Source organism: Dermacentor variabilis, chromosome 7, assembly GCF_050947875.1.
Source record: "Dermacentor variabilis isolate Ectoservices chromosome 7, ASM5094787v1, whole genome shotgun sequence".
Classification (NCBI taxonomy): Eukaryota; Metazoa; Arthropoda; class Arachnida; order Ixodida; family Ixodidae; genus Dermacentor; species Dermacentor variabilis.
This window is the reverse complement of record NC_134574.1, coordinates 147,429,455-147,492,914: the sequence shown is the minus strand read 5'-3', so window position 1 is coordinate 147,492,914 and position 63,460 is coordinate 147,429,455. Positions and strand designations below refer to the sequence as shown.

The 63,460-nt window shown below is 44.8% G+C and overlaps 3 protein-coding genes across 4 annotated transcripts; 1 reads left to right on the top strand and 2 right to left on the bottom strand.

The window, feature by feature from the left end:
* Positions 1–12,212: 12,212 nt before the first annotated feature.
* LOC142588132 (DNA mismatch repair protein Msh3-like) lies at positions 12,213–50,809 on the bottom strand. 2 transcript variants are annotated; one of them, XM_075699617.1, is made up of 19 exons: positions 50,263–50,809; positions 50,002–50,110; positions 49,312–49,546; positions 47,798–47,901; positions 47,017–47,183; positions 44,515–44,727; positions 43,796–43,990; positions 42,395–42,527; positions 39,357–39,544; positions 38,574–38,742; positions 37,302–37,366; positions 35,646–35,762; positions 33,828–33,935; positions 32,761–32,875; positions 31,586–31,740; positions 28,272–28,458; positions 24,933–25,044; positions 17,962–18,165; positions 12,213–12,424 (listed from the first exon to the last, which is right to left on the bottom strand). In XM_075699617.1, the coding sequence occupies exons 1-18, from the start codon at positions 50,568–50,570 to the stop codon at positions 17,990–17,992; spliced, it is 2,856 nt and encodes a 951-aa protein (XP_075555732.1). In that variant the 5' UTR covers positions 50,571–50,809; the 3' UTR covers positions 12,213–12,424; positions 17,962–17,989. The 2 variants fall into 2 exon arrangements, with proteins under 2 accessions (XP_075555732.1, XP_075555730.1); XM_075699615.1 differs by lacking the exon at positions 12,213–12,424 and having other exon boundaries at positions 17,746–18,165.
* Positions 25,597–27,331, top strand: LOC142588330 (uncharacterized). The gene has a single exon (XM_075699942.1). The coding sequence runs from the start codon at positions 25,597–25,599 to the stop codon at positions 26,107–26,109; it is 513 nt and encodes a 170-aa protein (XP_075556057.1). The 3' UTR covers positions 26,110–27,331.
* Positions 50,810–58,665: 7,856 nt separating the features above from the next.
* Positions 58,666–59,454, bottom strand: LOC142587200 (uncharacterized). The gene has a single exon (XM_075698077.1). The coding sequence runs from the start codon at positions 59,417–59,419 to the stop codon at positions 58,760–58,762; it is 660 nt and encodes a 219-aa protein (XP_075554192.1). The 5' UTR covers positions 59,420–59,454; the 3' UTR covers positions 58,666–58,759.
* Positions 59,455–63,460: the final 4,006 nt, after the last annotated feature.

The following is a 63,460-nucleotide window of genomic DNA, read 5'->3' as shown; positions in this document are numbered from 1 at the left end:
CGCGACCTCGTGCTCAGCAGCCCAATACCATAGTCACTGGGCAACCACGGCGGGTGATATCAAATAACGGCGGCTGCATTTCGATTGTGGAGCGAAATGCAAAAGCGACGTCTACGTGGTTACCGTGCGTTGGACGCGCGTTAGAAAAAAAGGAAGAAAAAAGAAACCTAGGTGGCCAAAGTTAATCCGGAGTTCCCCCACTACGGCATGTCTCATAATCATGATCGTGGTTTGAGCACGCAAAACCCCAAAATTAAAAAAAAAAACGAAAGTAAAACATAAGAAAGCTCTACCGTATACGTCTTTCGCACGTAAACCGATCACGCTTAGATGTACATACATCGTGAAGGGTGGGAAAATGAGTTATTTGAGCGAAGCTTCCTTATATAGCGAACCCTCCCTGGTCTTTCCTTATAGTGGCTATACTGACGCTGTCTCGGCGAATAGGCCTCCCTATACGTGTAGCATGGTCGGTCACCCAAGACCACATTCGCGCGAGAGCAAGTGCACGAGCAATTTTCATTAGGCCACAGACGCGAGAATTAAACGGTTAAGAAAAACAAAGTAGTCAATCTCACCCGCGTCTTTCGCGCCGTATTCGTCGCGGCCGTACACTCTTAAGCGAGATTACACCCTTTTGCCGCACAACGACAATCGTCATCTGTCTTGTCCGCATGTCCTCTCTTTAACGCGGCGAGCCCGGTACTTCACACTAACGAACGGCATGCGCGTTACCAGCATGACATAGCATTCCCGACAGGAAAGTAACGAGCGCGGCGTTTTCACGATAGGAAGTGCGGGCAAGACAGATGACGATTATCGTTGTGTGGCAAATATACACTCCAAAGGGTGTAAACTATCCTTACTCTTAAAGCGGTTGCACCCTTTGGGGTGTATATTTGTATATGGTATGGTATGGAGAACTTTATTGGGTCCTGAAGGTCAACCATACGTTGACGCGGGCCGCTCCCACGTTGGGACTGTCAGGCCGAGCCCTTCAGCCACATCGCGGGCCTTCTGGACTGCCCGTAATTGGTCAGAGAGTGATTCACTGTGTAGCATTTGCCGCCACCATTCTTGTTCCTTGTCACGGTCTGTGAAGACCGCGGGGCACTGCCAAAGCATGTGGTCAAGAGTAATGATGCCATTGCACTTATTACAGTTGGTTTGAATTTCCCTCTCCGGATAGATCCTGTTAATAAAATATGGACTTGGGTATGTTCTTGTCTGTAGCAAACGTAATGTGACCGCTTGGGCTCTGCAAAGCTTACCGTGTGGCAATGGGTATTCCCTTCTGCTTAAATAATAATGCTTCGTGATTTCGTTATATGTTAATAATCGATCCCTGTGTTCCCCGGGTGAAGTGTAAGTTGCTCGGTCTTGAAGAGCACGGCTAGAAAGTCCTCGTGCTGCTTCATTTGCCACCTCATTGAGGTTTCTCCGAGCTCCGTCCACCACCCCCAGATGTGCAGGAAACCAGCGGATTTCGATCCTCTCACTCTTGACCTTCTCTAATAATTTTGTTGCTATCCGTGTCACATATCCGTTGGTAAAGTTGCGTATGGCTGTTCTAGAGTCGCTGTAAATATGTGTCCACCGATTAGCCCGGATGGCTAAGGCGATTGCTACTTGTTCTGCTACTGTGGGGTCCTTGGTATAGACGGTGATGGCATCCTGTATGTTACCTTGAGTGTCTACGACAACGGAGGTATACGCATCCTTATTTTTAACCCAGGCAGCGTCAACGAACACCGCCTGCTGCTTATGTTGATCTATGTCTTGAAGGAGTGCCTTCGCCCTTGCCTTCCGTCTCTCGAGGTTATGTGTCGGGTGCATGTTCCTAGGGAACGGGGTCGTCTTTATTGTTTCCCGTAGTCCCGCTTGCAATTGTGTTAATAATTCTCCTTCGTTGGTGTGGTTAATTTCTACGCCAATTTCTTCAAGTAGCGCCCTCCCAGGGCGTGTCCCCATTAGTCTCTCCTGGTGGGCCACCTGTTGAGCCTCAGCTATCTCCTCTAGTGTGTTATGCAGCCCTAGGCGCAATAAGCTATCATTGGCCGTGCTGATGGGAAGTCCTAGTGCAGTCTTTATAAGTCGTCTGATTAAAGCGTTTAGCTTGTTCTTATCAGCCTGTGTCCATTGGAGCATGCCAGCCACGTACGAGAAGTGGCAAAAGGCGAATGCATGTACCAATCTTATGGCACTGTCTTCTCCTAGCCCCTTATGCTTGTTGGTAACTCTACGCAGAAGCCTAATGACTTCTTCCCCCAACAATAATCGTCATCTGCCCTGCTTGCGTTTCCTTTCCTGAAAACTCGGCGCTCGCTACTTTCCTGTCGAGAATGCTGCGTCACACTGATAACGCGCATGCCATTCGTGACTGGAAAGTACCGGGCCCGCAGCGCTAAAGAAAGAAACGCGGGCAACACGGATGACGATTATTGTTGTGGGACAAGATACGCCCCAAAGAGTGTAAATTTTTCTAAGAGTGAAGGGTGTAAGAGTTTACACCTCTCCTAACCGTTCTTGCTTGCTTCCACAAACCCTCGTCCTCGCGAAGTCGCTGCGTTGTCGTCTCGCAGTGTGCAATCGCGTGATCTGCTCATTGCGGTTCGGCCGACATTGTACGGAAACGGCGTAGCGCGCAAACTTTGCACCACGTCGCCGTTGTGACCGGTACGTGATGCGCAGTCTTAAAACATTGCATGTCATTACACGTTCCGTAGATGACGATAAAGCCAATATTGCGCGCATCGCGCAAGCCGCTTCGCGAAACTGTCCTTTCGCAGAGTGCCAACACGTGCGTTGGACCTACATGATTTTTTTTGTGTGTGTTTAACTCGATAGCACAGTTTTGTCCCGTGAGTGGTGCACCGTGGCGTCATCGACATCATCACAATGTCATGACGCAGCGCAAAAGTTAATTGATATCGCGTGGCAATATGTAAGGTTGGTATGATGGCGTTGCCCATAAATAAATGAAAGCGCTGAACGCGTTTCCTTTTTGTTTTACTGGCCGCCCTCGCGTGTGGCAGCAGTAGCAATCACAGGAACGAAACCAGCCAGTGTATCATGACGTCATGATGTTCATGACGTCATGACGTATTCACATCCTAGGTACGGAAACCGAAGCTGATCCGTAAATTGTGAAAATTATTGTTATGGTGAGGCTTGGACCTTGTAGTATCGAAAATAAGAGAGGGGGGAACGTGGTACACATAATGTCTATACCCCTTTATAATATAGGGATCGGCATATAGTTATCGGTGATGTTTAAAGGCGGCTACTGGTCACCGGTGGCAGAATTAAAACTGCTGTTCACGAGGCGGTTACAAAGCAAGGATAATACACCGCGGTCACGAAACACTGCGGACTTTTCCCGTCTTCGCAGGGCTCGACAAAGGGTGCGATTCGTTGCCTTCGGACGTCGTCGCTCATTACCACCAACGGCTCACCCACCGCCTCTCGGACAACCGTTTTCCAAGACTCGCGCCTGTTGCTTTAAACGTTATGTCAGCGTCATCACTGTCGTCACGATGAAATACCATATTAAGCACACAAAAAAAAGTCAGTGACTGACGGAGATAGCTACGGATATACACCGAGCAACTACGTAGCTTATAGAACGTAGCTTATAGATGCATCCAGGAAGACTCGGAATCGAACAGCAGGGCCTGTGTAACGACACGTTGCGACGCTACGTTTAGCCAAAATAACAAATCAACGCTTATTGCAACGACCGACTGTGATCCGCTGATGTGATAGCTAAAATGGGTCGTGGCGAAATAACGTTTTGCTTCCCCCTCAATTTCTTTTCGAGCGAAGCTTTTCGTTTAACCTTCGTTGCCCGACAAGGCACTAATCCTGGAGGCACTAATTGCATATAGACTTCGGCTAGGGACCAAGAGCTCCCAATATATCGCGCTTCTCCCTGCAAGCACCTCGACTAACCATTATTCCCTCGACAAACGGCAAGCATCGTTACGCCGAAGTCTCGCACTGCGCGTCGATCCGCCTGATTAGAGAGCTTTAGATTAGCAAGAACTAAGGGCGACGGTACCGCGCATGCGCAGACTCAGAGTCCGCGCATGCGCAGTGCCGTCGCCCCTAGTTGCGTGCACAAGCCGCTTGCGTCCCCTAATCTAACTCTCTATTGAGAGTTTGCATTTCGGCGTGTAGCCTGTGAGCGGAGTGCATAAACGTAGACATGCAAATCAGACCAAAGATGTGACCAGCTGTGCGGTGCACAAGCATAAACCGTGCATGAGATCAGACGTCGCGCGTCGGACGCTAATAAACGCGATTGTTGCGCGCATCGCGTTTAGTTGTACAGCACTGAATTAACCGCTTCGCTAAAGTTTCGCCTACGTAGACTCCAAAGTGCCGGAGAGGCGTCGTACAGTGCCAAATCATTTCCAGCGTAACGATGGTTGTCGATCCTATCGTCGCAACATGTCTGTACCGACGTTCCCCGTCTAGCTATTCCGGTATTCCGACGCAAAGTCTATACGCTCGCTCGTCTGCACGCTATTGCTAACTCGCTTTGACGGTCCAACAAACCATAGAGCTAAAGCTTCTCAATCTTTTACAACGCTTATGTCGACCATAGAGTAGGCTCGCTTTATATGGAGCCTTTGGGAAGCCTGTGTATAGGTTCCCTAAAGCGAGCCTATGCAGTAACTCTAGTCTACAGACACTCTATCATCTTCTGTGACATGGTGCTTTCGTCGTGCGCTGACGATAAGAATAATCCCCACCTTTTTTTTTAGATTATTGATATATTTCCATAGCGTATAGGCATTTCCCCAATAAAGCAAAGCACTGACGCCAGTGTATTATTCTTTTTTTTATTATTCGCAGAGTTCGCAGAAGAGGATGAGACCGGGATACCGGGTAACGTATACATTTCTATCATACGATGGTCGCCGGCTTGCTAGTCGTTCAACTGAAGTGCTTTCTTTTTATACGTCGCAGTCTGCTGGCCGCATTAGAAAGCTTTAATATTTCCCCTGTGTACGCATAACGACTTACGGAATACCATGGACTTAGGCAATCCTCCATGCACGTAAATGCGAGCAACTCGTGTAGAAGAACACGATTCTCCGAAAGGGAGTTATCGCACGCTACAGAAGTCCTATAGGGAGAGGACTGTATTTGCCGCTGCCCAATAATCTAACCAAGTCTTTGCAAACACTTCACTACATCAGGTGCGATTGCTGCGCTGTACATACCCCGCACCTTTTTCGGTTGAATTCACAGCATGCGAGTTAAGCACGCCTATATATATATATAGGTTGTCGCTTACATCCAACGCATGTTCCTGCATTCTGAGCCGGCTCTGCCAACGTCTCGGCGTCGAATTAAAATTCTGGACGCAGACAAATCACCACCGTATTGTCGAATTCGCCATCTCGACAGATCTGATTGGCCGAGGGAGCTGCCACGGGCCTCTCCGATTGGCTCAAAATGCCGCCACTTCGGAATTTGACGGCGTATACGGCGGAGTTTGACGATGTCCATGAGTAGCTTCGCGTTCCGACTGCATACAGGTTCCGACAACCGGGAATGGCTGCATCACCGACGCCGGCTTCCGACGTCTGCGCCTTCTGCACCGACGCCCTGATCACATATCGCTGCTTAGGGGATCCGATGCCGAACTGCACTGCAGGCGATTTTTCTTGCCTTTGATGTCGACCATGCCGAGCCGCATGCCACCCTTGGCTTTCATAGCCGCCGAACGAGAACCACTATTCATGTAACTTCCGCTTAACACTGTCGCCGCAAAAGAAAAAGAAAAAAAAACGAATGAATTCCCTGACGTTACTCGCCTCTAAGCTTCCTCCTTTCTGCGCAAGGATCTAACTCACCTCCGGAACATGACGAAGGTCATGTTCCGAATCACTCCGGGGTCACGTCAAAGCGAGCAACGAGGGGGAGGGGGTCGGGGGGTATTCTAGTGTCCACCTAGTGGGTATGTCCATCTCCTCTGTTGCTGATCGTTCTGATTGGCTGGACTGGAGTATGCGCGAGAAGGAGACGGGTGACCCGGAGCCAATCAGCATTCAGCAGCAGACGAAATGGACGCTTACACAATATACCCCTGACTTCAACTATTATTTTATCGTTTTTTTAAGCCTTCTGCATTCGCATATACACTAGTATGTCTTGTTCTTTGTTTTCTTGTTTTGTTTTTTTCTGTAAAAGATCAGTCGAGAATCGGCGCCTGTGCCGTATCTATATACTTCCTTCTGCCTTTATCTCAGTAGCGACTCTGCCTTGTGGTGGTATTATAAAGCCCATAAAGTTTTTTAGGAATTCCCGTATGAGGTGACGCGACGAGTGCCACACGCACGTGCGTTGCATGCGCAGGGATGTGCCAGCATCCGCCAGTGACCCTATGCCGACAGCCGACTGCAAAAGAGCCGGTGATGTACGACCCAGACGGCGACACGTGCAACTATCACCGGCCCGGTCGCAGCTGCCTCGCCGGTGACAACCGCTTTCGCGACATGGCGTCCTGCGAAGCCGCCTGCGGTAAGAAGACATTTACTTCTGCGAACCAACGGTCAACCACACAAAGCTTACGGACGGCGGGATCTCTAGGAAAACGTAGAATTTCTTTTTCCCGAGCAGCCTGCGGCAGTATACATAGTATGCACGTGACGTCACATCCGCTGCTGTCGTCTGCTTCCGCTACCTTCCGCCATCTTGGGACACCCTATCAACAGGCGCGCGCATAGGCCTGTAGGTTCCCCAACATGGCGCCGCCGTAAACCGGAAGTCGGGGAGTATCCTTGAATGACGTATGTGCATACTGTGTGTACGCACCCAGTAAAACCGCGGCATCACAGTGTTGTTCGCATGCATTAGAAGAGCCCGGAAATGCGAATACCACCAGGCTGCGTTGCGGACGTGTAGAGATATTCAGCTTTTTTTTTTTATCGGATCCCAAGGTTCGTAAACTTTTGTGCTGGACTGTACGTACCGAGTTGCGCCATACCTTCCGAAGTCGTCACGTGGATGTTAACTGAGTTGTAATTTTTTTTTTATGCGCCAAAGACTCCACAGCAAGTATGGAGAACTTGCATGCGAAAACGGTCGAAACATGAGAAAATATCTTGAAATTCGTGACGTCAACCCTAAAGCCTATACAGTATACTCTAGTCACACCTACCGGCACTCAGGTTTCGGTGCGAAATTTAAAGGAAAATTTTGGCGATTTTTTCCGACAGTAACGAACCTTTCCCTGCCGATTGAATAACAGAGTGTTGAATAGTTTACCAGTCTAAATCTGACTAGTGTTGCTCCTCCATCATCAATTCGCCAGGCTATTTTATATTGCCGAGGTTTTGCAGCAGCTTTCGTAGAAAACAAAAATAAATGATTTTTCAATTAATATAAAGACCGTGGCAAATCATTAAAAATTAATGTACCATGATGCTTGACAACTTCAAAATAATCAATACGCAGCCTTCTGAACGAGTGAGCATTCGTATATTGTACAAGCACTGACAAAAAAAAATGTAATTTCTGAGCTTTTTTCGCATAAAGCATCGCCCACAGAGTTACCCACAAAATTTCTATACGGAATTCTGGTATTCGTGTCTAAGGAAGCTACAACATAGCCTCCGCATGGCTCCAAGCATGGAGCTTCAGCCAGCATGGGAATCAGGATGAGTACACGGTTTTGCCTAGACTTCGTTCTTCTGGCTTCAAGCGGCTTTGTGACTTAGCACATTGATCGCCTCCATCAAAATAATGCGGCGTTACGAACTCGACAATTCGCAGTGATTATGCGTGTACGCAGTCTTTTTTACCATCTATTGATTTAGAAAAAAATTATGAATGCTTCAAAATTTGGGAATGTAAAGATAGATACATCGTACAGTGAACGAAGCCACAAGAACTCCGTAAAGGGGCACTAAAGCAAGCCACTGAAACAGTTTAGAGGGGCAAAAATTGTTTTCGAAAACTCTGTAGTCGTTAATTTCAAAATATTATAGGTTATTAGAAGGGAAAATGAGGGTCAATATTTCAGTTTTTGAATTTCACGCCGAACGCTTAACGCCCGGCCCGGTACGTCACTGTGAAGTCATGGATTTCAATTCTTTTTTTTCTTCTGTTTCATATTTAGGTCGCGTTGGCTCAGTAAAAGTTCCCGAAACTCGCCAAGTTCAATCTTTGGTTCCTTTAGAAAACAATGTAGCCGATGTTTAACCACTAAAGAATTAACTAGACCCTAGGAGACGCTGTCAAAATCCATGACGTCAGCTGCAGCAAGCTGGTGCTGGAACTTCAAGGATACGTCGCCAGCCGCGTCTTTTCGTTATTGCACTTTTACTGGCTTATCAAGCGTCTCATCGTGGTAAGTGTGGTGTTCTCGATATTGTAGAAGGGTAGTTTACCGACACAGAATAAATAATTAATTTTTTTCTCTTCAGTGTCCTTCTAAGCCACAGGCGCGAAGATCAGACAAATCCATGTGCTATATAACTATAGTGTACTAGATTCACTATAGTGCTAACAATCATTCCCATGGTCGCTGAACGATCGCTAAAGCCCCTTAAACTTCGTAAAGTAGTGACACTCTCCTCCTCCGGCTTTACTCCTCCTTGTTTCTCCTCTCTTTCACGCTCCCTCCTCGACCGTGGCGCCGCCTACACTGCTCGAGCGTAGCAACGGCGCCAACATGCGCTCCTTGCCACTCCGTAGATGCCTCTCGAGCAAAAATGGCGCTGATGCACGGCGCGAGGGCCCACGTGATGCTATTAGGCCAATAGCGACGCGGCGTCGGCCTCGGCCAGAGCGCACGAGGAGGAGGCGGCATTCTTCAATGGGTGGCACTACTTTACGAAGTTTGTGGGGCTTTAAACGATCGCAGCGCCAAAGCTCCCTCTATAGTGCTGGACAGGAAAGACGCTGCACTTGCAACTGAGTTTATAATTAACTCGGTTGCAAGTGAGCGTCTTTCCTATCTAGCCTTTTTTTTTCTCGTGCCACTTCTGCTCTCCCCTTTGAAAGATGTTGAACAAACGAGCCTAACTATTCCCTCAAGTAATTTTTGTAGAAAACTATGCCATCACCAGCCACCACCAAGATGGCTTTCTATGGCAAAGATGAAGCTCTTGTAGACGATGTTAATTATCCGAGACCGGATGTTCAGGCACTGAATGCCGTTATAGGTGCATATAGCAATCACTTAATCACGTAAGACACTTATAGGTGCGAAATACTTTCCTTTAGGTCTCTTGTATAAAGGCTCAATTAATAAAAAACTTCCGCTGAGCATCTTCAGATAAATTATGGTTTTCTAAAGAGCACAGCTCACTAAACACCTGTTGGTTAAATTCACTTCATTTAGTCGATAAAGTGGAATGAGGCAAGTTGCGCAGGGTACAAGATTTACGTGAAATTTACTGTGACTAGACACAATGAGAAAATTTGCGAGGGAAGTGACAAACAAGCACCAAAGCAATACTTCGACATTTCACGTTGCACCTTTTTTCACCGAATATTGGTTCGTATGCAAAAAAAAAAAAAAAAGACTGCCAATGCACCCCGTACAAGTCATAAACCAGCGAAGCTGAAATGTGCGGCCCCGATGTTTATCGCTGAGTTAATTCCGACGGTTTATTAAACTGTTTCTTAATTATTGGTTACGTCTTCTTGTTTCTTAATGAGGTTACGCACACGTTCGGCTTAGGTTTATTATAGTGTTTACTTGAAATCAAGGCGTGCAATGAGCGGTTTGTGTTGATCAAGCGGCTTCATCAGTCTTGCTGAATTACGTTATGCATTTGTTTCGTAATGCGTTATCCATAGTGTTTGACTCAGTTGTGCAGTGTAGTTACCAAGTGACACCGGTGCTGCACATTCCATTTAATTAAAGATGGGAACACATTTTCGAACCTACGGCGAAGTCGGAGACTGCTGTGCGCGTGCTCTGCTGCGAGAGAGAAACAATATGTCACTATCGGCGTAGCCAATGACGCGCTACATCTTTACGGCGAGAGAGAAACGACGTCACTATCGGCGCAGCCAATAGCGCGCCGCAGCTTCCGCAGGAGGGTTTGCGAGCGTTTCGCCTAGCCATATAAAGCCTCGTTGTAAACGTATTTCTTTAATTATGTCATCATGATATAGCCTTAACCCCATTACCTTCTCTGTCCTTTCCCTGCAATAATACGTAGATTTCTATGCCTACGCAACGAGAAATTAGTCCGCCCGTCACGTAAGAGGAATGCAATGGCTCATACCTCCGCAGTACGGTTTCTGTGGTCGGACCACGAGTGTTTCGCCTGGCGTATACAGCGTCGCTGTAAAAAAAAAAAAAAAAGAGAAAGTAAACGCTCAACATCTAGAGATTAGGGGCACGTATTTGTGCTTCGGAACATTCGATGATCCAACGGCGTCTGGCATTACAGAATTTTCGCCGATCGGAAGCTTTCACAGCTCTTTCAGTAGTAGAAAGCTGGGATTTTTGCCCGAAAAGATCGAGCTAACTGTATTAGTAACTGTGTCATTAGGGATAGCGGGGAAACTTTCCTGAAAGTCCAAAATGAGCCCCACGTTCAGAGTCAGAGTTGCGCTCAAGCAAACAAGTTTCTTGGTGATGCTTACCTTGAAGATATATCGTGTAGTGCCGTTTGGACGCTTCTCACAACGAAGCTCTCGTCTGGTGCAAGGCTGTTACGCACTTTGCCTTTACACCGGCGAAGCATTTGTGGTAGCAATCGGCTGCCTTCAGTCTAGTTCCTCAGCGGGTGATGACATTAAAAACAAAACAAGGCGAGGACAAAACACCGAGAAAGGCATTTTTAAGCTCTGAAAATCCAGCATAGGCACCAACATCAAAATAGGCACTCAGTAGCGCAATAAAAGTGCCACTAAAATGTTTCTAGACTGAGTTCACGCATAATCTTAATTGGGCACGATGAGAACTTTTTGTATATACAGTGAAACTTCAATATAACGAACTTCAATATAACAAAATTCTCGATATAACGAAGTATAACTTTTCATGACCTCTTGTCCATACAAAAATGTATTTAGAACGTCGATATAGTTAAGTGTGTTTGTATACAACTTCAGTATAACTAAATTTCACTGCCACCACAAAGAAATGCAGAGACAATACATGGAAACTTCCGCGGTCGCAGATGGTCAAATGATTGAATTACAAGCGGCTGCTTGCAAACGCATCTCTCAAATGGCGCGCCGCGCGACAAGAACGACCGCCGAAGTGGAGCCGCATCATATCATATAAAATCGGGGGGTTAACCCCTTTCTTCCCGTTTATGTAAACTCCAAGTGCGATAAGATCCTATCGCGCACCGCGCGCTTTAGGCGCGAGCGAAAGTGTGCAAGGGTGAGACAAGAAAGATGGTGGCTTTACGAGTGCCGCCTTCCTGCGAGAGCAAGAGAAAGAGGGGAGGGGAGCGGGAGCTCGCGGTCACGTGATCAAGCGCGCGAGGGGTCGGGGAGGGGGCGGAACGGGGGAGGGGGTAAGTAGGCGCATGCGCATTGCTGTAAACGCGACTGAGCACGTACGCAGCCTGCTTTAGATAGTCTGCCGCGTGTGCGGAGAGCGGGCGTGCCGGAGACGGCGTGGCACCACGTGAGCTGTCTTCCCGCGCGTTTAGTATTGGAGGATGCGCAATCTAGGGTTTCGGTGACCCGTTGGAGCGAGAGGCAGACGAAGCATTCGCTGCCAGAGCTTCTCCCGATAGCGTCGTCCCAGTGCGGGCGGCGCTATCAGCCGCGGGGGCGGAGTGCACGCGAAAGCGTGGCTCGCTTCGCTTAATTCGTGCCGCCGAGAAGATATCGTCGACGTGCGTGGCGTGAAACCGCATCATTCGTCGTCGACTCCCAACTTTATCAAAATGAACTGTTTTCTCATTCAAACATGTTTAGTTTTTTTTTTCGATTGCGCTATAATTCGGAAAATTCCGCGGCCCCTTCCCGTGCAAGATAAATCGATCGGCGACTGTACTTATTTGCATAAAAGGTCGAATTTCAATAGAACGAAATGTCGATATAACGAAGCGAATTGCCGATTTTACCGACTTCGTTATATCGAGGTTTAACTGCATATATTTTATTTTTATTTAAAGAAACCTTAAAGGCTCCTAGAGACATTGTGCAAGGGGGGAGAGTACAATCAAAGATTATAGCATACAATAATTAGAATACATGTGTGAATACATATAGAAAAAATACAGGGTAAGAGATGTGCTAACAACAGTAATATAGTATTACAATATGTACAATATGTTTCAAGTTTTTTTTTTTGTTGTTGTTGTATACCGAAAGCAGACACACTGATGCCATATGAGATCCTTCAGGCACATTCAAGCTGTATGTTGCAGCTTTTCACCCGGACAACCCCCAGCAAGCTTGTCGGAAAATAACAACATTCTGTATTCTGTAAAGAAAAAAAAAACGTATTTCCTTAAAGGTGCATTTTCTGCTGATCACATTAGTATGGTTAACTTTTGTCTTACATAAACTTTGTATTCAAATACACTAAGATTCATTATAAGCTTAGCTGAAAGCAAGATTTAAGGGCTTTCAAGGTCTAGAAAATGGTAGTTTCGCAATCAAAGGACCTTTCAAGGAGGGCTATAAACCCTGCGGTTACTACAGGACAAAGACATGTCCCATTGATCTCCTAATAAGCCTCTTCAAAGTAACGTGAACCTATAAGAGCTATATTTTCAGTAAAAAGAAAATCTTGACCCTGTTTGCAGGTGGTCCACGACGCGATCCGGCTTGCTCGGCACCTGTGCGTATGCATACCTGCATTCCGGGCGTCGAGACCAACAGCTCGGCACACTACCGCTTCGCAGATTATTGCCTCCCCGTGGACAGTGGTTACTGCCTCATTGGCCAGGGCTTCAGCTCCGAGCAAGAGTGCATAGATGTGTGCAAAGGTGAGCGCTCCACTGATCACAAGTATTTTTCGGCTTCATCATGTGAACATTCTCGGGTAGCTGGAGGTCACTTTATTTTTTTTGTAGCGACAGCTTACGTAAACTATGCCAGCTCGCGACATGTCTGTGCACGTCCATCTATTCATAAGACACACCACAAAACTACTTTTCTTTTTACAGGGAAGCTGTTAAAGGGCAACTGCAACGAAAGTTTACACTAGATAAATTTGATATAAATGACTATGATATACCAATAAACCCATCTTGGAAAAGCCGCACAGCTGGCAATTGTATAGGTTTTTTAGCAACCTTTAAACAGCACCTAATCGGACGATGCATGCGCCTGGTGGTGACGCTGTGACTTAAATCTCAGCATCGATGGCAGGCTTCGGCTTTACGAAGAGAAAGCTTGCTTGTACAGCTTCACTGTCTTTGAAGTATGAGCTGCTCGGCATACATCCGAGGTTTTTGCTTAATCATATATAAGATATTACACAATCTGGCCTGCTCAAGTGGATTACCTGAAGAGGCAGGAATTACTTGCACGACAAGTGGAATGGAATGCTCCCCACATGGGAACGCCAATCCCCCTTCTCGCATTGGGTGACCAAGCAGTATGTGCCATACGCACGCAAACCACCCCCCTTCGCCCTGCTCCTACTTCACGTGCACAGATGTCGCCTGCGAAATGTGCACCTCTTCTGCGTGTATAGTCACCTTTGTTATCCAACACAAGCCGTGCATGCTCTGTGTGTCTGCACGTATGTACTATTCGTGACTGCAATAACCACATCACCACATGTGCAGACGAAGGCACCAACCCGGCCAAGTGTGAGAACAACAACTTGGTCGTGTGCAACCTGTCGGCACACCTATACCAGGTGGCGTTCTTCCGGGGACACTGTGAGCGGCGAGCGCACATCTGCCCGAAATCAGTAGGGTTCACCAGCATCAGCCACTGCACTCGCATGTGCACAAGGTCAGAAACACTTTGCGTGTATCTCGCCCCGCATGCTCATGCAGTGTAAAGAAAACCTCGTTAAGAAGTAATCAGAACAGAAAAGGTACCTCGTTATACGTGGCATTTCGTTAAAGCGGAGAGACGCTAAAGAGCCGTGGTAAGGCGGGATACGCACTCGAGCAGATCTCGTCCCGCATGCTTGTACAGTAAAGAAAACCCTGTTATAACGAACTCTTCATTATATAGAAGTCATCAGAACAGAAAAGGTACCTCGTTATAGGTAGCATTTCGTTAAAGCGGAGAGGCGCTAAAGAGCCGTGGTAAGACGGGATGCGCACTCCAGCAAATCTCGCCCCGCATGCTTGGACAGTAAAGAAAACCCCATTATAACGAACTCCTCAGGGCATGAAATGTACTTCGTTGTAAGCGGTATTTCGCGAGAGCTGAGTAGCTCTAAAGAGCCACGTAAAGCGGGACACGCACTCCTAGAGTGAAGGAGCTCATAAGACATATATGCTGAAACATCTTTGCGCTCTTGTGGTGGGGACATCGCAGTGTAGAAATTCCGCTGACAGCCATGAGTAGCTGCTTCAATCTTCTACTGGTCATCCGTCGCATGATACAGTTAGGCTCAAGGTGCTGCCGTCACATGGTGACCGTCACAGTGCTACTTGCCTCTTCTGGTTAATCAGCGGAATCGTCATAGGCCACTGCTTGCGCTTTAGCATGCAGTACAGTGTGGATTTCCCATTTTTTAACTTGACATGGCACAAGTGTGCTGCCACTGAACCTGCTTATCGCTATCGTGAACCACCGCGAGGGAAGCACATCGATGACATAAATTGCATAGTCAACGCCTGGATCACTGCCCTGTTGCCTTTTATGTGGCAACACACCCTGCTAGATTCTGTTTGTTTGTACAAGAAATCTACGAGAGCCTTGCAATCACTACGTGCAAGCAGGCATGTCACATGGTATCTTTTCTATTTCACAGGCATCTGCAGTAAGTGAAAAAGCACTAATACCTAATAGATAGAGAGTTAGAAACTGTTTAAACGGACGTTTTGCAAAGTGCTCTACACCTTTCTAATTGGAATTTTCTGTCCAACTTCATTGCTTCCGAAGTTGGTTAATTAATCTTGACTAATTATGTAGTTACAAATACAAAAATTAGTGTGACTTACTCCATACAAAAGTCAGCAACGTGCATTTGGTGCATCAGCATATTCTTAAACTCTGGCTAGAGTTAGCTGGAACACCCAGTATACTATGCTTAGAGTTTACTACAATAGCTTTTCAACAAACCCGTTTAGGTTTAGTTTCCGTGGAAGTGTGTGCGTCATGACAGCATGACACAGGGAGTCACGTGGGAGCAGAACATTGTGACATCATGGCTAGGGGTATGTGAATATTCTAAACTTTTCAATAACGAATCCAATAGTCGCTATTCAAAAATATGAATACAACAGAACCTCGTCGATATGTTCTTGTTAACTTTTCAATAAAGAATGCAATAGTTGCTATTCAAAAATACGAATACAACAGAACCTAGTCGATACGTTCCTGTTACGTACATTTTCCGTGCACCAAAATTTGCAATCGAGAACAGAAAAAACTTGCCCAATAAAGTTACGCTCATTTTTTACCAGTTCATACATTCCTGGAAAACAGATGCGGCCCTTACAAGAGTCATACCGTAATCTTAGGTACGATAGCTGGACTATGAAAAATATATTTTTTGTCCCTTAAATTCGAAGCTTGGCGAGTAACCCACATGGGATTCCTTTGTAGCTCATTTATATAATTGTGTGAATTACGATTTTCTTTTCAAGTCAAAAGTTCTTGCACCAATGCAACCGAAAATTATTGAACCTCGTGGTATTACATGTACCATCGCTACTTTCAATTGCAGTGAATTCATCACGTTCCCAGTGCCTACCCCCCAAAGGCAGCGAAATGCTGCCTCTGTTGCATGAACTTGTGCCCACGTGTTGGTGCGACATCATGCGAAGAATGCCAATACGACATGTTGTCTTCATAAATACCTTTGTTTTGTTTTTACACAGAGCGCATCGGGTGTCTCTGCAGAAATCATTTGCACCTCAATACCAATTAGCATAGCAATTGTGCCCAATCCAAGGAAACACTTCTTCAGAAATCCCTAAAGTATTGCAAGTTCAAGATCCTTGTGTTTCTAACAATTTTCTGAAAAAGTACCTGCAGGTATGCCATTATGTTATGACCAGCCACACACTGAAGGCAAATGAATTTTATGGCAGCATCACAATGTGTCATTTCCATAACACACAAAGCTTTACTTCGATCCTGGCATCGCCTTCATCATTCATAAACAGGCAGTATTTAGCGCAAAAATTGTGTGTTGAACTGATTTCTGTGAAGTCAGTTGGATGTAAAAAAGAACAAAAATATAGTTAGATTTCGTGCACGGCATTGCTTTGTTTTGAGACCACCGCTAAATTTTAAAAATTAGCTCATTTACAAGCTTACAGTCCTGCTCCAAGTCTAAGAACTCTGTAAACTATGCCCGTTGGATCATATGAGCTGCCAAAGTTATTACCATTAATTTGGCTTTAAAACATGCCATTATTTCAAAATTATTCTATTTACAAGACTTGCCAATAAGCTTAATGGCCTTTAAGTGCAATTTAAGTACACTCTGTCTCTTGTGTCAACATAAAATCACCCATAAGACGTACTTTACATAATTTCAGTCAGCTTCCATTCAGGAACTATAAGCTGTCACATGCCGTGTCTAATCTATAGGGTGTATTCATAAATCTATTTACAATGTTCCCAGCTTGAATTTATTCTGGCTCCTGCAGTCTCCTAATTCTATGAATTGAAGATTTCACCTAACAAGGTGCAAAGAACTGCTTTCCATATTTTACATGTAGTTGAACAGGGGCCCTACTAGACGCTCTGTCTTTTTTTTCTAAAGAAAGTTTTACTTCTCAAACCCCAAGAATGCTGGTGTACGAAGACTTGGGCGCACATTAATGAACCCAATGTTGCCAAGATTAATCGGGAGCCCTCCACTATGGCACCTGCGCAGCTTTGGGGTGCTGAACCCTAATAAACAATCAGCTGATCAACCAGTCTTCAGTGCTAAACTCTAACAATCACTCAATCAGTAATCAATGCTAAACCCTAACAACCTACCAAACAATCAATCCTCAATGCTATATCCAACAATCAATGAACCAATCAGTCCTATGCCCTAACAATTTACTGACAAATCTATGCTATGTTATGCTAAAACCTAACGATCAACCAGCTAATAGCGCTCAGTGCTAAACCTTAACACTCAATCAATCAATCAGTAATCAATGCTAACCCCTAACAACCTCCTTAGTCCTCAGTGCTATGACCTAACAATCTACCAACAAATCGCCATCAATGCTAAAGCCTAACAATCAACCACCTAATAAGTCCTCAATGTTATACCCTAACAATCAATCAATCCATCAGTCCTCAATGTTAAAACCTAAACAATCAACCAACCAATCAGCCCTCAATTTTTTTAATAACAGTGCAAGGGCAACAGAGGGGACACAAGGGAGAACAGAGCGCTGGGACCTAAGTTCACAGCTGAGACAAAGCATTCCCCACCAGACCTCCTGGCTACCGTCAGGCAAGTTTCCCAGCATGCTTCTGAGCAAGAGTATGAGTGATGCATAGCAAGACAGTGTCCAGTGTTCTGTTCTCTCTTCTGTCCCCTCTACTGTCCTTGCACTGTTATTCAAACTTTAAAGCATGTTTCACCAACAGGGCCAATCCTACACCCAGTCCTCAATGCTATATCCTAACAGCCAACCAATCATTGAACACAGATTATCATCCAGCGAGGTTTTATTAAAGCATCAAAGGTACTTAAACTGTGACCCTAGCATGCACATTGTTGTCAGTTTTTACAACCACAGACAACTACTTCACAACTGCTAAGTACTAACAGAAAGAATAGGTGCGACAAACAAGAGTAGGGACGTCCATTTGAGGGCAAACAAGACAACTGTACAAGTAACGTGACAATCACAAGAGCTTATTTACAGAAGGTTCTTGCTATCCAGGGCCTTCACTATGAATTGTGTAGCTGAAGTTCTTCCTTGGCCTTCATCACTTCTTGCAGCTCTGTCGCCTTCTCACGTGCGCGCATGACGACTTGCTCTGGAATCTTCGCAAGTCTGGCAACATTGAGTCCATAACTTTTCTCAGCAGCGCCAGGCTGTAGACTGTACAAAAATGTCACTGCATCTGAAAAAAATAATAAAAAATTTTGGACAAAGTTTGCACTGCAGCCAATACAGCTTGCCAATACTATGAGGTATTAAGAGAAAGCTTTATCCTGGAATGTGCTGCTTAAATGTATGGGAACAGAAAAATTATTGCTCAGTATCCCCTGCATTGAATTTAATTAGCTTTATTGCAGTTAAAAGAAAAATTTTTTATCTTAGTTACTTCAGAAGCAGATTTTTTTTTATTAGGCAGCCAATACGTTTCTATCTTCAAGAGGTGGAGCGAGTGCCAAGACATCACAATGTTCACATTAAAACCGCATGACAAATGCTTGTGTCGTTCATCTGTTCACTCATCTTTGACACCTCCTCACTCTCGCGTTCTCTGCTCAATTCAGCGTAAACGTTTTTACTGCGATAGCAATTATATGGACACTCCAGGTGCATGTCTGCTGTCGGTGGCGCCGTGAGGTTCTGTATAAGTCCAAGGGCAATAAAATCTTCGTCGCGTGCCGTATGTTGCGTGTGCAAGTGAAAGCGTGCGAGGGTGAGCTGGCAAACTCGGTTCGTTCTCGCATGCACGAGCGAGGGACGCAGGCCGGAAGCATGCCCTCTCCTGTTGTGTATGAGGCGGGGGGAGTGAGGCGAGGGAGGAGGGGCGTTCTTCTCCGGCAGCTGCTAGGGTGCCTTGATGTCCTCCTCACCCGCTGCTCCGTACAGAGTGGAGATAACCACGGCGTCTACTAAAACGTTGGGCATGCAGTTTGCGGACACCGTAGTGCACGCATTGCCAGCACTCGTGTGTCTTGAAAGCGATCTGCGACGTGGCCAAAGTGCGCGTCAGTGCGAACCTCATCTTCCAAGCGATCTGCGATGTTTGCAGTATGCATGGTACTGGCAGCTTCGTATACATTGTGCTTGCGAAATTTGTTCCCGTTGAAGCGGGAGATGCACAAAGGTCAATTCGCTTGCTGCTGCTGCGATTCCTCACTCAAGCATTGTGACAGCGTGTTTGTCAATTTAGTGAAAACACGTTGGCGGGCTAGTTGGTGCGCTAGTTAGCTTAAATCTATGATAGAATATCTATGTGCAACTGAACAAGGACGTAGAAAGAAGCACACACAACGACAGCGCTGTCTCTGTGTGTCTGTCTCTTCCTACGTCCTTGTTCAGTCACACTTACACATTCTATCATTGTTAATTTAGTTAGTAAGCAAATGTTTAGTTTATACGGCTGCTAAAAGTACTATCCTTACTTATCCACTAATTTGCTATCGCAATCGGTGCTTCACCTTTAGGGCGAAACGAAATTTTTTTTCAAGGCCATAACCTAACCAACCAACGCAAGCAAATGTATTGCTACACTGTTTGAAGAATGCTTTAAGCAATGTACAGGGTGGGCCATCACGAAAGAGAATGCCTATTTGTGAAATTAGTTTGCCAACCGTTTGCTTTTTTGGAGAAGTAAGAAAAACTATTGCGAGATGTATTCAAAAATGAAGCTATTTAGCTTTTATCAGTACATTATTTTCAAACTGACCAATCTGAATACCAATTAGATGTTTCTTGCACACTAAACACTTACGCACAACCCGCCAAGGTGGTGTAGTGGCTACGGCTAGGGCATTGCAGTGCTAAACTAAAGCGCACTCCATCAAACCCCGGCCGCATTTCGATGGGGGCATGTGAAAAAACCTTGGTTGTCAAAAATTTGGAAGACGCTTAAGCTGCACCTTTATGCTTCACCTTTAAGAGTGGAACAGGCTGGATTTCAAAGATCCCTAACTGCTTGTCTCGCTTCCTGGCAATTGCAGCTTTCTTACGAAGGCGAGCGCGATGTTGTTGCAAAGAACTGAGGGGAACGCACCGCTCGAAAAAGGGGTTTCCATGTAACAGAATTATGTTTTCTGGTAGATATAAACAAATTAAATTCCAATGCTACCATGGCTGTAGGTTGCGTTAAGGTTGTACTTTAAGATTTTTCTGACGTATTTTACTTTGAGGAATTCAATTAGTTCAGTAACGCCTCTGCGCCACGTGGGGGGCCTGCGTGGCTGTGGCTCGGAACGATTTTTCGTCAAACGACGTGAGACGTCGATATCGGATATATTGCGACATGGGGCCCTTAATGCTATTGCGTTAAAATTAATCCCAAGTCCCCCACTTTAGCATGCTTCATAATAATATAGTAGTTTTGGCACGAAAGACCCCAAAATTTAAATAAAATTTAAAACTCTTGCACATATATTTCAATGCCACTCAAGCACAGCCAAATGGTCAGATCAAGCAATTTTTACTTCGTTCATGAAACACTTGCAATCTTTGCTCAATTTCACTAAAAAGTTAAATCTAGACCAGCACCAATGGTGCTAAAGAGAATGCATGTGTCAGCAGGGGGTATTATCTGTGAAGTCATCTTTCAAGCAGCACAGATTTGCTTACAGTTGAGGGGATGTGTTCACGAGTTCAAATCACATGTTATGTTCCTTTTTTTTCCTTTTTTTTTTCTTTTAATGTATTTTCCTTCCTTTTATCACTGTACGGAAACCCCCCTAAAAAAAAAAATTATATATCCTCAATTATGTGTGGCCACACATGTGCAGGTCATAAATACCAGGTTCTCTAGCCGAGTGCCATCCATGCGGTATAACCGAGCTCAGATTGGTCCACCTTGACTGATCAAATAGGGCACCACTGTAGGTTAAATGAGGCGTACAACTCCTGCGGGACCCGCCGTGGTTGCTCAGTGGTCATGGTGTTAGACTGCTGAGCACGAGGTCGCGGGATCGGACCCCGGCCACGGCGGCCGCATTTCGATGGGGGCGAAATGCGAAAACACCCGTGTACTTAGAATTAGGTGCACGTTAAAGAACCCCAGGTGGTCGAAATTTTCGGAGTCCTCCACTACGGCGTGCATAATCAGAAAGTGGTTTTGTCACGCAAAACACCATAATTCAATTTTTAATTTAACTCCTGCGGGGACGGTAGAGTATCTGTCTCCAGTGCAAGAGGACCGTGATTCAAATCCCGGTGCCGCGCAATTCTCCACCGGGAAATACAAAAAAAAAAAACCGTGTGTTGAGAAAATTGCACAAACAGGCCTGGAGTGCGGCCTGATCCCGGTGACCAGAACCGGTAACGCACTCTCACCAGAGCAGGATTGGCCACCCTGGTGCAGTACTTGGCCACAACCTCCTATATGAATACAACAATCAAACCCCGGCCCTCAGTCCCCAGCAGCCGCGAAGCAACTGACTACGGCGGCGGTCGGATCTGTAACGCTGCAGAGGGTGCTAAGAATACCTGGCTCCGGACAGGCCGCCATTGGAATCTGAACCTGGCAACGTTTAACGTTAGAACGCTATCTAGTGAGGCGAGTCTAGCAGTGTTATTGGAGGAATTAGAGGGTAGTAAATGGGATATAATAGGGCTCAGTGAGGTTAGGAGGACAAAAGAAGCATATACAGTGCTAAAAAGCGGGCATGTACTGTGTTACCGGGGCTTAGCGGAGAGACGAGAACTAGGAGTCGGATTCCTGATTAATAAGGAAATAGCTGGTAACATACAGGAATTCTATAGCATTAACGAGAGGGTGGCAGGTCTTGTTGTGAAACTTAATAAGAGGTACAAATTGAAGGTGGTACAAGTCTATGCCCCTACATGCAGTCATGATGACCAGGAAGTCGAAAGCTTTTATGAAGACGTGGAATCGGCGATGGGTAAAGTCAAAACAAAATACACTATACTGATGGGCGACTTCAATGCCAGGGTAGGCAAGAAGCAGGCTGGAGACAAGTCAGTGGGGGAATATGGCATAGGCTCTAGGAATAGCAGAGGAGAATTATTAGTAGAGTTTGCAGAACAGAATAATATGCGGATAATGAACACCTTTTTCCGCAAGCGGGTTAGTCGAAAGTGGACGTGGAGGAGCCCGAATGGTGAGACTAGAAATGAAATCGACTTCATACTCTGCGCGAACCCTGGCATCATACAAGATGTAGCCGTACTCGGCAAGGTACGCTGCAGTGACCATAGGATGGTAAGAACTCGAATTAGCCTAGACTTGAGGAGGGAACGGAAGAAACTGGTACACAAGAAGCCAATCAATGAGTTAGCGGTAAGAGGGAAACTAGAGGAATTCCGGATCAAGCTACAGAACAGGTATTCGGCTTTAACTCAGGAAGAGGACCTTAGTGTTGAAGCAATGAACGACTATCTCATGGGAACCATTAAGGAGTGCGCAATAGAAGTCGGTGGTAACTCCGTTAGACAGGAAACCAGTAAGCTATCGCAGGAGACGAAAGATCTGATCAAGAAACGCCAATGTATGAAAGCCTCTAACCCTACAGCTAGAATAGAACTGGCAGAACTTTCTAAGTTAATCAACAAGCGTAAGACAGCGGACATCAGGAACTATAATATGGATAGAATTGAACAGGCTCTCAGGAACGGAGGAAGCCTAAAAACAGTGAAGAAGAAACTAGGAATAGGCAAGAATCAGATGTGTGCGTTAAGAGACAAAGCCGGCAATATCGTTACTAATATGGATGAGACAGTTCAAGTGGCTGAGGAGTTCTATAGAGATTTATACAGTACCAGTGGCACCCACGACGATAGTGGAAGAGAGAATAGCCTAGAGGAATTCGAAATCCCACAGGTAACGCCAGAAGAAGTAAAGAAAGCCTTAGGAGCTATGCAAAGGGGGAAGGCAGCTGGGGAGGATCAGGTAACAGCAGATTTGTTGAAGGATGGTGGTCAGATTGTTCTAGAGAAACTGGCCACCCTGTATACGCAATGCCTCATAACCTCGAGCGTACCGGAATCTTGGAAGAACGCTAACATAATCCTAATCCATAAGAAAGGGGACGCCAAAGACTTGAAAAATTATAGACCGATCAGCTTACTGTCCGTTGCCTACAAAGTATTTACTAAGGTAATCGCAAATAGAATCAGGAACACCTTAGACTTCTGTCAACCAAAGGACCAGGCAGGATTCCGTAAAGGCTACTCAACAATAGACCATATTCACACTATCAATCAAGTGATAGAGAAATGTGCAGAATATAACCAACCGTTATATATAGCTTTCATTGATTACGAGAAAGCGTTTGATTCAGTCGAAACCTCAGCAGTCATGGAGGCATTACGGAATCAGGGTGTAGATGAGCCATATGTAAAGATACTGGAAGATATCTATAGCGGCTCCACAGCCACCGTAGTCCTCCACAAAGAAAGCAACAAAATCCCTATAAAGAAAGGCGTCAGACAGGGAGATACGATATCTCCAATGCTATTCACAGCATGTTTACAGGAGGTATTCAGAGGCCTGGAGTGGGAAGAATTGGGGATAAAAGTTGATGGAGAATACCTTAGCAACTTGCGATTCGCTGATGATATTGCCTTGCTTAGTAACTCAGGAGACCAATTGCAATGCATGCTCACTGACCTGGAGAGGCAAAGCAGAAGGGTGGGTCTGAAAATTAATCTGCAGAAAACTAAAGTAATGTTTAACAGGCTCGGAAGAGAACAGCAGTTTACGATAGGTAGCGAAGCACTGGAAGGGGTAAGGGACTACATCTACTTAGGGCAGGTAGTGACCACGGATCCGGATCATGAGACTGAAATAACCAGAAGAATAAGAATGGGCTGGGGTGCGTTTGGCAGGCATTCTCAAATCATGAACAGCAGGATGCCACTATCCCTCAAAAGGAAAGTGTATAACAGCTGTGTGTTACCAGTACTCACATATGGGGCAGAAACCTGGAGACTTACGAAAAGGGTTCTGCTGAAATTGAGGACGACGCAACGAGCTATGGAAAGAAGAATGATGGGTGTGACATTAAGGGATAAGAAAAGAGCAGATTGGGTGAGGCAACAAACGCGGGTAAACGACATCTTAGTTGAAATCAAGAAAAAGAAATGGGCATGGGCCGGACATGTAATGAGGAGGGAAGATAACCGATGGTCACTAAGGGCTACGGACTGGATTCCAAGGGAAGGGATGCATAGCAGGGGGCGGCAGAAAGTTAGGTGGGCGGATGACATTAAGACGTTTGCAGGGACAACATGGCCACAATTAGTACATGACCGGGGTAGTTGGAGAAGTATGGGAGAGGCCTTTGCCCTGCAGTGGGCGTAACTAGGCTGATGATGATGATGATGATGATGAGGGGATGTGTTCACGAAGCCGACAACAGCAGGCCCTACGTAGGAAAGGCGACGCTTAATGCTTCTAGTGATTCTTAACTATCCAGAGATTCAAGAATTTTGAGACTTTTTGCTAGTTTTCTCAGTTTTTCTTTTGTAATGAAGCCGTTAATGCACTTACATGCTGTTCCACCTTCAAAGGATGAATGCAAAACACTCAGTTAATGAATGTATGTGCATTAATTGCACACAGTAATGCACTTGCACGTGTTTATATGCATTAACATAAATAAATGCAACAATATATGCATCAATTATGTGCAAAAATGCATTTACATATATTTGCATGCATAAGTGCATGCACTAATTACATGCATGGATGCCTTTGCACATGAAGCCTGAGCAAATAAAGATGAATTCAGACATACTCTCACTCAGTTATTAAATTTACATGCATTAATTATATGCATTATTAATGTTTACACTGATGCCAAGCATTAACACATATTTCCAGAAAAGGGACAAATGCAAGCCTATTCTCAGGTTCCTCTCCGCCACTTAAAATAATTTCACATCCCAAATATAGTTCATAGAGTCCAATAACAATGTACTCGAAAATAACATTGGTCCATGACTTACCTTCATGGTCCACATCAAAAGCTGTGTGGCAGTTCACAATGTTGTTGGGATATAAATTTTTCATCTGTGTAACTGGTGGGTAGTGCGTTACAAACAAGACCAGGCACCGCTTCTGTGAACGAAATGCAGACAGTCAGACACAGACTGGTAGTATCTCCCATAGTTCTCCGCATATAACCAGCACTCCTAATAACGGCGCGGAAAGAAATTTTTAATATAGTTCTAAATCTCAATTTCACTATAATAGTGTTTTCTTTAGTTGAATACACGCCTACAATGGCTTCATGCTTCGAGGCATTATGAAAGTAAACACCACATTTGTGCTTAATACCAGTAATTTCCTATCTACCGCTCCGCAGTGGAAAAAGTTCCACAATGAGGAATCTTTCACTTGCATGTTTACAGGTAGCCCTCCTTGAACACAGATTACTAGGTAATTCATACTGGTGAGGAGCTGTTCAATCTAAATGCTAAAAGCACAGCCTGGCAAGTGTGATTTATGTTGGCTGTCCAGTAACAAGCATTCTCCTGCCGGACTGGCAACGCCAGCGTCAGTGGCCGCAAGACTGACCGCCCGGGCTGGGCCGACTCGTGCAACCTGCCCAACGAGTTTGGCGACGCAGACAACCTGAGCCCGGCAATCGTGCACGAGACGCTCGACACCATGGCCAACCACATGCAGGCCGCCAGCAATGCGGCCAACGAGACCAAGCGCAAGTTCGTTGCGGGGACCTTCTCGGACTCGGAGTTTGAGCAATCAGTGGCCGACTACTCACAGCCGTGGCTGCCCGAGATGCCGACGAACAACTTCGAGTCCATGACCACAGAGGAGGTGTACCAGACGGTGCACCAGACGGCATGCACCGACCTGCAGTACTACGCAGTGGCCATGGAGCAGGCCATGATGGACCAGGCCGCCTACCACAAGCCCTTCCAGCAGCTGTTTGCCGACATGAAGCAGAGCATTGGTGAACTGCTGTGCGAGCTGTGGCTCGGGATTGAGCGCTTTCAGCTGGATGGAGGGCCGGACGTGCAGCATAATGTGATGCCCGACGAGTTCCGTAACATGGAACACGATAGCCAGCGCAACGTGCGTGACTACATCGCCCTGCGCGACTACGGACGGCTCACGCAGCGCATATACGAAGGTTTCATCTACCTGCGCGACCGCCACTGATGGTTTGCCTGTCGATGTTCGTGCGACACCCCTCCTTCCAATTCCTCTCTGTTCACGTGCTCACGCATGGACCATGGCAAAACTCGCTAGCACATTACAACTTGTGTGCGCATGCCAACCTAGCAGCAGCCTAGATGATAGCAGCCCTACATTACAGTACTACGCATACTATGCACCGTCCGTGGCTGCCCAAGATGCCGACGAACAACTTCGAGTCTATGACCACAGACGAGGTGTACCAGACAGCGTGCGCCGACCTGCAGTACTACGCGGTGGCCATGGAGCAGGCCATGATGGACCAGGCCGCCTACCACAAGCCCTTCCAGCAGCTGTTTGCCGACGTGAAGCAGAGCATTGGTCAACTGTTGTGCAAGCTGTGGCTCGGGATTGAGTGCTTTCGGCTGGATGGAAGGCCGGACGTGCAGCATAATGTGATGCCCGACGAGTTCCGTAACATGGAACACGATAGCCAGCGCAATGTGTGCGACTACATCGCCCTGCGCGACTACGGACGGCTCACACAGCACATATACGAATGCTTCATCTACCTGCGCGACCCGCCACTAATGGTTTGCCTGTCGATGTTCGTGCTGATTGAGACACCCCTCTTTCTGATTCCTCTCTGTTCATGTGCTCACTCATGGACCATGGCAAAACTCGCTAGCATGTTACAACTTGTGTGCGCATGCAAATCTAGCGGCAGCCTAGATGATTGCAGCCCTATATTACATCACCAGATGCGAGTCAGTACCTTGGCCTTGTGTTTCTTTCTTTCCATCCCTAAGAAGCTTTATCTCGGGAGTTCCTGTCTATCTACAGTCGAACCTCAATAATACAACGAACATGGTTGTACATGGTTGTACAACGAACATGGAACGAATGAAGCCCACTTTGTCAGACTGTGTTTGTCAGTGCAATGAATAAGTAAACAAATGCAGAGAAAATAAAGTCTGTCAGATGCGGTGCTGTTTTTTCCTGATGATGAGTCTAGGCTAGTTCGACTACGCCTTTAAAGGGGCCCCCCTGAAACACTTTTCCAACTAATTGTAGAATGGCCTCACTAATAAAGTACGTTGTCCCATGAATTTCATGCCGGCAATTTTTTTTAATATTACTTCAACTAAGAGGAGTTATTGCACTGATACTCTGCCTTCTCTCTCTTTTTCTCTCCTCTATTGCGCGGGAAGCTACACAGCGAAGAAACTGGAGGGCAAAGCCCCGGCCAAAAGTTGAGTGCAGCAGCGGTGAAAGGGCTCGTCACGGCCCCCTATGGAAGCTGCGGTAAACTATGCCACACAGCATGACGCTGCCATTTTGGAGGTCACGCAGCTACGCACAGTGTAAAGAAGAAATGATTTTTGTGTCTTTTTGAGATAGGAGACATATTTTTCATTTATTTAACCCTGAATTAGCAGTTATGTATTACAGAGAATGTTGTTGCGATCATGAAATCAACTAATAGCGTTAGTCGGCGAACTGCTATCAATCGGCTTTCGATAATAAAATTGTAGATGCAAGAGCAAGCGTCTGTTCATTGCTTTCGACATGACAGTGTAATTCCCTGCTGCACGCAGTGTAATGTTATTTGGCTCACATATACACAGGAGCCTCATAAACATCAATTTCATGTTTATTTTTTTACTGCGTTCGAAAAGTGTTTGCCCCCTTAACTACATCACTTCAGCATGCAGTGGGAAAAAGGAAATTTTTTAGTGAAATCGAGATGTATGCAAGATCACATTTTTCAAGTTCAAAGTGAGGTAGCCACAGGGTGCTAGACACCACTGTGGAGAAACACCATTCTCTCTCCATATGCAGATGCTATCAATGTAATTAAAGGCAAACTGCAACAAAACTTTTTTAACACAAAAAAGCCTAGTTTCAGATAGTGCAGGTATAAAGCAGCTTTCATGCAATATTTTGCACTTGAAATACATGTGTATGGTTCATAAAAAGCTTGCAGAAAGAAATGTTGGACAAAAAAATAAAGGAAAGCGTCACCATTGCCATTTGCCGACAAGGGCACAGAACTTCACTGCAACCAACACAGAATCTTGTTGAGGCACAGATGCCTCAACGAGACGTCAAACTTCACTGCACTTGACCTTTAAGCTGTTGACTAACACTGGTCTCCAAAACGTCAAACATGCTCGGAAACTTGCCTCTTCCACGATGTGACGAAGCGTGGCCCAGGCAATGGCTGTGCCATCGTGTGTGGCAGTGCCTCGACCCAACTCGTCCAAGATGACCAAGGAGTGGTTGGTGCATTTGTCCAGGATCTCCGTTGTTTCCAGCATTTCGCTGAGGAACGTGCTTCTCCAGCGAGTGATGTCATCCTCAGCGCCCATTCTGTTAATTGAAAAGCACCACAACAAGCTTGCAAAAGAACAAGTGCAAAAAACATTGTGCTACTACGAACTGGCACTGAGTAAGAAGTCAACAGAAAATATACCAAGGAAAAAATATATATATAACACATAGACACAACAGATACAAATATGGTGCTACGTACTTTGAACCGGCACTTACTAAAGAGGTAACAAAATATGTACCAAGTAAAAAATTAACACACACATATAACAGACAATTCTGTGGTCTACAGCTTGACAAGATATCATCTGGTCAGGTAAAATAATTGTAACAAAAAAAAGCAAATCACTGACCATAGTCGAAACATAACATTTCGAGACCTGTACAGATGCCTTTCTATAGGGATCCGTTATCTGTGTGGATGTTGAAACTACATCTTTGTTTACAATGGTCAGTGACATGCTTTGTTCCTAACAAGACTTCATGCAATCTTGGGTGAAAATGCAAGGTACCAGAGTTTATTATCCAATAATATAGACAGAGAGCTGATGGTCCTCGCTTTCAGAATTAATTTCTGCTGCTTCTATTCTCACGGACACTTGTGCCCATTGTGACTAATGATTCAAGAAGTCGCGAGCGTCTGCACGTTTCTAAGTGCAGCAACATATCATTACATCCAATACAAGATAAAAAAAACTCTGGTACCTTGAATTATTTGCGCTGCATTCGTAAGTTGCCTTTCAACAGCACTAAAAAAAAAAGCTACTCTTACGACAAGAAGTGGCTTGATAATCCAGAAAATGCGCAACAAAAGACAGTTGGCAACGCTGTCTTCATGTTCCCCCACCAGTGCACTATAACATCATGGATTTTGATGATGCCTGCTAGCACCTGGTTAATTTTTTACCTGTGAGTACGGACTGCATTGTATTTTAAAAGAGCCAAAGACTGAACTAAGCAAGTTTTGAGAACTTTTACTGAGCCCCAACAACCAAAATATGAAACAGTGTTGAAATCTGTGACATCCCACTGACTTGTCTCCTTCTGCGGAATCAACACGAAATTTTAGAAAATGGATTTCTGACTTTCGTTTTATTGTCTAATAATCAGCCTAATTCTGCAGAATTTTTTTAAAAAAGACATTTTCAACAAACACTGTTTAAGCTTACATTAGTCCTTCTTTTAGCGTCCTTTTAACCACATGAAGACAAGATTAACTGCTGTGCCTGCTTGTTAACTGGTCTTTATTTTTTTGCTGGGCACGTTCTGTTGTTAACTTTTCAGTAAACACCAGTTGGAAGCAACCCTGTGCTTATTGTGATTGTCTTAGTGTGCTTTCATACTTTTGTTGAGGAAAAGCCTAAGTTCACAATTCTTACAAAAGAACAAAAAGCAACAGGACTCTGTGCGTGTCGCCTTCTTTCCTTCCTTAAGAATTGAGCGCTAAGTAAGGCTTTTCCTCGCCGAAAGGATGTTTAACCACCCAGCCAGGGCAGCTACTCTGCTACAGCCATTTCACAAGTTTAATATTAATGACCAGCTTGCCCAAGTTCATATCCCGTTAGGCACAGCACAAGACTGATTTTTCCCTTGAGTGGACTGTTGAGATGCACATTTCAGGCAGCGTAGTCTGCTACATGCCGCAGTGAGGAATGGAAAAGTAGAAAGCAAGTTGACAGTCTAGAGCACTTTCTTTTCCTGCTTCGAATCTTCCCTTCTCCCTGAAGCATGTGTCTCAACATACACATTTTGCCTAATCATTCCTTCAGGAAAACCTTTCACTAGACCCTGCTAATGTTAGGACATAAACTAAGGGCAAACGTTAGGACCAGTCACAAAGTACCCAAGCTGTCACTCTTACTTGGTGGTGCTCGGATATTGAAATTTTCAAATCAGACCAAATCTGAACATGCATATTTGAAAAATGAAAGCTTGGAGTACTCAATTGAATACTGCAAATTTGCATACCGCATTCTTCTACCCATGTTTATTTTTCTATTACAGTCAAACCCTGTAATATCTAAGTCGTACCTGACAACAAAATTGTGCCTTCTTTATCCCTAAGATCTTTTAAAGCATACGTGCCATTAATGGCAAATACAATGTTGAGGTCTATGCGAAATAATCGGAAGCATGAGGTCTCTGACAAGCCAGAAGTAACAGTTTCCTGTCAATTTTGATTGCCTCTCAGCGGATTGCTGTGGCCATTAAATTACGGGGTTTTACGTGCCAAAACAACGATCTGATAATGAGGCACGCTGTAGTGGGGGACTCCAGAAATTTGGACCACCTCGGTTTCTTTAATGTGCACCTAAATCTAAGCACACAGGTCTTTTCACAATTTGCCCCCATCGAAATGTGGCTGCCGTGGTTGGGATTCGATCCCGCAACCTCATGCTTAGCAGCCCAGCACCATAGCCACTAAGCAACCATGGCGGGTGGCTAGCCATGCCCATTTGTAGCTTACGAACACCATTAAATTAAGAAAAATTAGTACTTTGTGGCATAATTAATAAGTAGCCATGCTATCAGTGTGATCACACTGCATTGTGATATTAGCTTACAGGCTGCAGGCAAGCCAAGCCATTAGTCAAAACGAGCATGCAAGTCTAGAAAGTGTCGTTTTAAGCTACTCTTGCCAAATATGTTACATCTTCTGCTACCAGAATACACACGTTGAGCTGCCAAGTGAACAAAGAGCATTCGCTTTGCTGGAATCAATATTGTCTTTGAACTTGCATTAAAGTAAAGCATAGCCAGATCACACATCTTATTTACTTCATTTATACTATAACTCGCTAAATCCATGTTCATTGTATTATGGCTCAGCAGTGCTATATAAGCAGGAACGTATCCGGTATATACTCTATATTGTCACATGTCTCCAAACAGGACTGGCAACGTTTAATGAGGACCCCAGCTGGTGCCTGAAAAACAACGGTGGCAGGACCAGGCTATCGAGTGGGTGGGGGTAGCACGCACATTTCTTCCTTCTTGTCCTTCCTACCTCTTCTTTTGTGCTGTCCCCACTAACGCAGGTGGCAATATTAGCCATTCAAAGCTCTCATTTTTCAAGCCTTCATATTTGATCAGAAAGCTTCATCACCACTGGAACAGCTCTATTCAGTGGGAAATTCGTCACACTGGCACCGCCATGAACCCTGACCTGATGTAGATGCCATCGATCAGGCTGATGGCTGCTGATTCGGCAGGCACGTAGGACCCGAGGTGTGCCATGATGACAACAAGGGCGACCTGGCGCATGTACGAGCTCTTGCCGCCCATGTTGGGACCAGTAATGATGCAACAGCGCATAGTCTCCTGGGAAAAAAACAACAAATGTTGCTCGTTACGAGAGTTCATGCTTGACAAATGGCAACAGCTTACGAAGTGCAGTCGGTGTTTTACAGACAGATTCCTCCTGGAATCACACTACTACGTTGTGGGTTCAGAAATGGTTCAAGGAAGTGAAAGGCTTGTTACAAGAGTAGCAGAATGAGCCAATTCACCATTAGGAGACAGTCGTCAATGTATGGCCAGCAATTACACCGGTACACAGAGCAGTTATGACAGTAACCCTTTCCTTAAACAATAAACGTTTTTCAATTCAATTCTTTTTGACAATGAGTGTTGCAAAAAAGCTTGCAATCATTCAGCTATGCAAGTGCAGTCAACCTCTGTTCAAGCTGTCAAGGGATGGAGATTCGGTGCAGGCATTGCTTTTGCAGGCATCGCAGGCATTGCTGCAGGGACCGCAGGACAATGATTGAAATACAAGATGACCAGGTGGCGTGCAAGCATATGTGCATTAAAGACCATGTTGACAATCTTCTGAATTTTTTTGCATTATTTCGTTGCCACTTCTTCGAACCTACAATGTTATTTCTGCCACAAAATGGTCTATCGGGCTAGTTGGTTGATTTCCATCTTGAAAGTTCTTTAAGCGCAACGATAGACTGTACGCGATAGAAACAACAGGACAAGACACATAATGGCAACCAAAAGATTATTGAAAGGGAGCACAAGTATATATACACAAAGAAAAGGGGGGGAGGGTGATCCAAAGCAAGACAGGGTTGACAAAAACCTACAGAAAATCCTGAATATTGAAAATATATATGGGCTAACTATCAAGAAAGGCAAATTCTTTAGCATGGAGCACGACATTTCGGCCTTTTTATATAAATTGGTGTGTCCTACACATGGCAGGAGAAAGAACAAAGCGACACAAAACGGCCGTTAGGCAGGCGTTAAATTACCACGACAGTTTCCCTTCGAAATGCATGTACGCCACAGTTTGAAGTCGGCTCACTTGACCATGCAATGCTGTGGTCCCCTTACACTGAGGTCAGTGTCGTTGCTCACGTACTGCTGCTGCGCGGAACTCAGCTCCAGCACTGGATGCCTCCCCTGGACAATTCGGATTGTTGCCGGATCCTTGGGCAGCATCTGTGGCCTGCGATGGCATTCAATATTGCAGATTGCAGGCTGCTGCCAACAGAAAAGCATTGCCTCTAACTATATGTGGTTTCACACACACCATGGCAGAGGTAAGCATGGGGCCCCGAGAAACTTCCAAATGCGTGCATCTCCAGTCAAGGTTACGAAGAAGTAAGTTCTTATTTTTTCCCCCGGAAATCAGTGTATGGGACATCTCTTTTATGCACTTTCGAAAAGCAGGAAGAAGCACCGTGCCTCAAGTGAATCTGCAATTTCACGTGTATGTTACAGCAAAATTAATTTGTAAGGTTACGATTATCTGCAAAACTAAAAGCGTCATATATGTGCAAATTTCTGCATTGGTACAGTACTATAGCTTGCCACTGTCTTTTTTACGTTCTAAATTTGGTGGGCTATATGAGTAGGCGAAGTCGGAAGCTTCCAGGGTCTGTGTTTGTCAACAATGACAAGCTGGATCAAGAACTACAGGGACTTGTGCGGTGAGGGACGGGTCAGCGGAGACAGTGCTATTCATAGCCCATGAGTTTTTAATACGCCCTGGCATTGTGTCTGTGGTGGTATAGAAAAAAGTTAAAATTATGGGGCTTATGCCAAGGGAACACATGGGCTACGAGAGACACCATAGTGAGCGAATAGCACTCACAAATTTTTTACCCCTTGGGATTCTTTAATGTGCCTGTAAATCAAAGTACATTTGCAGTTAACCCACATCAGGATGCAGCCATTCTGGTCAGGTGTCGAACCTGCAACCTCTTGCCCAATGGCAGAGCACAAGAGCCACCACGCAGACAGCACTGTGCCATGCAGACGTCTATGCGCAGATGGCAGTTGCTGTATCTTACAGCACTACAGCACTCACCTTCTGCTGCCGTCTGCTGCGGCTGAGAATAGACGATAGACAAACACACGCTGAACAATGAGGGAGTCAAGTCAAGGTCAAGTCTGACCTGCAATATCCAGCCTGGGAAGCAGTCTCGGCCAGGGACAAGAAGCAGTCCACCATGGCTATGTTCTTCACCGCCTGTTGGTAGTCTGTGTACCTCACACTGAGCTTCCTGCAAGCACAGTAACAACTATAACTCCTAATACTATATATCTTTTTCATGAACAGATGTTAAGTTTCTATGTAAAGAGCTGAATGTTACTGAATGCTGCCAAGAGAGACTAAGAAAACACCATTGAACAAGAAGGACAAGACAGGATCAACGCCCATCACCAACCAGAATATGACTGCATGTCTTGAAATACAGTCAATATGCAATGTGGTTCATGACTATACATGTGAAGTACACATGAAACCAGTTACAGGCACATCAAGTCAACAGACAATTTCTTTTTTAATTGAGACATAGAATTCATCAGGAGAAGAAGGCAAAAAGTGGATGAAAAGACAACATGCCGTCGATCGGAGGCGGGCCCCCATCTTCCCCGTTACATGTGCTGTACTTGCTTTCATGTACACTTCTGCTTTCTTTATTAGTTCTACATTATAATTAAAGGAACAATTAGCTTCTGCTATGATTTCCTCTGGTGTATTGGTTTCATTGGGTTGTAAACATCAAAAATCTATCCCAGTGGTTCCTGTCCTTCTTCGATTAAAAAAATAAACTAGAAACTAAGAAGACGTGATTTTGTCAACAAGAGTACGCAGCAATCACTGCAGAGCTATCTATGGAATTATGCAGGGTACGGAAGCCCAGTACTATATTATATGGCTGATCTGACTAAAACACTGACTCATTTCTGCACAGATTCTTGCAGAGAGGTTGAATTTTGCAGTGGACTTTGTCTAACACCCCGCTTGCACACACCACCTTCGTGCCTCGCACACAGGAGGTCATGATTAGACATCACCCGCAGCAATGTTGGACGAAAAACATAAACTGTCACAGCACAGCGCGTGGCAGCACTGCCTGTCACCTGGAACATAGAATAGCTCCCCATTTCTTCATCTCAGCATTCTTAAAGACAGATGAGAGATGATGCCAGCGTTCCCTTCCCCTAACATATACATAGATGCACTTATATTTTTATTACAATAGCAATTATGTGAACTCGAGGGTCATTCACGCTGCTGCTGCCCTGGGTGTGACAATGCATGTTCACCCAGCGCAGCCCATCTTGCCGAACTGCCACTTGCATACATAGCCTGCACGCCATGCATTTGAGGTCGCATCATCTGGTGTAGGTTCCAGGGCAAAGGGCGAAGGGTGAGCATGCATGCGCAAGCCAAGAAGGCTGGTGGGTTGATGCATGCTTCATGCCCGCATGCTGAGTGTTGAAGGTGACGTGGTGAAAGGAACGGTGAAGGGAATGGCAGCCCACGACGTTCAGCTGGTATCGCGCATCCTCGCTGCTGCTAGTGCTCCTCATCCTGTCACCGTTGTGATTGTGAGTGCTCGCAGTCATTGGGTGAACCCTGTTCATATTTGTATTTTGTTACGTGATGCCACACTTCTTTAGTTGATAATGAAAACTTTGCTGTAATTCACACCGCCCACAAAGCTACAAGCCTATTACCTCGTGTAATAGTCTAATACTTTGCTATCACTATCAATGCTTTGCCTTCTGGTCAAAACTGCGACTAGTTTTCTCTAGCATCGACATAGGCAATGCGTACTTCTGGTTCATCATACGGTGAAACAGGTGAGCAGTGCCACCTAAGCATGGTACTTAAGGTATGCCCGACATGCAGCATCTCTGCAAAATTTAGGCAGAAGATATGCTGCGAGGCAACACACAGTTACAAAACAAAGGGTACTTACTCCAGGAAAGAAACCCAGGACTTGCGGCTTTGCATCAGCGCCACTTCCTTGGCAACGCACAGGTCTTTGTAGAGAGACTCGACCACAGGTGGCCGAAACCTGCTTACAGCCTTTGTCCTAAACGAAACAGTCAAACCAAAACGGAAACAGGCTCAGCACAAAGCAAAGGTTCAGAAAAAACTTTTCTTTTTTTGATGTTCAGTTATCAGTACTTCCTAATGCAGCTCCCTGCTGGTTGGTGGCACGATTTCATTGCAATCTGGAATGTACTGCCACGAAGCAATTACTATATTTTGCCACATAACTATTTCGGCGTATAACTAGCACTCAATTTTATGGTAAGACAAACAATATTTTAATGAACACAGATATTAACAGATTTGATACAACAAAGTAAATCTAAAATGTTTCTTGCTGATACTATAAGCTTGCAACAATACCCGCTTATAACAAATATCAGATATAACAAAAGTACCTTCGTGTTGGATGTGACTTTGTTATAATTTATAAAGACAGTAAACAGCTAAATTTTCTTGAACTTCTTGAATCTCTGGTGCTGATAACACGCTCAAAAATAAGCGACTAAACGACCCATGTTTTAGGCAGCATGTAGCTTCATTATGGACAGAAAGTGTTGTTCCATCTGAGGTAATCAAATCACGCTGAGCAGTGTTGTGCGAATATTCAAATTTTCATATAGTAGTTCCAAATATTACACTATTCAATATTTGCTTTGAGAGCAGTTGTAATATTTGTGCTTTTCCAAGTGTCGGCAAACTCATGGTTACGAGTTTGTTTGCTGTCTGGTAATCAGAAAGGCACATTTTTTAATATCAAAAATAGACTCACACGTTTGGCACAACTATATAAATATTACGGTGGAAGCTTTCAAATATATGAAATGTAGTCATTTCATCAACTTTATTTAGCAGCGGGCAAAAGAAACTGAGCAACGAGCCCCAGATACGCCAGTATACACCGGCGCCATCTTTGCCAATCATGGCGCCCTGGTTGCCCGCACTATTTTTTTCACCACCGCCGTGTCCAGACACTAAGTTAGAAAAACAAGTTATGGATAAATATAAATGCCTTTAGAAATTTCTCATAACCTTTTATAATTGCTCAGAAACATTATTTGTGAGAAAACTCAGACAGCGTTCCAAAACATTTAAACTACAATATTCCGAAAGAAAGTGATGAGTGAATGACATCATTAAACTCACTTGAATTAATTGTGCTCTCATTCTCAAAAATTATTACACTTAATTATCGTAAGTATCCAATAATTACCTTGCATACCACTTTGCAGCCAAAATTTTTGAACGTCAACTATTCAATATTCAATTCGAAAATATTCGGCCAAATTCACTATTCGCTTCAAATTTGCTTCGAACTCAATATTCATTATTCACACAACCCTACCACTGAGATTCTGGCTTCAAAATATAATTTCGGTACTTTTATAATATGCATTACAGTAAAAATGCCAGGCCCAAAACACAATTTGCTGTATTCTATGCGATTTATAGTCAGCATTAATTGCACCATTTGTTAAGTAGGCATGGCTCAATTCAATTTCCCTTTATGGAGTACAGAAACTTTCCTGACATTAGCATGCATCCCCAAAAATCTCAAATCATACACAAGGATACATACGAGCTTATTTTGAACCAGTCCCGAGGTAGTGCCGAAATATTCTTGACAGGCACTTCAACAAGATACTGAAAAGATTTGCGAAACCAGAGGCTCTGTTATCTTATGCACATGGCCAAATCTGCGCCACTTGGGCTACAAGTTATCCTACAACCTTCACACTAACACAATGCAATAACTAGCATAGCAGCACATCTTATTAAAGGGGGTAATGCATTATAAAGAGTAAATTGCAACCTTTTTTTCACACGATAAACAAACATAACAAATCGACAGACAATGCTGTCTGGAATATTTCAGCCAAATCTTGTTCCTAATCACACAGCAAGGAGCACTCACTATTGCTAATAATACCACCTGCCCTTTCCTTCAAAATTTTTAAATCCTTGTAGCTTCTTGTGTTCACTGTGATGTGCTTATAGAAACAATGGCTATTGGTCAGATTTCTTTAGACATCACCATTAAGGCATGGAGCATCGAGATTCCATACTTCAAGCCACCGGATCAAGTAATTTGGCATCCATACAACGTACAGACGACGGAGGCACAGAACAAATGCCACTAATTCGGCTTGACTAGGTCTGTGCCCACTACATAACGCATTTAGCCTACATAAAATTTATTTCTGTTTAACAAGGCATCAGGATCAACTATAAACACCATCATTAAACAGGCCCTGACACACTTTCTTAACTAAACATTTTTTGTATCTTTCAACTATAAGTGGAGTTATCGCACCGATACCAGGCTTTCTCCCTATTTTCGTCTGTGCTAGCATGCTGGAAGCTACACAGCAGAGAAGCCAAGAGGGCAAAGCCCCAGCCAAATTTGCATGTCGCGGCTGCCAAAGGAGTCGTCGCTGCAACCCATGGCGACTGTGGTAGACTATGCTATGCGGCCCGCCGCGGCCATCTCAGAGCCCATGCGCAGGAGATGCAGCTATGCACAGTGCAAAGACGGAATGATCTTTCTGTCTTTTTTTGAGATTGGAGACATATATTTTTCAGTTGTTTAACTAAAAATTAGCGCAATGATGTATTACTGAGAATTGTCTCGCAATCACAAAACCAGCCAATAGCATTGGAAAGCGAGGGCAGGCAAACGTTCGCTGCTTCTGGTACGAGAGTGTAAATTTCCTGCTGCATGGAGTGCAATAACATTTGGCCCACACGTTCACAAAAGCCTTGCTAACAGATCGGCAACATTTATTTTACTATGTTCGAAAAGTGTTCCAGGGCCCCTTGAAGTAGGACTGCAAAGAAGTATTAGAGTTACCGGCAATCCATTGACCGATTTGTAGTCAAACGTGGCAACTCCAAGCCGCACAGCAATATCCTTTCGAAGTGAAAGGAGCTTCTCCTCAATGTTGAAGACATCCTTATGGCACCTCAAGAGGTCGGGATAGTTAGACAAGTCCTTGAAGAGTGTAGCCATGTCATCACGCCTGTAAAGACGTAACAAGATTCAATTCATCTTCTGTTTGATTCACCGGAATCAGCACATCTGTTTACTTCAATGGTCTTTAATATAAATACATTATGGGGTTTTACGTGCCAAAACCCCTTTCTGATTATGAGGCACGCCGTAGTGGAGGACTGTGGGAATTTCGACCACCTGGGGTTCTTTAACATGCACCTAAATCTAAGTACCACGGGTGTTTTCGCATTTCGCCCCCATGGAAATGCAGCCACCGTGGCCGGGATTCGATCCTGCGACCTCGTGCTCAGCAGCCGAGCACCACTTCAATGGTCTTTGTGCGTGCATGCGCTACAGTGAAATCTCCGCATAACGAATACCGGTGCTATGATATTCCCAGCACAACAAAGTTGCTGTTATTCCCCATCAGTGTCGCATAGTCGCGCAATTGAATCGCGGTCACAGCAGTCACATTTTGACGGGGGCAAAATGCAAAAACTCCCATGTCCCGTGTAGTGGGAGCATATTAAATATCCCCAAGTGGCCAAAATTAATCCGAAGTCCCCCACATCTGTGTTCCTCATAATCAAGTCATGGTTTTGTCATATACTTTTCTCAATGTCCAAGAGTGCGCTTACATACTTGGCTGAATTGATGTCCAAGCATTCAAGATGGCTGTCAACATCTCTCAAGAGCTTGGCAATGTTGACAAAGCAATTCCTCAGTGCAGTACTCGTGATGCCCAGCGAAAAGTTTGTGCTGAGTGCCCCGAAGAGCCTTTGCGCCCGGGACAAGGCAGACAGTATTTCCACAAGATCAGACGGCTTCACCTGGAAAAATTTGACAAGGAGCAACTATATCGGTAACGTGCGGCAAGAGAAGTTGCTGAAAGATCTTGCATTGTTAGAAAGAACTATTTGTCATGGTGACATAATGTTGTTCATTGCCAGGGAGCTATTTCTGCAACCTACATCAACGGATCAGATGTATTTAGGAAGTCCTATAACAATAACACTGGCATTACAGATGGACTTTTAGTTTTACTTAATTGAATTGATGTGAAGAACCTTTGTTCTGTTGCCTGCTCAAGCAAGCAACGGGCAGGATAACAACCGACAAGCACATATATGGCCCAGCATTGTTACACAAAGAAATAACCAATACCTAAAAGCAGCACACACTTTTTAGCACAGTGGGCAGGCAGGTCACATGACTGCTAGTACTGGGGAAAGGGTGGCTGGGGTGTGCGTAAAATGCAAAACTTCAATACAACGAAGTTGAAGGAGGAGCTAGAATTCGTTCCTTATATCCATTCCGTCATTACATCTATTCTTGCATGCAGCACTGCAATATGAACCTTCATAAGGATTTCAAGGAGAATTTCCCTTATTGTACCTACTGTTCCGTTATATCCAGTTTCATTATAATGAGGCCGTGCATTTATTTATACTAACTTATTTAGGTAGAATACACATTTCTTAATGTTCCAAAAATAACAGACTAATAATAGACTGCGTAACAATATATCTACAATACTCAACAAGGCAGTTTTCTAATACACGGTACAAGGTCTGTCAATGATAATTGACTGGGTTCTGCAACCTAACAGAACACACGGCACACTGCAGACAGTTTACAGTCCAAACAGAAACATTCATTTGGAATGATTATTGTTTGTTTAGTTGTTTGTGTGTGCATGTTGTGCACGCACAAATAAACCCAGTGTTCCAGTTGATGCCATGGCCTTTTCAGCACACACATTTCTCTTTAATCAAGCATTTCTTCAATTTTTTTTTTCTGTACTTCAACTGTGTTTCACGCTGGTTTGTTTATCTTTTGGAAAATGGCGTACCCTGGATCACATCAACCCGCAATTTCGTCAATGAGCGAGACCAGACACTCTCCTTCCGAGGTCATCGAAATTCTAAAAGTTCACCGCGAGATGATCCACTGGGCTTTCAAATGTGGCACTCTTAAGGATGTAACCCGCAGTGGTTGTCCTGTCTCTGTGGCCACTTTTCACCTTAATAAAATTGTGAGGAAGAGAATCGAATGCCAGCCACGGAGAATCATCAGAAAGGTGGCCTTGGGGCTGAATGTGTTGGCGACAACATTGAGTGAGTGAGTGAGTGAGTGAGTGAGTGAGTGAGTGAGTGAGTGAGTGAGTGAGTGAGTGAGTGAGTGAGTGAGTGAGAGTGAGAGTGAGTGAGTGAGTGAGTGAGTGAGTGAGTGAGTGTGAGTGAGTGAGTGAGCGAGCGAGCGAGTGAGTGAGTGAATAAACTTTATTGTACAACATTGAGAAAAGCTGTGCAAAGGGACCTCAAGGTGTTCCCCTACAAGTTCCAGAAAAGACATGGAACAACGGAGGTGAAGAGAAAAGGACGATGGGGAAAAATGCCGGCTGCTGTTGGTATGGCCCACGAGTGGGGAACACTAGGCAACTGTCTTCACCAGTGAGAAAATTTTGACAGCAGAAGCCAGTCACAATGCTCGGAACTCGTGCGCTTGTTCCAACATCAGAAGTTGCTGATGCAGCCAGCTGGACAGCTTTTGAAACTCCCATGTAGTGTCTGTCATGGTTTGAGTTGGTGGTAAGCCCCACTGGCTGCATTCCTCTTGTTTTTGTGACAAAAGGTGCAAGGACCACACTCACTCATACTTTAAAGATATTTTACAACCTCATTCACTGTCCTGATCTCTGTCCCATTTCGGCGAGTAGTCTTGGACTTTGCAGCAGGATGGTGCCCGAGCACAACGTTGTGATTGAAGAGCAAATTAACACCACAGCAGTGGTATCGTACTCTCAAGCCAGACTTCAATCCTGTTGGAGAGTGGCCGGCGAACTAGCCTGAACTAAACCTAATCGTCTTTTGTGTGTGGGCTATTCTTGAAAAGGAGGCCCGTGCCCTTCAGCACGCCAGCATGGTGGCCCTAAAGGCATCGCTGCAACGAGCATGGAAAAATATTCTCTCAGAGATACCTTGCGGGCCGCAACTGAAGCATACCCAAAATTTTTAAAGGCTGCGATTAAGGACAAGAACGGCGACATTGAATAAATTGTTCCGTGTTGCATTTCTAATATACTGGGTAAATATACTGGGTAATATACTGGTAAATGCAAAAGCTTTCCTAAGATTTGTTTCATTCTCAACCAAAATATTAGGCAAAAACCTTGTGACAGCCTTCGTGGTGCACCCTGTATGTACGTACGCACCTATGTATATGCAGAATGCAACAAATAACGAGGAGAATACAACCAAATGGCAAAAAGTCAAACAGAGGTTGCCATATATGTTGGGTCTATTGCAAATACAATAACACATAGTTTTTTCATAGTGGAACAAACAGATGTGAAAAAGTTGAAAATTCAAAACGAAAGTTCATTTTGCTAGATTATATTCATGAATCTATCCAGATAATCCATGGATGACTCATACTGAATGAATCATTTGTCTCCCTGAAGCTAAATAATCAATCCATAAATAATACATCCTGATAATCCGTGGCTAGTATAGTGCTTACTGTACAAACCCTATAAGAACAGTGCATTCTACAGATAATCCAGATGATGAATGAATAATCTTGCTCGCTGAAGCCAGATTAATCAATTCTCGCAAGCCAGTCTGCGAATTCTTCGTTTAGAAGTACACTGAGAATTACTAGGCAAATTGGATGCTTGCCTTCTGGTGCAAAATTGCACAAAGTCCTCGCTGAACGTCGGGCATTCTTGAGAGAAACTTTCTAAGTTCGGGAAGACTCTTGGCTCCCATGGAAAGTATGCTCGAAACAGCATCCTGACGTTCCTTGATCAACCTGTGTGAACACAAAGAAACTTCTAGCACTGTTTTTTCAGTGCACCAGCTATTATAAGCACACAGTGGTGAAGTCAAGCTCAAGAAAGAAACCACATGCTGGAAATGGAGATGCAGATGTTACACCACAAGATGTTCAGCACTGCGCGAGAGTGTGAAATTGGCCTCGTTTGTGCAAGTTCAATGTTGTAATACTACGCAAAAGATTGAAGAAAGCAAGGTCCTGATCGTGACAACCATGGTTGTGTTATCATGACCATACCGCCCGTTTAATCTTTAGTTAAAAAAGAGATTTAAAATATTGCCTGCGGTGCCTTTCAGGTGTATTTCTGGAAGAGGTGAACATCACTTGCACACCTAACCAAAAATGTCCAGGGGGCTAATTGAAAATTCACTCATTAACGTTTTAATTATTCACTTCAGCACACATGTTGCAATTGTGAAATTGAAGCTCAGCTTTAATGAATCTAGGTCAACTTAGCACAAATCCCAAGCCTAGCAGCACTTTCCGGATATCTGGCTTTAAAGTGTGCCACGAAATACATTAGCACTCCAGTTGACAGTTCCTTAAAAGTGTGCATCAAGTCAGTCGCGATGGTCTTGTGGCCGCAAGAATATCGCTTCCAAAGCCGGCAAAGAAGAAGAGGGCTCGCCTGCAGGTAGCATGGGAATAGAACACTCTCGCACTCTCGGAGTGAGTGGCCGCGGTGTCGGCCACTCCCAAGATACCGTTACACCAGGCTGGTCGGCCTAAATAAACCGTGGCTACGGTGGCTACCTCTTCGCACTGCCTTCCGCAATCTTAACTGGAATGCCAACAAATTATTTAGCAGATTCTGGGATAGGATGTTTTCAAAGTTTGTGCTAGTCAGTAGGATTTCTGATAAGCAGACGTGACTTCACTACTGCTCCACTTTAAAGTTAACAGCTAATTAGCAAATATTTTTATTTAGCCACCTGGACACCACAATTTGCAAGTATGTCTACCCCTAGGATAATGTACCTGATCAGAACAAGTTTTGCTATACGCTTCATGCCACCTTTGCAAAATTTGCTCAAAGTTAAAAACAAGAGCAAAAAAAATACCTGGGTACATATTTCAATCTCTTGCTTTGTCCTGTCGCCCACAGTAAAAATGTGTCTTGCTTATTTAAAATATGTTATAAACGCATTACTAAGTGCTTCCTTAAAATGTAATAGCTCTCTCCATGGTTTAAGGCAGCAAACAAACAAAATATATAATTTTTTTCTATCAATCACGCAACTCACTCCAAGTCGGCCAGCGGTTGTCCTATCCATGAGAAAAGCATGCGGCGGCCAAAGGCTGTCAAAGTATGATCCAAGTGGCCGAACAAGCTGCCTTTCACTGTGCCATCTGCCGAGTTACGGAACACGTCCAACCTCCGTAGCGTTGCCGCCGTGAGATCCATTTTGCGACAGCCGCTGGACATGGGAGTGAAATTGCTGCAAACAGCAACCAAACAGGTTCAGAAAAGGAGCACTTCCTTTGCCAACTGCACTACACGAATGTGCGGCCACATAAAGCCTGTCATAATACAAGAGAACCTTGTTGGTACTGTAATAAAGTACATTTGTTGTAGTTGTCTTAAAGTTTTGTTAATTCCAAAAGAACTAAGGAACTTTAGAAGTAAACTTCAAGGATGGTATCACAAAAACATCTCGCCTTACAAATGTTCGCTTCACTTCTTACGTCGCTAGTAGATGGAGTTCAACTCCTGCTCCTGCCCGTCGCGCATGCGACTGCTAATAAAAGCGCAGCACCCAGCGAATCACAAGAGTGGAAACGAACATTCAGAAACCAATATGCTTGTGAGATTGTGCCCCAGTTTTGCGACGCTTGCCCGACACCCCCGAGAATTTCTCCTAGTTTGAGCACTTCTAGAATTGAAGTTATCTTAGAGCTCAAGAAACTTTCAAGCCAAACTTTAGAATTGTGTTCTAAAGTTCGAACTCTAGAAGGCACTTGCCTCACATCCCTGAGGATTTCCTCCAGTTTGAATGCTTTCAGGTATTCGAGGAGAGATCCCAAACAGCAGATGACGACTGGTGGGATTGCCGCTAGCTGGGCAATACTCGACGAGTGCTTGCCATTGCCAGAGAACAAGGTGGTCAGGGCATCTAAGCTAGGAGACAGCTTGAAGTAATCCGGCGGGAGTCGCTCCAAACGTACACCATCACGACTGCATCAACAAGCAACAAAGAATGCAACAGTACTTTCTACCACAACTGTTCTCGCAGTTTTACATTACAGTAGAAATGCTTTTTTTTCTCTTCTAACATCACTGATGCATTGATGCATACGCAGCCTCTAAGATGGTTCACAATGGCATCAAAGTCATAAGTGAAAGGATAAGTTGTACCCTTTAATGGCAGGTAACCTCAGAGTTGTCTCAAGGAAATAAATTTTAATTGATTGATTCAATTTTTCAACTGAAATCCACAAAAGCACTGTGACTTAAAGAGAAAACATCACCAAAGCGGCTAGTGTAACAGAAAACTCTTACTCTGCAACACAGAACAGATAAGCATTACACTACTGAGCAAGTATGCCGGGTTAGCATAAAAACTAAAGCATTATTACCTGCTACGATCAGGCATAGAAGTATAATAGCTGTCGTACACTGGCCACTCTTTGTCAACCACTCAGCTTTTAACCTACAGCTTACACATTGTCATCATCTATTTGCTTGACTGTCTGATGCTTTACCCCTAGTTGTTAATGCAACGAAACATGCCAGTCACAGACAGTTGAGGCGGGCTGATATTTAACTGCAGCGAGTACTGCGGTGCCAATAGAAACGCATCAGCTAAACACCTTCTTTAAGGCTTTAGCTGTTGCGATGTTCCTGCAAATTTAAGAAACTATAGTATAGTAGTATAGTAGTAGCATGATATGTTATATTTAAGAAATCTGTACTAACACAGGCTTGCAGACAGCAAGATCTATAGAAGTGCACAATCACAATTTTTTAGGCAAGTGCAGCTATTCCACAAGAGAGATTATTATTTATGGTTTGAAAAGGTAAATGTAGATAACATGGAGACAAGAGGAACGAAAAGAAACGACACAAGAGAAAGAGAAAAGGAGAACTCACAAACACGTCTGTGTAGTCATTTTTGTTACAGGAATGTGAAATGATAAGGAAAGAAAGAGAAAGAGGAGAGGATTGCACAAATGTGCTCGTGTTGTTCTTTCCGTTTCTCTATGTCTGTATTTGCAACACCTTCCTCTTGAAAGTATGAATCTTCATACATTTTCTCAGCTTTCTGCCACTGAAAGCTTGCAATACATTGAAGCCTGAATGAAAAATAGCAAACAAATCTTTCAGTAACATTGCATCTAATTTCAAGCCTAAACCACTATCTGCAACACATAAAATTGCAACATAATTACACTCTAGAAATCGAAATCTGGCAGCACAGGACTGATGTCATAGCACCTCATTAGTGTTTTATAACAGGAATGTACAGTGCTCACAGAATGAAACCTGGCAGCACAGGAGTGATGTCATAGCACCTCATTAGTGTTTTATAACAGGAATGTATAGTGCTCACGGAATGAAATGCGTCAATTTAGAGCTAAGTAATGTGCATGCTTTCATTTCAACTGGCTGCAGTTCGTGTCACATCGACGTAATTCTGGCGCGTACACTTACATCGGAGTCCTCGTCACCTCTGGTGACCAAATTCCCAGCGACATGACATGGTGTTCTCGCGTACTTTGCACATATGTAGGGTTCTGCTAAATGCTCCGTGTCCTATTTCATTCCTGAGCACTGTACAGTCACAAGCTTTACTATTGTGAACAGGGGAATGCATTCTGATGATCAATGACACTCCTCAACGGCATCCCCTTTAAATGTGGGTGGTGACATACAGCCACCTTGCATTTGTATGCTTCTTTTGTTCTATTCTATCATAGTGTAGCCCTCTGCCTACCTCTTGTCTTATTACGTAAGGTTACCTATGCCTGTGACAGACCCATCTCTTCCTTGGTTTTGTTCCCCACCCATGCACCAAAGATTTCTTGCTTATCTCGACCGCTGACTAGCTAACATTCCACCAACTTTGTTGCACAGCCCGTTCTGGAATTGGATGTTCCCTAGGGTTCTGGTTGGGTGAACATCATCAAAACAGTGGGGTGGCTGGTGGTGGCTAGTCTGTGATTTTAGCAGGAACACTTCCTGATCACGCACCTGCGTCGTCCGCTACGGTCTGCTGCCAGAATGGAAGTCAAGGTGCGTGAGCATGAGATAATACGTTCCGTCATTTTCAGATGCTGTATGGTACTAAAGGTACCACATGGCGCGCCAGCGCAATTAGGGGGTGCATCCCTAATTATGCACACCAGAGAAGTGCACCGGCTGCTCAACAGGGTGCTCTGCCTGTGTCGAGCGATACACACTCCAATGTTCGGTGCCACAAAACTTGTGACCATACACTCTATTTTAAAACCAGCGCCCACTCACCTCGTGCTTGTGAAGCTGCACACTGTCTTCTCCAACATGGGGTGGCACTTCTCAGAGAAAACAATCTCAACAGGTTGAAGACTCTCAAGCCTCTGCTCCAGTTCACAAGAAGATGCGCTCTCTTCAAATGTGTCGTACAGAACTTCTCCCGTAGTTGGCTGGGCTGCCTGCACACGTGTTCGACCAGGAAGCACTTTTAACCCTTTAAGTGCAGTGCCCGAGGATACTTGTCTGCACCCCGAAGCACACCCCCAACTGTGCTCAACATAACAATAAAACATTCATAGACTGGTTGTGCCACCTACTCAGAAGTTGGTTTAACTGATATTTTTCGGAATATCTTGTTTTTATACGATGAATGGCATGACAAAGCTTTTTGTCTGTCCATGTTGCTCACATCTCTCGTTTTCCAATGGAGGACCAGCACAAAAGGCCAGCACATCTTTTTTTTTTTTTTTACAATGCAGAAACTCAAGAACATCTTATGATCTCTGATTTAGATAACTTGTATGTTTATTGAACGCAGTCTTCAGGTGACAACAAAAACAACGAAGAGATCATATTGTATGAGCAACACTAATCATTCTAATTTATAAACTTAATTATCATAAGTCTTAATTTAAAGATCTGTAAGACATTCAGTCTGCTACTGTATTACTTAGACAGAAATGTTATTTATTCAGCTTCAGAAAAACAACCAGCGCTGAAAGGGCTATGAATGAAAGCAACAGCCACTCTCAGTGCAGATCTGACCTGACAAAACCAAGGCAGTTATACATACCACAACCCCGACAAGTAAGTGATCGGGAGTCGCACAATCGGCCTCACATATAGACACCAAGTATCCTCCCTTGGTTGGGTCTTCACACCCTGTTGTTGACAGTTCTGGCAATAAAAAAAATAAGAACACATAATGCAAGAATGTTTACAAAGGTCATTCTATATGCTTTCGTGTTGCTTTGTAAAACATTGTTTTAACTTTCAAAACAAGAATGCACTGCACAATGGTCCGCAATGGCATCGAAGTAATTAAATATGGAATAAGTCACGCATTCTATGGTATGTAACTTCACATTTGTCTCAAGAAACCTAGTTCTTGTTGATTGAGTGAGTGTAATGTCCCAGAGACACGCCTGGTCTGCAAAAGATCCTAGTGCATGGCTCGTGCATCTAAATTTATGCTAGTATTTAAAAATCCCTATTGGTATGTGGCTTCCACTGCTGGAAACCAAAACTGCAAGCTCGTGTTCTGTAACAGTAAAATATAGCCGCTGAGTCACCACCGTGAGTAGAGCAGATACTGTTCAGTTATAAGTGCTGCTGCTGAGACTCACTAATACATTCTATATTTCATTAACAATTCAGCTGTACTCTCTGCGTGTTTGTGCTGATGGCTATCAGCATTATCAGTGACGTTAAACATCGTGGCTCACGAGATGTTTCATGTCTCATCACAGATAAGGTGTCATATTACTGCTGCTGCACGCTTCGTGTGCTGGTTGGTGCGCTTCGGGAATCGCCATGTCGTGACAGCTGCGTTGGCGCCGCCCTACTGGAGACATAGTGCACTTCTTCAATGCAGCTTGTGGAATGTGCTCTTCTCTAAAGTCGCACCCTTACCTCACTGACAATTCCCAAGGCTGATAACAGGTGTACACACTTGTATATTATCTTTCACTGATCTTGGATATGGACATAAGATAGATATTACAAGCGGATTTTCTCTGACCTCTCTTTCGTTTCAATATATTTTTGTTTGCAGCCACGCACAAATTGGATCCAGACAATAAAGTAATCTGTCCAAACATTGAGAATTTCACTTAAGTGTTTGCCAGGAAAGCTTAACAATAAGAACTACAATTAAATGTCAGCTCATGACCCTAGACTCAAAGCTTCATTCTGTAAGTCAAGTGGCGTGTCCTCACCGCAGATAGTCATATAGAACCTCCCACATAAGATATATGGATGATAGATACGGAAACAAATAACATCTAGAACCAAAAATATACCACCTGGTCTACACAAGCTGTATGGCTTCCCCAAGCTATGAAGCAGTTGTGGCTAACGTCCTATCTAACACACCAACAATTTAGCCAGAAGGCTTTCATGCAGTAGCATTCAAGCGTGTATTTACACTTGCTACGAATGCTGGAAAAAACTGGAAACTATTAGCAGCCCAAGTGTTTCTGCAAAAGTTGTACGGTTACAGCAATGAAATATACTACTGAGCATAAACAGTGGAAACCATGAAATCTGAAAGCCTTTTCACGCATCTCGCTATAAAATCAGGAATACCTTCCCCAATCAAGGTCGACTTGGTGAACAGTGCCGTCAGTTCACGAGTGAACACGGTAGACTTCGACGCTCCAACCGACTTGAGTGCTGCCGACTCAGTCTGACGGACTATGCCCACTTTGTGGCCACGAGACACAAGGCGCTCCACGTGGAAACCCAGACGGTGGACAGGAATGCTGGCTGTCATAAAGTTGTGGTCTTGATGGCACATGATACAAAGCTCACGGGAAGCCAGCTGCACAAATAGAAGTAAACGCTGGATCAGCAAATGTAGTCATATATATCTGGCTTGCATGAATGTGCTCAGTCAGAAACAGGCATTAACTAGGAGTTAGGAAATGCCCGCTGTTTTACACTACACAGCAAGAACTACTCGCAATGTACTTCCATTTCACTTTTGAAAGTGGACATCATGTCAATGCATACATTGTAGTTCGAAACTCTGGTTTCCGTAACCTCAATGAATCGAGCGTTTCACATAAAAGTGAGAACTCGGTCGTGTAATCATTTGACCTCAGAAAGCGAAAGCAGCCAATGATCAACAGAGGTGGGAGTAAACTGAGACAAAAAATTGATCTATTATTGCAACACATTTACGCTGCATCAATATGCACTATTCCTACAGCTTAGTACGCACATAACTGCTCTGCACGGATAGGATACCACCAGAGACGATAAACACAACATTACCTCCGCATCTTCTCCGAAAAATCGGAAACGATATCCGCATTCAACCAGCAGGACAGTGTTGGGGTGCCGCTGCTTGATCGCCACGACTTGACTCTCAAGCGGCGTGTAGCTAAGAAAAGAAAAAGGAAACGGAACCACGTGAAGGTTTCGCAGAACCTACTCATTCATACTATCACACAAGCAATCGAGCAGAGCGTCTTCGCAATACAACGTTGTGCTCTGTAGTATCACTGCACATGTGTTTACCGCGCCAAAACTGACCTGGTTGGTTTCGAGCTCCCTGCATCGTCGCTTTCGGCGAGCGCGTCATCGCTTTCTTTGGTCACCGTGGAGTCCACTTGACGCGATGCCGCACCGAACCGGGAACACAGTCTGTTTTTGATGTTTGTGAAGTCTCCGCCTGCCAGCCCTTTCCTTTTGTTCGACGCGCACGCTGACGAAGACGACGGCGCGTCGCTCGCCGATTGTTTGGAATCTCTTTTCCGCGTCTTGCCACCGCTGCCTTCTTTCTGCGATTTCGACGCTGCCCTGCGCCTGATTATAGCGCGCAGTTGCGCCGGAGGAACCATACCTCTGTCGCCCTTATATTGGGCTCCCGCGGATCACCTGCCACAGATTTTGATCGAGCACTCACGGAGAAAGAGAGCAGCTGAAATATCCGTTACTAACACCTTGGTACGTATTTCACTGGACTCGGCATCGCGAATTCACATCACGGTGTTTGTTAAATAAACAATCACGCGCTGAATGAAGGACAACTCGGATGTTTTGCCCACACATGGGTACCACCATTACGCTGAAACGAAACTGAAACAAAAAGTTTCATTGTTTTCCTGATTTTGTAACTGAGTCAAATTATTGTATCAATCTCTATGAAGCCAAGTAACCGTCACATGAATTCACAGAACTTACAATACCATTTAATTACCGGCTTTAAGAAATATAGGGAAAAGGGAAAATACTTTTATGGGATTTGTTGTTTTATTTCTCCTGACGGTTACGTCAAGATGCAACCAAAAACATTTGCGATTGCGCAGCTAAGTAAGCACATTGCGTACAGTTATTTCTTTTAAACTATAAAAGCGCAAAAGTATAAAAACACAGCGCGTGCAATCTGGGAGGCTATGCTCAGACCCAGTTACGATCGTATTTTGTTTCTTTCCTCCATGGTAATCTAGCAAGTTTAAAGTTAGATTATTAATGCACAGGTGGCATGACCATACAGAAATATTTCGAGGGACCGTAGTTTGGCTGCTGCCTACAATGTCCACAGCAACGAGCGATGGTCCACAGCGCGTTGGCAATCTCAAAGGCTGTACACGCATTATAGTGGGGGGGAAAAAAACTTTTCCGTGGTATGCCTATCTTTATGTTGCCTCCGAGCAGCATAACGTTGCCTCCGAATACTCTCCAGTACATCTTGGAGGCCACACACTTTCCGTCACGTTTCGCGTTAACGTCGCTTCACGGCAGCACCTATTTTGTCGACGCGAAGAGCGCGAAATTCGGACGTGCGAAATTGTGGCTTTAGAATGTACCCCTAATGTGTCTTTAGACACGGCCGTATTTCAAACTTCTTGATTTGTTTTAGATTCTCGCAGGAGAGGCCAGTCATATTGTATGTGTTCTTTGTGCGCTTATTTCCTTGCGCCGTTGATTTCCTGATGTTTCAATGTATGTTCAGGCACGGCCGTGTTTCAGATATGGGACCTTCTCACTGAGGTAGGGTGAGGAGAGGAGGTGTCGCCGGAGACGGTGAGTGCGTATGGGAAAAATAACCAGTGATGTCAAAGTAGGGAAGAGCGAGAGAGAGAGAGAAAACAAGAGGTGAAAGGCAGAGAGGTTAACCAGATGAAGTGTCCGGTCGGCTACTCAAGCCGCACAATGCACCTTTACGACGGTTAGTTGCGGTTATGCGTTTCTAGGAATGACAACGCTTGTAGGATGGGCGCAGCCTTGTTTTGAAAAATGGCTAAGCAAAAAGTCTGAGAAAAGAAAATGCGACAAGCGCGGCCGTTATCGTTTCTTTTTATTAATGCGTTGGTATTCGGAGTGTCAAAGTGGAAAAAAAGTGTATGAGTGAGAACTGTGGGAAGCCGGCTACGTGGTAGATGTTGAGAGGAGATGGTAGATCTTAGAAAAGCTTGTATATGTGCATGTATATACAGGGTGTCCCATGCAACTTTAGCCAAACCTTAAAAATATTCAAATGCCACGTAGCTGGGCAGTACCAAGGTAATGTTGTTTGCGGTCACTTGGAGATACTCATATTATAAAGGCGAAAGCCTTAGATGGGTCATACCCGCCGTGGTTCCTCAGTGGCTATGGTGTTGGGCTGCTGAGCACGAGGTCGCGGGATCGAATCCCGGCCACGGCGACCGCATTTCGATGAGGGGGAAAACACCCCTGCACTTAGATTTAGGTGCACGTTAAAGAACCCCAGGTGGTCGAAATATCCGGAGTCCTCCACTACGGCGTGCCTCGTAATCAGAAAGTGGTTTTGGCACGTAAAACCCCATAATTTAATTTTTTTTTTTTTTAGTTGGGTCATGGGTCGAAAAATTCCATGTCCGGCATTATGGCACCAAAATTCATAGGGAGTCGAAGCCACGACCTATAGTGTTAATTAAGACGAAGTTAATTGAGACTCACGAGCTTTGGTGGGAGTCGAACCCTCGATTTTTGGTGGGAGTAAGATCTGCGACCTTTGGTAGAATAAAATAAGTAATAGGAACTAACAACGCATTGGAATGAAAATTTCACATAATATAATTAGTGTATCGTGAGCGAGCAGGCTTTCGCCTTCATCTTCTTCAGCGTGTGTTAAAGTGATTGCCAACATTTTTTTTTTTTTGCATTCCATCTAATTACATAATTTGTCTTAATTACATATTCAACTTCTCAAATATATGTAGATCAAAAGTGTCAATGAGAAAATTGTAGAGTAACATGAAAAACACCCGATACAGCTTTCTGTTGCTGAGTACGTGCTACATAAAAGTTTTTCCGAGCGTGAAGAAAGCCCGCGAGTAACGCAAAATTGCCGCGCGACTGGCCGTTCGAGGCGCTCGACGGAGTGGGGGCTCTGCCTCCCCCCCCCCCCCCGCAGGGCGCTTGGGCCCCGGAACCCTCCCGTAGTCGGCGCCTATGGTCGGAGGTGTGTCGAATGAGCTCCTGAACAACACTTGGCAACGCGCTGAACGCTGTTTAAATCATGGATACGGGACCTCAAAAAGGTGCGACATAACGCTGACTCGTTTCTCTCGAATTTACCGCTAAATCGCTACTGGATTTTCGATGGCAATTATAGGACGCTCGATGAGCACCTACGCCGCTGGCACCGCCGCCGTCATGCTGTCTCGAGATTGAGGGGGGGGGGAGCACTGATCTAACGCCGACGCGTTTTCCCCACGGTCTCATCTCGTGCGCCATCGAGGTGCGACGTTTGCCACGACCGCTGGCGGCAATCTACTGCACGCCACCGTCGTGAGACGCATGGTAGCTTCCAGGGCGCTGTTCCTTGCACCCAGCAGCAGTTTCTTTATACTAATGGCGTCGAGCGAACATGTTGCACCCGCGTACAATTAGAGCACTGTCTGAGAAGTTTGAGACGGGATAGAGGGCACCGGAGGAGGTGGCCTCACGTTGCGCAAGCGTTGCACCGCCTGGCAACCGCGTGGACGGTCGCATCTGCGCCTCCAGGGGGTGGTCGGGTGTTACAAACAAATGGCGCAGAAAACCAGCTTTCTCCTCTTTCAACCCCTATAACGCTGGTGACGCTCAAAGGTGCGTTGCATTCTCAGTCAACACGAATAAAGCGTTCGGTTTCACTTTGCACTCAAATTGAATAAACTGCTCAAAGCGAATTAGCGCGAACACGTTTCAGCACTCCTCGTGCATTTACGGAAAGTTTCGCTGAATATCGATTCCAACGGGGCACGTTGGATCTGCTGCACCATTTTTCCACTCTCTCTCTATCGGCGTTTGCGAAATCATTCAGGTGGAATGTGTTCCTCCTAGACAGACCGTCAATCAGCGCTTTTACGTGGAGGTACGCGTTTAGGCGATTGACAGTGTAAATGGGAGAGGGCGACGAGCGAAATCGTGGAATGCGGGTGATTACCTTCTCTACGGCCGCTCGATTTGATCGCGAGCGGCTTCTAATATTTCTCCATCGCGAAAGCGACCCAGCTAAAATATTGCATTGTCTATGATGTGGTGTACAAGGCTTTTCTGTAAGGTATCCGACCATATATGCTCCCCCCCCCCATACAAAAAATCGAAGCACCGGTGTTTTGATTGTCCTAATCACCTTCAAAGTATGCTCCCCTCCTGCTTCCACACACAGTCACATGCTCTTTCCACTTTTCGAAACACTTCTGCAAGCACTCCTCGGGAAAGTGCTGCTAGGGAAGCCGTCTCGATTGCACATGATTGCACGTCCTTCCCGGTTCGAAAGTGCATTCCTTTCAGGTGCGCATTTCAATTCTTGCGAACAGCGAAAAGTCGCGTGGGCTCATGTCCAGAGACTACAGCTCGGGAGCTTGACGGAACACTGAAGTACTGTGCTGTGCCAGGAAAGACAAAAAACATTGGACCGATTTTAATGAAATTTGTTGCATTTGAAAGAGAAAGATAAATTCTAGTGACTGTTGGAAGCGGAATATAAATTTTGAGCCTGAATTTTGTTAAAAAGATTTTCAAAAACACGAAAGTTTGAAAAAAGTATAAGTACGAAGTTTACAAATTAATATATCTGCATCGAGAGCAGATATCGCGGTTCTGTAAACGGTATCCACTAGATAATTGAAAGCGGACAAATTCAATATGGCATTCTATATCTTACGAGAATTTGTTATGTTGTGTACAACGCTTCTGCAAAAGGTGTATTTCCATATTACTACAGCTTTCGAGATTCATGTGCAACATATCGCTTTTGTCCGATTTAGATGCACTATTTGATGCAATTCACATAATTGTGATATCGTTTTTCGTTGCTCAGTTACAGAGTTGTAAACTTGATAGTTTCGTTTTCTGGAAATTTTCTATATTTGCCAACTTTCAATAAAAAATTTGCGACCTAAATAAAAAATTCGGAACCAACAGTCACTGGATTTTAAGTTTTTCTTTTCAATGCAACAAACCTCGTCAAATTTGATGCAGTAGTTGACAGGAAAAACGAATTCTCCTTTTTCATGTATTTAGATAGGAGCACCCGAGCTAAAGCTTCCCCTTAAAAAGGCATATCACAGCATCTTTGTTGCTATCCCCAGCTGAACAACTTTCTGCAAACTAAAGACATGGCGGACCCCATCCACTTCCTCATCGAGCAGTGTAGGAACCTGCGCCTCGCACTTTTTTCCAGAATAATAAGGTCGGATGCTTTTCAGACAGGCTTTGTTTTAGAATCTATTTTTTTTTGTAGAATCTACAACAGAGCTACCTGCTACTTTTCCTTTTTTTTTTTATTCCAGCAAAGAAAGAATATAGTAAATGAAGGCGATTTGTCACTCTGCACGAGGTGAAAACAGCTTCACAGGGGTACGTCACGCAGCAGGAGAAGTTGGACAAGCGTTTTGACTTCGATGGGCATTACTTTTAGGGTAACTATAGGAGTTTTCTTCCGTAAATGAAAGGTTTTCTTCCCTTTTCTTTTTGGGGGGAAGTCGTATTTTTTTATTTCTTCGAGGGGAGCACCCACGTATAATCCACTTAGAAGGAATTCTGAGGCTGATACCAATTTCGAAATATGCTTTGCCAAATTGTGCGACGAAATACACCGGTGTTTCAGTTAAAATTTGTCCTATACTCTTCTGAAGAAAATAAGGCGTTAGACTAAAAAAGGACATTTTGCCGCTAGTTAGACGGCGTAATTATCCCAAAGATGGTGCTAGAGCTTCAAAATTCGTCCCAGGTGGACATGCCGCTTCGAATTATCAATCAACATATGTTGCAAAGAAATCGGTTAGAGTTAGCCAAAATTTGCCAATTATCGGAATATTAAACGTGACTTTTTTCGTCCAGTTAAATTTCAATGTACTGGAATAATCTGCCTCTGGCAGCATAATTGTGCTATATGCTACAGGCGCGTTTATAAATATTCTGTTGAGATGAACAAAATATTAGCAAAAGGAAGCAAATGCTATTTTACATGTAGCGTACATAAGCCTGTATGCCAAGTTGTATACGGTGCATGACACATATATGTGTGTGTGTGTGGTATATACGTCCACCAACGTGCGTACGCCATTAGACGTTGAAGGGGGGGGGGGGGAGGGTCAAGTTAAGGGTACAGCTAATACTCCATTTGTGGCTTAGGGAGCGATTGAGAGGATGTGAGGTGTCACGTGATGCCTTGTAGCACACTCATTTGATCGAAAGATCCTTGGAGAAATGAAAAGAAGCAGTAATAATTGGTTTTCTTTTTGCAATAACACTTTTATTACACGTGCTGCCTTGCATATCAAACAGGAGTCAGCGCACTGCGCCATGCGCGCGATACAGATCGCCGCGGTGGACTAGAAGAACACTCGTCTATGTACAGAGTCACAACCTTGTCTTCGATAGTTCTTGGCGTACACTTTTGAGAAAATCATCGTAACTACAGAAAATGCAAGTGAGAGAGGGAGATTCGTCATAACAGAAATACTGAGAGTGCGACCTGTACTGCTGTGGTCTAGCCTGCTACTGTGCGTTGGGGTAAATGGGGGGGGGGAGAGAGAGAGAGAAAGAGAGAAGACGATGATAATTGGAGAAAAATAAATGCGCATGAATAAAATAACTAGAAACATTTGTTGCAGTCGCACATCCAGTTAACCTGCTGTCAGGGAAGCACCAATGGAATTAATGGCCTCACACATAGAGAATTGAGGCCATGGCCCCGAGAAATGTTCTATAAAATGTGATGTTTGTGCAGATATATGTCTTTGTTCTATTTCAGGTAACGAGCCCAGTCAGTACTTCCCTTCCAATTACAATAACATAGAGGAACAGACAGACAGACAGACAGGCAGATAGATAGATAGATAGATAGATAGATAGATAGATAGATAGATAGATAGATAGATAGATAGATAGATAGATAGATAGATAGATAGATAGATAGATAGATAGATAGATAGATAGATAGATAGATAGATAGTCGAAAGTCCCAAAGCAACACTAGGGTTCTGTGGAACGCCTTAGTGGAGTGCTCCGGGTTTAATTTGAGCACGTGGGTTTCTTCAAAGTGCACTTAAATCTAAGCATATGCGGCGCGAATCGAACCTGAGACCTCGCGCTCAGCAACAGAGCGTGATAGCCGCTGAGCCCCCCTGCTTGCATTCGAATACCCCCAACCTGCACTGACCTATCACCAGTTTTCCCTAGCGATGTCCAGACACACTCCATATTGGTGCTGAGATGAAATTTGGTGGCCGTGCACGTTGTCTAATACAGAATTAAAAAAGCACAATTCGATGAGATTCAAGGGGGATTTTCTGATCGTAACAACCACAAGAACACAGGCACCACAGACAGAAAAAAATTCAATGCACCCGGTACCAGCGTATGAAGCCGACAGAGCAGTTCTTCACGGGAACGAAAACATTAATTGGTGAATCGCATCTTGCCAGGTTTTGATAGAAGCTGAATTTTAAAATGAAGTAGGTCACACAATATAGCACGATTAGCTTACATAGGTTCACGACTCTGGACACCTTATTGAAGAAGACCCTTATGCTCAGCACCATAATCCATATGGTCATACTGGTTTATGCGGACTATAATGGGGGAAGGGGGGGAGGAGGATGTTCATATGGTATACATATGATCATATAGGATTATGGCACAGGGCATATGAAGCATGCACGTTTCTGTATACGGTGCGCATATAAGTCCCTATAACACATGTAGATGTAGAAATATCTAACTCATAAATACCCATATGTGCTACTGAAGCGTGACAGAAAGTACCAGAGACATGTACAACATACGGTTCACGGTGGTATAGTCAACAATGCCATGTTGAAAACGTGTCAACATGAGGTCTGTACTAAGGTGTAAACTAACTTCACGTCATGGTCCTTGTGTACTTAAGGGGGCAGATCCACGTACTATATTTCCATGGAACTGTAACGTACAAAGAAAACAAATCTGTGCTTGTAGATGTTGTGACGTCACTTTGAAGGCTGTAGTAGCACGCACCGCGCACCACCAATTCAAGCAGACACACGCGAAGATCGGCATCCACAATATACATACTACATAGTCTTAAGGCTTATTTGGCACTGATGCACTTTTGGAATGTATAAGCGTTGAAGGTAGTAATTGCACGTTGTTTTCGTTCGAGCGAGAAAAAAAAAACAAGTTGCAGACGGAACAGGAATACATCGGGAAAGCGTCGGTGCGGAGCCCCGTCCCACGATCATGTCCGCATTGAAGCAAGTCCTCAGGCAGGTTCATCTGTGATCGCCTCAATGGCAATATTGCCATAGCTCAAGCCATCAGCGCAAAACACCGAGTCTCGCTACCACGGTTTACACAGTCGCGCGGGCGATTGCGCTTCTCATTTCGTGCGGAAGTGACGTCACGATGACGTCCCTGTTCAACATTGTGCGGCAAGTCTTGTGAACGCTACTGTAGAAACAGTAGACACTACCGCAAAAAAAAAACACCATAGCTGCAGCCAACGCAAATATGTCTCCTTCTGGCTCCAGACAAAAGTGACGTTGCGCTCACACGCCTCGGCTAATGTTCCTCATCTCTGCCGGAAGTGACGTCACGAGGGCGTGTCGGCCGCCAGACAGCGACATCGATGCACCCGCCGCAGCGTCCTCTTGCGGAGCGCCGGTTTCTGGCCGGGACACACGAATGTGACGCGGACCGGTCGGAACTTGACCGGCTTGCAGGCGGCGCATGACACGAACGCCGCCGCTCCTCCGCGTCCTATCCCGACCGCGTTCAGCGATGGAGCCGTGCCGTTGTTGCTCTTGTCCGAGGCGCCGGCGACCGCGACGTTGTAGCCGTGCGGAACGTAGAAGGACTTGCACTGTCCGTAACAGTAGCGGTTGCGTAGCAACGCCGAATGACAGCCTCGTTCCCAGACGCGCTGCACTAGCGGGGCTGTGCGACACCAGTCGCGTCGAGGCCGTTGGTCCTGGTCTTCGGCGTCGTCGTCCTGCTTGTTGTGCTGTCGACGGTGGTGGTGGTTCTTGCGAAAGTCCCGAACCACGATGGCACGGCCCAGGACCAGTCCCGGACCGCCGTCCGAGCGAAGAACCCGCTCGATGGGGGATCCGTTGCCGAACGGATGCTGCAACCGCATGCGACGAGGGTGGTGCGTCGCCGGCGGAGACGCCGCTGATTGGCGCGCGGCAGGCGATGACGTCATAAGCGGCAGGCTGGCGAGCAGCAGCAGCAACCCTTCCGGAATCCGCATGTTTTCGGCGAGAGCGCAGTGTTCCCAGACAGTCTCGTATACCTGCGGAGTGAAACAATGGGACAATCAGTCGGACAGACAGACAGACAACGAACTTTATTTAATCCTGAGGAGCTACCAGGACCTCCTAACGGGAGGCCATTGTAGCCGCTGGCCGCGCCCACGTAAAGGACAGAACGCCGTGACGCTCCGCTCTTTCCTGGGCCCTCTGGATAGCCTGGGCACGGTACTCCAATCAGTCGGACAAGCACGTTTATTTAGGTTGCTGCTTCCTAGGCGAGCTACAGAAAAGGTTACGGGAACTAAACGACGTAAATTACACTGCGCTGCAGAAGTAACGCCTCTTTACGCTATACTGTAGAGCGGCGTGGTCTGTGCGTTATTTCAGTTATTGACGCGAAAGCCTCAAATGGCCCATTGAGCAATAAAGCAAGGCGTCTGTAACCGCGAAACGGCACTTAAATTCCCATTGGCTGCGACACCACGTCACGAGCGCGCCTCGACGGAGCAGAACGGGCGAATCGGAACAGCTGCTGGGAGATAGCGCGCCAGGTGTTGCTGAGAGGGCATCGCCGCGCGCTACGTCATCCGCGCTCCTCGACGGAGCAGATACGGCGACGCCGAAGGGCAAGACGGGTTGTCGGCGAAGCAGTCACGTGACGTGCGCGTGCGGGTGCCGCCGGCGCGCGGTCCATATCTCTCTCTCTCTCACCTCACTTGGCTTAGCTGCTGTGCGCGCGTGCTGGCCTTGGTGGCCGCTGCTGCTTCCCCGGTCTCTCGTCGCGCAGGACGTCGGTGTTACGCGGCGTCCTTAATTTCTCAGCAATATCGTCCACATGATTCCGGTCTACAGCCAACATGCCAAGTAGAAACTGTACGAAAGAACCGCACCACTTTAATTGCAAAACTCGAAAACATTACTAGCAGCGCAAAACTTGAAGGACCGCTCAGCGGCGTTCAATTGGACATATACTTTCGCGTTCCCAACTCATAAGTGCTTAGGTGTCCTCGGATTTCTTGAACGTCAACAATATATACGCGGATATGGAGCCCACGGCTTCATACCCGACCACACTCCAAAAAAAGTTTACACCCTTTGGGGTGTATACCTGCTACTCAACAGTAATCGTCATCTGCCTTGCTTGCGTTTCCTTTCTTGAAAACGCCGGGCCCGTTATTTTTCTGTCGGCAATGCTATGTCATGCTGATAACGCGCATGTCGTTCTTTACTGGGAAGTACCGGGCTCGCAGCGTTAAAGAAAGGAAATGCGGGCAAGAGAGATGACGATTATTGTTGTGTGACAAGATACGACTCAAAGGGTGTAAACTTTGCTTAGAGTGCACAGAGCACTGTATCGTACAGATCATATATGGTTAGTAAAGAAACGCCAAAGGATAGCATGGGGCTTGTGTATCGCAACCACATCCTCATGGAAGTCAGCAGTGTGGCCGTATACGCTCAGCATGTGCCATGTGCTTACGCACAGAAAGGCAGTATGTCGATGCTTGGTCAATAGCATATGCTTTATCTTAATTGGTTGTTTGGCTGACCGTAGAATTGATTATAGGTGTTTAATGTCCTAAAGCAACACCGGGCATATGGAAAACAGAGGGCTTGGGATCAATTTTGACTAACAGAAGCGCCCTTAACGAACAACAGCTCAACAGATCAGAATGAAGTTCGTTTCACTCTAGATAAAAAGACTAATTATGCCAACTGTTGCATGCGTATATTTCTTATATAACACCTTTAATTTCTTTTGAAGAACACGTCGTAAATCAGCCAACTTCAAAAAGTAATTAATAAATAATATAAAGCCAAATATGCTTGTTGCGATCTCATATATCTGCTCCAAAAACAGATATCACAGTTCCGTAAGCTCTATTCAGCTACCTAAAATGGCTTTAGCTACGTGCAATTATTAACGTTTTTACGAGAGCTTCCGAAAATTTCTATTAAAAAATGTCGGCTTCGTGCGCTGTGGAAGTCCTGATAATAGCAGCTCACAAAATCGCTATATATATATAACTGAATTGGCGAAGCTGCATAATTGGCGCGTCCTTTTTTTTTTAGTTTTTAGGCAACCTCTCGCAAAATTAAATGAACACTGAAATCAAGAATCTGCTTTAACTGTCGCTGTGTTTGAAATGTTCTCTGTTAAATTCTAAAAAAAACTCACAATTTGTTAAGTAAACGCCAAACAAAATAACTTCTGCTTTATCTTGTGTTTGAGCCCCCTCAAAATAATGTTATCGCTCGACTTGCACCATTAGAGGCCATCATGCATTGCAGTAGTCTGATTCTCGCAGTCAGACAAAACTCAAATATTTTATTTCGATGAGCGTATCAATAGATGCACCATACTGGAGTTTTTCGTCGAAAACCAGGCTCGCCTAGTTGCGGTCATGAGTCAAATAAATGCTGTACAGAATTTCAAACACAAGTCGTTTGCTTAGCTTTTTGAACTGACTTGTATAAACATCTAATGCCACATACTGTACCACAATAACATGTGATCGAATGAGGTTGCATATAAAACACTCGTGTTCATGTGAGACTGTTACACACTTAAAACAATTTACACCCTTTGGGGCTTATCTGGCGTCACAACGATAATCGTCAGCCCTCTTGCCCGCATTTCCTTTCTTTAACGCTGCAAGCCCGATACTTCCAAGTCACAAACGGCTTGCGCGTTATCAGCGTGTAAGGATACTCATCATTCTCGACAGGAAAATAGCGAGTGCTGAGCTTTCAAGATAAGAAACGCAAACAAGGCAGATGACGACTATCGTTGTAGGACAAGATAAGCCATAGTGTGCAAACTTGTTTAAGAATGTGGATTATATGGACTATGTGGCATGTGAGATTTTTTTTGGCAAGCGCGGACACTGTACCACATATGATCGAAAATACAGAGTGGCGCGATACAAGAACCGTCAGCAGATCCCAACGCGTGCAATGATTCCATGACTGTTCCAAGACTGCACTACACCAGGGCATTTACCGGAACTACGACTGGGTCGCACGTTGCAATATGACGTATACATGCACATGACAGTAAAACCGCATGTACTACACTCTTGAGCCAAAGGATCAAACGTGGAATGGAAAGGCCGTTTCAATGTGTACACTTCTAAAAAAAAAAATGAAATGCGAACCGCAACGAAAAGCTAGGAACACATCGTACGCACAATTAGATAGATTAAAGTGCGACGTGTAATCGCTCTACAGCCAAATTATAAGCATGGCTTAGTCCCAAGTGTACGTCTTGGAGTCTCAATTAAGCCGCTGTTACAGATTCAGGTGAAGCTGAAAACGAAACAATGCAATGGTGTTTCTTAGGAATTTTTAGCACTTTATTCTTTGAGCAATTTACATGAAATAACGTTGCTTCCGTTATTCCTTTATGACGGCATTACATGAAATCGATCGCCTGAACTATGACTGAATTTCATGACTGCGCGTTTCCATGTGAACAATGTGTTATAGAAAAATGAATTAACCTCGTGAAGTCTATACTAGTGAGCTTTCTCGTATATAGCTCTCGGGATAAAGACGACGTTCTGATCATCAGAAAGTCAGTAACGTTGCTTTCGTGGTCGCGTGACGTCTTCATGACGGCATTCGCACAAAGCCACATGACTGTGTCACATGCGTACGGCAGAGGTCGTAGTAGTAATGTTCGGTCTACACGTAAAGACCGTTCAGTCGCAACACGCAAAGATTGTGCATTTCATGTATATGTAGCAGACGTCATTGTCTTGACTATCGATGAAAGCCTCGAAACCGATTGCACAGTTTGATGAGAGGCACGTGAACGTACACGTTTGAGTACACGAGCAGTTTAACTAATTAACGCCTAGTAAAAATAATTTTGACCATTTCTGCATTCGTAACACATGACCTATGCAAAATATACCAAATTTGCATAGTAAACAGCCTCAGCTGACAACCTGTTAGGTGTGAGATAGTAATCGTCTCACAACTATTGCAAAATTATAACTGCTATCTTGGCAACTTTTGATGCAGAGAAGTACAGG

What these genes read in the sequence shown, in the direction of transcription:
- LOC142588330 (XM_075699942.1), top strand. Translation starts at nt 25,597, where the DNA reads ATGGCCAACCACATGCAGGCCGCCAGCAATGCGGCCAACGAGACCAAG.
- LOC142588132 (XM_075699617.1), bottom strand. Translation starts at nt 50,570, where the DNA reads ATGGTTCCTCCGGCGCAACTGCGCGCTATAATCAGGCGCAGGGCAGCG. An exon ending in GTCGACCTTGATTGGGGAAG is followed by an intron (nt 47,902 to 49,311) that starts GTATTCCTGATT and finishes TTTTATTGCCAG; the next exon opens with AACTGTCAACAACAGGGTGT. An exon ending in GAAATCCTCAGGGATGTGAG is followed by an intron (nt 43,991 to 44,514) that starts GCAAGTGCCTTC and finishes TGCTGTTTGCAG; the next exon opens with CAATTTCACTCCCATGTCCA.
- LOC142587200 (XM_075698077.1), bottom strand. Translation starts at nt 59,419, where the DNA reads ATGCGGATTCCGGAAGGGTTGCTGCTGCTGCTCGCCAGCCTGCCGCTT.